Genomic DNA, 68985 nt, shown 5'->3' with positions numbered 1-68985 from the left:
GATCTTGATAGGGAAAATGGCAAATACTTGTCACCTGAAGCAGATAGAAGTGTTCGAAACCTCTACATGCTTCATAGGTTGGTTTGCGCTCCCTTTCCTTTTATCTACATATTTTTTGTATTGTTTTTCATCTTTTTCTTTACAGTGTGCCTCTGTAATGTTATCTGCATATCTTTTTCTCTGCTGAATGTTATCCGCATATCTTTTTCTCTGCTGATTATTTCCTGCTTACCTTTTTTATTTATATTTTTTTTTCAATTTCCTCTTTTTTCCTTCAGTGTTCTGGTTCATAGTGGCGGGGTACATGGTGGACATTATTATGCTTTCATCCGGCCTACACTGACTGATCAATGGTATGCGTGTTTACAACTGAAGAATCTCCCCTTCCCCCACCTTAAGCCGATTTCCACACTCTATTGGACAGTTAAGGTGGATTGAATTGCAGCTTCTGCAATCCATCCATCAGTTACTGCAGTCTTGATCGTATAATCATCTCAGTCCTGTTTTCCTTCCAAACATGTGCCTATTCTTTTATTTGTTGCACCGGAGTTCTGGTTGAGGTTTGATTTAGAGTCTTGAAAAGCTACATCAGATATTTTGATTCCCTGTTCAGGTATAAATTTGATGATGAGAGAGTCACTAAGGAAGATGTGAAAAAGGCATTAGAGGAGCAGTATGGTGGTGAGGAAGAGGTGATGCACTTACCTTTTGAATTTGATCTTGCCCTACCTCCTGGTATCTTACATATCTCTTTTTTCATTCTGCAGTTGCCGCAGACAAATCCTGGCTACAACAACACTCCATTCAAATTTACAAAATACTCAAATGCATACATGCTTGTTTATATTAGAGTGAGTGACAAGGATAAGATAATTTGTGATGTGGATGAGAAAGACATCGCGGAACATCTTCGGGTAATTTTTCAGCTGAAAACAGCATGCATCCTTATAACATCATTTTTTGGAGTAGGATAGTGATGATATATTTGCCCCACCCACTCCAGATAAGACTGAGAAAGGAGCAAGAAGAAAAGGAAGATAAGAGAAGATATAAAGCGCAGGCTCATCTTTACACTATTATCAAGGTGATTGTTCTCATTTGACAAAATTTATTTTACAACATATCTGTGTTTTTGCAAAAGGGATTGCTCAAGTAATATTTAGCATTTTTAGGTTGCACGAGACGAAGATTTGAAGGAACAGATTGGAAAGGATATATATTTTGATCTTGTTGATCATGACAAAGTCCGTAACTTTCGAATTCAGAAACAAATGCCTTTTAACCTTTTCAAGGTACTTTAATAATGTTCCATTTACGTTGGGTCTTATGCACTTCCAGAAAACAAATTGGGGTATGAAACTAATGTTTGGTTTTGTTTTCTGAAATTGCTGTAATATTATGAAATGCGAGAACTCTTGTAATGATTTGTGGGGTATTTTTAATTTGAAAGTATCGTTTATTGGGCTAGAATATTACAATTGAGTTGTTTGGGCAAATGTGAAAAATTGAATTGAAAACAATGATGGTACAGAAAATTGCGAAATCAGATTTTATTTTTAAAATCCTTTTATGCTTTTGAGTAAAGTGCTAACTAAAATCATATTTGTTCTTAAAGGAGGAGGTTGCCAAAGAATTTGGAATACCAGTTCAATTTCAGCGCTTCTGGATTTGGGCGAAAAGGCAGAACCACACTTATCGCCCAAACCGCCCATTAACTCCACATGAGGAAGCACAAACGGTAAATCTATTTGCTACTTTCCCTGTTCCAATTTTTTTTTTTATAGATAATGCGAGATTGATGTACTTTGTGAGGATGTTTTTATCGAACTACCCTGTGCCTTGACCTTTAGAGACTGATGGATGTACAATGTAGAGCTAGTATACATATTTTCCAATAATTAATTAGTGACAAAGGTCTGGGAAAGTAGGCTTTGAAAATAATCAGTGGCAATATAACATTTTTTTGTTTGAATAACTATTTATTTTGTTCCTAATGAGAAGATCTGACCAGAGGTCCAGACTGTAATAATTGAAATTTTTATTTGTTGGATGCAAATTAAGAGCTTTAGAATGGTTAGTTTCAGCAAGAACTATTGGGGAGTAAAAGAAAAAATTTGGCAAGGCTGGAATGGAAATGTGAAATGGGAAAAAAGGAGAGGAATACTTGACCTTTTTTTCCTGGGAATGACGTTGTTAGGAGTGTTAGTATGAGCATCTTTAGAACGTTAAATTCTTTAAACTGCACTCAGTTAAAACTGAAATGCATCATTTAACTTGACTCGCTATGATGTTTTCCATGTGAATAGAAGTGCCACTGAAATGTGAAAATGACCTACTGTTTGCTGTTTCTGAGTAAGTTCAGGGTTTTTTTTTTAAATTTTTTTGAACGAGTGGCTCAACTAGAGTTCATGTGTTGAACCGACTGTTATGAATGAGCTGCAATATTCATAGAAAGACAAAAACTTACCTGCACCTAGTGATTTGTGTATTGTGAGTCACGCAAAACCATCTGAATTTTCCAATAGCTTTTAGGCCAATACTAACTACCAACAAGCCAAAGAAATTTGGGAAACAATCAGTTTTTTTAACCTACAGGATCAAACAATCAACCTTCTTGTCTGTTTGGTTCCTCAGTATACATTTTACTATGCCATAACTACCATGTGCAGGTTGGAGCTCTGAGGGAAGTTTCCAATAAAGCCCACAATGCTGAACTGAAATTGTTCCTGGAAGTAGAACGTGGACAGGTCTTTTTAAATTTCTTTTTACCGTATTCAAGATGAACTTGTTTTCACTTTTGCTTGACTTCCTAACCTGTACATGGTTTACTTGTATCATTAATTCACAACCATTTGAATGTGGCTGTATGGCCGGGATTTTTGTGCTCCTGATTCTACTTTTTTAATGATTTGATGTTAGGATTTTCATCCTGTTCTTCCACCTGAAAAAATCAAGGATGACATACTTTTGTTCTTTAAGCTTTATGATCCTGAAAAAGAAGAGCTCCGGTATTTTTACACTTCAGTTACATTGTTTTCTTGTTTTGTGAAATCGTGCTTGTCATTTTATTTGTGATACATAATATATTACAGGTATGCTGGTAGATTTTTTGTAAAAAGTTCTAGCAAGCCTGTCGAGATTTTGACAAAACTAAATGAATTGGCTGGATTTTCTCCTGATGAAGAGATTGAACTCTATGAGGTTTGCCTCATCTTATGTCATGCAGTACATTCAAACTGTCCTTGGCTCTTTAGCATGTATGGATCACTATTTGTTTATGCCATTTTCTTTGACATTTTACAGGAAATAAAATTTGAGCCTAATGTAATGTGTGAACGACTTGATAAAAGAGCTTCATTCCGGTTTAGTCAGGTTTTTATTATTTTTGTACTTTTATCATTTTACTTAGAGTTTCTATGATTTGTACTTGGTCTATGTTCTCTCGCCTTTTCTCTTCCCATAATTATTCTCTCTCTCACAGATTGAAGATGGGGACATCATTTGCTTCCAGAAACAACCTCCTTCTGAGAGTGAAGAGCAACTCCGGTTTCCTGATGTCCCGTCATTTTTGGAATATGTGAAAAATCGACAGGTCAATTGTGCATATCTTTTCAAATTATCTGCAAGGGCCCTTTTTTGGGGTGTTAAAAAATAATTAATATACTGTGCCACAATCCATTGTCGTTCATATTCATTCGGGATACTCATAGTTAATTAAATGCTCGTGTTTTAAGCACTTCATGAATAATGTATAGTAGTGTTTGGGAGATCTTCTAAGAAGCACATCTCAGTTTTTCATTAACAAAATTTCAAAAAAATTTGTAAGGAAAAGCTGAGAAGTGCGTCCTAGAAGCTCTCCCAAACACTATCATATGCTTAGTGCCTAGTCCCAGAAAATCTGTTTACGGCTCTTCTTGGTCAGTCCTATTAACTTGCATTTCTCTCTCTCTCTCTCTCTCTGTGCTATCGAGATATAGGCCGGTAATCATTCCTTCTTTATAAGCGTTTTGTCATTATTTATGTTACTGGAAAGCTTTGCTGATTTCTATAATTTCCCATTTGAAGAAAATCTTCGTTATAAAGCCATAATCCTGCGCTTTACTACCCCTTCTTCAGACTGATTTTTCAACATGTATTGGTGTGTGCAGATTGTACATTTTAGAACGTTGGAGAGACCCAAGGAAGATGAGTTTTGCCTAGAATTGTGAGTAATTTTGACATGATGCACCAAACTGTTGGTATTGCTATTTCTTTCATTGTATTTATTTGTTGGAATTTTCGATCAAATTTTCATGACTATATGTTGCATGAATTGATAGAGCGAAGAATCACACCTACGATGATGTTGTGGAAAGAGTTGCTCAACGTCTTGGATTAGATGATGCATCTAAAATTCGGCTCACTACTCACAATTGTTATTCTCAGCAACCAAAACCTAACCCCGTCAAATACAGATCAGTTGACCATTTGTTAGACATGCTTGTCCACTACAATCAGGTAGCTTGTTTTTATTCATTATCATAACCACTTTGCTGTTTTCTTTTGGCGGTATGGTTTCTGGTGAGTGGGATGTGGGTATAGATCTGACAGATTAATCAATATAATTTTGTTCCTTATATGCAGATTTCTGATATACTGTATTATGAAGTGCTGGACATTCCCCTTCCAGAATTGCAATGCCTAAAAACGCTCAAAGTTGCATACCATCACGCCACAAAGGATGAGGTGCCGTCGTTGATATGCTATGCTGTATGCTTGTAATATTCTTTTTATTTGAGTTGGGATTATTTTATGACATATGTCACGTTGTCTTTTTGTAGGCTATAATTCTCAATATCAGATTGCCAAAACAAAGTACTGTTGGAGATGTGCTCAATGAGATCAAAACAAAGGTTGGCTTCGTGCTGGAGTCAGTTGTATTGTGAATTCCTAATGTTTATGAGATTCAGCTTCTTGTTTTGTCAATTGTCCTTAAATTTCAGCAACCAGCAGAAAATTTTCATGCCTGTTCTTGTGGACCTAATGGAGATTAAGATGCTAGAAACTGAAATTAACTTGTGGCAACTGATCCTTTTCTCCTACCTTAACTCGCATGCCTGATTATTGTTGTCTTTATCTAAGATTAAAATTGAACCAAGTAACCAACATTTTTGCAATTATTGACAGGTAGAGTTGTCTCATCCAAATGCTGAACTCAGGCTCCTTGAAGTTTTCTACCATAAGATTTACAAGGTAATCTTTCATTGGGCTGACCTTGGTTTTTGTGGCTTATACTTAAGTAATATTTTTCTATAATCATAATCCACCTTACTTTTTAGAAACTGCCTCAGAACTTTCTTGGATTCAGGATTATTTATCCCCAAATTAGATGCTACTAGTTCGGGTCAACCAATCTTATCCTTAACTGTGTGAAGAATTTACCTTGACTTGAAACATAAGTTATAAGTTATAACCCAAGCATTAAATTTTTATCTATGATAATTCAGATGATCCTTAAATAGATTTCATTGTCTTGCGAGGGTTTTGTAATTCACAATGTAACCCACATTCTGCTGATCTTGTTTTGCAGAGTTTTCCAATCAACGAGAAGATTGAGAACATAAATGATCAGTACTGGACACTACGTGCTGAAGAGGTATCAGCCCTCTTCTTGCAATTCGTTGTTGCCTTTTGATCTATTCTTGTCTATACCTAGCTGTTCCCTTGTTGAGTTTTATTACTTGTATGTTTTAAAGTTTAATCAATTGTAAACAGCATAAATTGTTGGGAAGGGACACCAACTTTTTCTGAAAATCTTTACCACTTTTGGTTGGAAAATCATATTTTGCAGTGCCAAATGAATTTTCACTTCTGCATTTCGAGGTTCCTAATATGATTTTTTTTTCCTTTCATTGGTAGGAACCCTGAATTTTTTGCCTCAGTTCACATTCCTGTGGCTTACTGTTCCACTTTTTTTGTTCTCTAATAGATTCCAGAAGAAGAGAAGAACATTGGACCCAATGATCGCTTGATTCATGTTTACCATTTCACAAAGGAGAATGCTCAGAATCAAGTGGTATCTACAGCATTCACAGATTTTTTATGTTAATTGTCATTTATTTTTGTTTGTTATTCTGCACAGGGTTAATGAATAAATTGAACTTGATTAATGCACACAACCAAATGAACCCCATGCATATGTACTGGCAAGCACATTGAACTATTCTTCATAATTTCTTTTAACAGCAAGTCCAGAACTTTGGTGAGCCCTTCTTTTTGGTCATACATGAGGGTGAAACATTGGCGGATATTAAACTACGCATTCAAAAGAAATTGCAGGTTCCCGATGACGAATTTTCGAAGGTATGTTCCATCTCAGGTTAATTCTACACATCCTTATTAAACCGCTACACTTCATTTGCCTGAAGTTTTCACCAGTTTCATCTCCAAACTTGTATGCCATTTGATTCTCTAATTAAAATCCAGTGGAAATTTGCCTTTTTGTCACTGGGACGTCCGGAGTATCTCGACGATGCTGACATTGTCTCCAGTCGTTTTCAGGTTTCTGTTTGAATCTTATTATTATTTGTAGATTTTCCTTTTCAGAAATGTTTATGGTGTCATCAGATAACATGTATTTCTCTTTCAGAGAAGAGATGTTTATGGTGCTTGGGAGCAGTACCTTGGGTTAGAACACTCTGATACTACTCCTAAAAGGGCTTATTCTGCGAATCAGGTAACGTCATCACAACATAAAGAAACTTGAATTGTTTATTTCCAAATAAATTGGGTATGTGTATACAGGCTTGGTTAACCGAGTTTATCCCTAAAAGACTATGAGTGTCTGCTTGAGCATGATCTTGAAGTTTATTTTGTTCTATGTCTTGCAGAACCGCCACATGTTCGAGAAGCCAGTGAAAATATACAATTAATTATAATTTTGTTTGATCTAAATCTGAAATCCACAATTCAAATGCGGAATTTTTCAACTGTGGATATGGCAAGGAAAGCGTATGGCTGACAGGATGCGTGATGCTTCTTTTTTCTACCGTTCCTTCTAAAAGGACGTTATGGTCACCCCTTTGGCTATTATTTTTGTCCTCTTGACTTGGCTGGGGGAATGGTATTTTGCTTGGTATCCCATTATTACCTGCTCTTGAAATAGCCGGGAAGATTTTGTCGTCCCGTGTAATTTTTTTTTAATCATGAACATGACAAGATTTTGGTGGATGGGGCTGTAAAGTGGGTATAGTTAGGAGTTCCGTACTACGTTCTCTTTAATATCATTTTTCGTTTGAGGTTCTTTTCACCCCATTTGGTTGTATTTCTTGTTTTTATAAAATGGGGATATTACTTTGTAAAAGAAACAATTATGTTGCTATTCTATAGAGCCATAATACTAATCGTTTCTAGTCTTTGGTGTCTTGTCGCTTGCTAAGAAAACAAAACAGGTATAGGGGTTGAACGATCGTCTCGTGTAAATGATTCAAAGTTTATCATGTTCTTGGCCAGGTGTTTTAGTCCTATAATAATTCGTTTATACTTAATAAGTAGCGTCTGTTTAAATTCATTTTTAAAAAGTGTAATTTACCAGTTGACATTGTTAGTATTAGTATTACTACTATTTGGCTTTGTTTGGTTGGGTTTTCTCTTCGATTCAATGGCGATGGACACTCAATGAATCATAGGACACTCCTTGCAGAGAAGCAAGTTTTGCGGATGAGATGGCAGTGCAAGGGACCTCTCAATTCTCACGTCCTCAAGGGCAAAGCAACAATGTCCCTCAGAAGGGAGTTTATCAAGATGTGGTTATCTTGGTTATACGAACGATTGATTAATAAATTGAAAAAAATGTCATGCCATAGAATGCACAATATTTATATAACATATTGGATCATATCGAATTTGTTGTAGCGTAAAAAAAAATAATTTGTTGTAGTGAACTATTATTTAAAGATGAGTTTTGGAGTGGTGAGATCTATTTTATGAGTAAAAAAACTCTAACATCTTATGTATTGTAATCTACGGATATTATAAGTTTTTATTTTGTCGAAAGATCCTCTTGATCCAGGGGTAAGAGTGAAAAAACTCCAGTTTCAATACTATAAAGATTTTTTTTTACCAAATTGAGTTAAAAGCATAGAAGTTATATATAGGTTAATGTTACAAAAAAGAAAAAAGAAAAAAGAAAAAAGAAGAAGAATTAATTAACAAAATAATGCGTATTCAGCATAAAATTGTGTGGGCGATGCATGGTCATGGGGAATTCGCAGTTTGCACCTTGGGGCTAAATTGCTCATAAATTTACAATCGATTGTTATTTTGGATGTTGCAGAATAAAATGAATCATTATTCTTCTTCTCCTCCTCCACCGAGTCACTATGTGGAGAAAGCAAACTTCAGCTGCTTTGCGGATAATCAATTCAAAGAAATTCCCTTTTCCACTTTCGGATTCTCTGCGTTTTAATTTATTCTATCGAAATTCCTCTCTTTTACATTTTTCATCTTCTCGTTTCACTGGAAGATTTGGTGGAAACCCCTTTCTTTCTGCCAGAACGTCGTTTTTCCCGAACCCAGCTCTTTTATTTGGTGCGAAATGGATCGATACCTTAACTTTTGATCCCAATAGCTCTTTTTTCTGCTCCCAGTCTGGTTCCAGTGAGAAACTCCAGCGCTGCTGGAATTGTGACGCCGAGGGTGCGAATACGACTCCGTTTCTGTTCTGTCATACTTGTCGCAGTGTGCAACCGGTCTATGGCTCCGTTGATTACTTCCAAATTTTCGGAATGTGGGTATTCTGTATTACGGAAAATTAGGATTAAAGTTATTGCGTTCAAATTTTGGACCAATTTTAGTATTGATGTTTGTAGATCGCTATTTCGATGCGCGCTTTGATAATTGTTTTTTCGGGATTTTTCTGCTGTCTCGGAATTATTCATACTATGCAGAGCTTTAGTGCTGGCATATTTATATGAAGTTGAATGTGATAATTGGACGCAATATGTTGAATTTCGAGATGATTTTTGAGGACCTCTTCATCTATTTATATTTTGATGCTGAACATGCACGACGTCAATGTGACCTATATCTTTTCGGTCTTGAAGAATGATGTCCGGAAATTTTGCTCCATTATAGGGGGAGGGATTACAATGTTGACGTAGGAGAATTGGAGAGGGAGTATAAGAACTGGCAAAGGAAACTGCATCCTGATCTAGTTCATTCAAAAACCCAGGTTCATATGCTGCCTCGAATCCCTCGATGTTGTTTTTCCAATTTGTTTTCTAGAAAAAGCAGTCTTCATTGACGATGAGATTTTTTTGTTTGCTTTTTTATAGAGAGAACGGGAATATGCGGCTGAACAGTCTGCGCGGTTGATAGATGCATATCGAACACTTGCTGACCCTTTGTCAAGAGCAATCTACATGGTATATGAGTACTCATTTGGATCATAACCGTGAGTATCACATATTAATATAGCATCCTTAGTGGTTATTGTAGTGAACAATAAAGCTTATTAATGAAAGGTGAAGTATGCCTAGAAATTTTTGTAGTTATTCAAATGACAAGTATAGATCTTTGATGTTTTATGTGAATTCCTGAAGTGAAGTCCATATCTTATGATTGGAGCCTATGTAAGTAACTTCACTTTAAACTCTCAATTGGGGGATTTTGATGAAGTCGACTCTGCTTAAACTTAATGCCTCAAATTCAAGTGCATTATCTCGTATACTTGTCCTTAAATAATGCCTCAAATTCAAGTACATTTTTGTCATTTGGTATTTTTTGTGCCCTTAGTTTCAGAAGCAACAAATAGAAATTATTGACTTTTTTTTTACAATAAGCAGCTGGAATCATTTTATCATATTGAATTTTCTATGTCAATGAAGTGTAGCATTTAAAATCTCACTGTGTTTATTTTTCAGAATAGTGGAAAGAATTCTCCCAATGCTTTCATTATTTTTTCCCCATTATTTCCCACTAATGTTGAGGTTGACCTATGTAGATGAAGTTAGAAGGGTCGATTGTGGATGAAGAAGAAAGGATTACAGACCTGGAACTCCTAGCTGAGGTAACGAAGTACTTCATGAATCATCAGTTGCAGAGGATTGTTTTTGTCTTTCTCTCTTTTAATCTTTTAGCTTCAAAAGATTTTGTCTTATGCACTTCTCTGCTATAACTCTCCATGCAATATGTCACAGCTCCTTTGTTGTCATTAGCCATGTTATTGGAGAGGGTACTTAAGTTTAATACTTTTCATTCTTCTTATTATATAATTAGCAAAATGTTTTTTTTAATGGTGTGGACCTGTTGAATCTTGTGTGATTAAAAAAGATTTGACTATTAGATTAACTTTAAGCCTTTGGCAGAAAAAACCTTAATTAGGGAATGGGATTGTTGTTGACATGAAAAGTGCTTTGTAATAATAATCGGTGGATTGGCATGCAGATCATGGAGTTAAGGGAAGCTGTAGAAGAAGCAGAAGGCACTGAGGCATTAATTCAGCTCCAGGCTCAGGTATTTATAGATGTGGGTTGACATAAGATCTTAGCAGTTCTTCTATCTTTTGAACTTTGAATTCTGAAACTATGAACGGAAAGAAACTGTTTCATCCATATTCGCAGTTTAGTTGGACTACTTCTAGCCGTCTCAAGGTTTTTAAAATTTTGCTTGGTGTTTCATGTCTTTCTAATCATGGACTGCATATGGCTTCAGAGAATGTGCTTCTTTTCGTCTGTACTTCTACGATCATTCAAGATAAATGGACAATCCCAAGTTGGCATGCTTAATCAGCTTCAACAATTTCGTGTCTTGATTTTTGTTGATCTTTTGTTGTCTGTTGTTTAGTCTGCATCCTTAAGTAACAACATTTTCCTCTTTGGGATATTTTGTTTTCCAATTTTCTGATGCTGATATCTTCCCCATCCATTTTCTTTTCTGCCTTTCAGTTGCAGGAAAAATTGCAATATTGGTCTAACTCATTTGAAGATGCGTTTAGGAGTACACAATATGAAGATGCACTTTCTTCAATTCGAAGAATGACATACTACAAACGTGCAAATGAGGAAATTATAAAGAAGCTTTAGTGCTGGTGTAATGCTTTCAACCGTATTAGTTTCAAAGGTAGTAGTTTACATTCTCTCTTTTGAAGGAACTCTATGGATGTCATTTGATTTTAGGTTTAACTCAATGACCAGAAGGGTTATCAATATTTTACTTGGCATCATGCCGTATCAGATTCACTCATTCACATGCAGGTGTGTATAACTTTGTGCTTTTCACTTCGGATACAAGAGAGTCTTTGCTTAGAGGCGTCCTTAAAATGCAACGAAATGGTACGAGTTTCGACAGGTTTTTTTTGGCACCGGTGCTCTTCGATATCAAGAGTGACAATCAAACTTCACTTTAGTGATTTTCTTGATAATGTAACTTCCAGACATTTATTCCTATTTGTTAAGTGGTAGATTTTCTGAATCTGGAAGTTAATTTTATGTTTTGCGCCTTCAACAATCAAATGGACATCTGTTTGTAAAATCCTCTTTTGAACAAACCTAGTGTGTGGCTCTAGTTATTCCCTCATCAACGACAAGTTTATGATGTGTTTTGGACTTTTGGTACACCGATATACATTTTGAAATAGCTTTTGTTAATGTGTTTATCTTGAAAATAGGAATGCATTTCTACGAAGTATGAATGAAAGATTTGTAAAGTGTCGTTATGATGTTGTAATACAATGGAAGAAATATTGGGTGAAAATAGGGTATGTTGGGAAAGATCCAAAATTAATTGACTTTTATGTAGCGGAAGCTTTTGATTCTTTTCTCCTTCAGTGATACTATCAGATTAAAGTGTTTTCATGATATCAATATCAATCAAGATAATAAGCACGAAGAAAACAACACAAGGATTTTTACGTGAAAAACCCAAATTAGGGAAAACCAAGGGACCTAAGTCCACCAAGAAAATCTTCACTATATCAATAATGGGTAAACCACATTCCTAGAATAATAGGAGATAAAAACAACGCTTCCTATAACAACTTAGGGGATACCAAGAACTTCAAGAATAATAATTCTTGAATGACACACTCAATCTCACTTTACAAGTGGAATTTACACAAATCTAATCACATAGAAAATTCTTTCTGATGTGGAAGATCGGACATCGCCGCAACCACAGAGCATACTAAAATTTATCTAAATGACTAGGCTACAAAAAACACTCTTTTATTGCTTGTGTTTTTGGGATTTCTTGGGATGTTTTGAAACAATGGTTTTGGGGTGTATTTATAGGCAAGATTTTGGATGTTAGGTAAAGTGTGAAACCATGACAATGTTAATGGTATCAAGTTTGGTAGCCATCAAATTTGAGTTGAATTGTTGAATCTAAAATGAGTTGAATTCCAACACATTATCACCTTACTTCAATTTTTTTATTTTGGAAAAAGAAAGGAAAGGAATAGGGGGTAGGGGATTGTTACTCTAAATGAGGTATTGATGATATTAGAACGAGTGTTCTTCACCTGCAATGCGTGTATGTCCATACATTTTTTTGCATTAATTTCAAGATTCTAAGATAAATTAAATATTAAAAAATTTATTATATATATTATGTTAATTAATTTTCATAATAAATTTCAGTATGATATGATAATTAAATATTCAAAAGATTTAGATAAATATATAAAAGTATTTAGTAATCTAAAAATGTTTAAAATATATTGATAATGATATAATTATAATCTTTATTTAGTTTTTTTTAGAACAAATCTTGTAAGGCCCAAAATATTAAGTTCTTAATTACGGGATTTAAGATTTAAATTTTGAATAAAAGTGAAAAGATGAATTTAAGAATTTATGAAAATTAGAGATTTCAATTTCGGGTCAGAAATATTTAATTTGAGAATTTTCGGATTTTAAGATTTTAATATCCGGAATTCTTAAATTAAAAGATTAAAAATATTTGAATTGATATTTATGGAATTTAAGACGTGAATTCCAAGATGATAAATATCAAGGATTTAATTTGAGTATGAAATCCGAGCAAGGGCCAATTTGCAAATATTGAGTAGTTCAAGGACTAAAATGCGAGAAGTTCCGAAATGATTTAATTTTAATTCAAGAATATTTAATTTGAGAATATTTAGAGTTTAGAATTGAATTCTAATATTCTTAAATTATTTAGAATTGAAATTGAATTAAATCGCTTGTCCGGGGACTAAATTGCAATTAGGCCAAAGTTCAGGGACTAAACTGCAAATAAGCTAATATATATCCAAGCAATTCACGTGGGAATCAGATTGTTTCAGCCACAACTCAGAAAGTGTCCGAGAGTTCTGAAAACAATATTCCAAAGTCATTTTTGTCCCTTTCAATCTCCAATAACTTTTGATCCGCCCGGTAGAATTTCTGATTAAGCATATAATTGCGATCACAGCTTCGAGTGCTACGTTTTGACGTAAGTTTTATGAAGTTCTACCATGTTTGAATTTTAAGTTGTTGTTAGAATTAAGATTTGATTGTATAAACATGTTCTAGCATATACGACGATAGCATATCTAAGACGACTCGAGAAAAGATCGTCGTTTGAACATGATTTGGATTTTGTGAAGATTTTTCGAAAATCTGAAATTTGGGACTTGTTATGTACGTTTATAAGCTGATGAAATGGTGATGATTATTGGTTTATATGATTGTATTATTGATGTTTAAGCTTTTGGAAAGATCGAAATCGTATCATTACCCCGTCGGTTCAAGATTTTGAATTGATATGAATTCTACATGTTTAGAGCTAATCTTTAAACTTATTGTGAATGAATTGAATATAAGATTTTGTTGAGAATAAAGATATGATGATATTTGAATCGAAAGATTTATCGGACTCGAATAGTTGCGACGTCGGTTTGAATTTCGATTGTATTAGCAAGATTTGAACTATATAAGCTTTAAAGAAACATCGATTCAGATTGAAAATTGATGTTTAGATATGTTATAATCTATTTCAGATTTGAATTGAAGATTATTAAAGTTGAATCGACGAGTTCAAGTTCGAATGACTTGAAGTGTTTGAAATTGAATCAAAAACACCTTCAAGTAGCACTCATTGAAATAAGCAGATTGTGATGACCGATTTGGCTAGCTTTGAGATGATCGGCATTGGCAACAGATTCAAGATATTTGAATCGCGATGAAAGGTATGAATCGACATTATTCCTGCCAGGTAGAACAACTCGAGAACGTGGTGGTTTTCGAGTTATCCTGAAATCACATACTTAGTTGTTTCAGTGCTCTTATGTGTTTTACTTGCTTTTGTTGGTATCTTTGATTACTTACATGCATATAAATATATTCTTGATGTGTTCAAGATGTTGCTTTAGCTTATGTATGATTTAATGCATCCAGATTGTGTTGCATTCATCTTGAACCCTACCTTGAATAGCACAGAGGGCAGAATGGCCTAGAGTGCATATGACGTTTGGAGAACTGTAGTGAGTGGCATGGAATGTAGATTTACTTCCAGAGTCAAATGACTCATGACACGGAATATAGATTTATATCCAGAGCTAGATGACTCACTATAGTTGCACCAAAGTTAGGGGAATTGAGATATTTAACACCACCTCGATTGGGAGAGTCGGTGGTTAGTTAAAGATTTTATTCCCCGGGATCCCAAGAACTAAACTTATTGGTATCAGATTTGATAGCCTATTCCTTGGCACATGCATTGCATTTATGTATTAACCTAGAATTTTCTATGGTTTAGATTATGCAGTTATAAATGCTAGCATGTTGTGATATGCCATTCTAGATATGAATGTTGTATTATGCTTTATATGCTCTTGCTTTAGATGAATCGTTATGTGTAAGAATTTAAGAATAGATGATGATTCTATGATCTACATGTTATTACATGTTTTATGATTTTAGAGTTTTATGACATATAGATTCCATATGCGTTAATGATGTATATGCATGTCTTTCATACTGAGATTTATTCTCACCGGAGTTATTCGGTTGTTGCTTTGTTTGTATGTGTGCATTGCATCAGGTTGGGGCATGATCAAGCTAGAGTTGGCTTGGATAGCTTGAGAAGAGAGATAGCACGTGGTGATTCGGGTTTTAAGCAGATGACATATAATTATGATTTGGTAAACATGTTAGAAAGCAAGAACATTTGTATATGTTGTTTTTGTAAGTATTGATTTATACTTGAGAGTTCATGTATTCTAGATCACTTGCTATTAGTTTGAATGCATGTAAAGTATTTAGCATGATGTTGAGAAGTTTATATGAAGTTGGTATGAGATTTGGAATCAAATTGTACAACAAAGTTGCATTTTTATTTTCTGGACAGAGTGCCCGCTCGATCGGGTAAACTCCACGGATCGAGCGCGGCCTGTGATTTTCCAAAGCAGAGAAGTGAGTTTTTGGGCTCGCTCGATCGGATGATTTCCACCTATTGAGCGAGGCCAAATATGTTCAGACCCGAGAGCAGGATATTCTTGCTCGCTCGATCGGGCAAGTTTACCCGATCGAGCGAGGTGCTCAGTTTTTTTTTTAAAAAAAATAAAATTTTAGCTCTTGGTTTGAATATTATTTTATTGTTTGATTAATTGTTTATTAATCGTTTATTGTCCTAAGATGAGATTAGCAACCCGGGTCCCCACAACAGGTGGTATCAGAGCGTAAAGTCTTAGACTAAGATAGAAGTTGAGCGGGGTAGATTATGAAACATCTACTACTAATATATGCACAAAATAAACAGATTTAAAAATAATATAAATAAAACGCAACATTTTTACTAAAATAACTGAGTCAAACTTAATTAAAATACTGTCAGACAATCTACCTAAAAGTTTGCATGCAATAAAATTACTTAATAAAAATAATACTAAAATTCACCACTGACAAAACATAAAAGAAACAGAGTTTTAAAATTCTTAAAATATCCATGAAAACTCAGCCGACGGTCACGGGGGATCACTGCGCGTCCGCTCATACGTTCTCACCACCGGTAGGAACTACATCTTCCTCTACGTACTCACCTGCACCATATAAATGTAGTGAGCCTAGAGGCTCAACATGTCTAATCCTTTATAACAAGATTAAAAATAATGCATCACAGAATTACATTAATACATATCATATACATGAATGAGCATGCTTAAAAATCATGAATCATGACTGAAAATCTTGCTTAAACTTGATCTTAAATATAATCATATAATACATACATAACATTGTTGAGCATAACATTTTCTAACATCGCATGGTCATATCCGTAGTGTAACCTTAAACTTAAAAGTTCGACTGATCAGTCTCTTAAAACCAACGTACGCGGCGGTGACGAATCACCTCTTAATGGTAGTAAACTACCCTTAAATTGACAGTAAACTGCCCTTAACATGTGGGGACTGATCCCCCTTAAATTGTCACACTACTTCAACTTCCAATATAAAAATTATTTTCTAGCTCAACCTTAAACATTAAATCATGCCATAAAATTATTTCATGAATGCATGCACTGAAAATATGTTCGTAATATATATTTAATTAATTTTTCATAGTATAATATACTTATACTTAAAATAGACTTTATGCATAAAAATAATTAAATATATATTCCGGACTTATTTATTTTTCATGGGTTGGTCCAGACTGCTGGTCACTCATTCTAAGCCCATTAAACTTAAATAAAAGCCCAATAATCATATCTTAGCCCAAATAACTTAATTAAACTTAATTGGGCCTAAATAAAAATATTTAAGCCCATTAACTTAATTAAACCCAATAAAATTCTAGACTGACCCAAAAATACACTGACTGGCCCAAAAATTCCTATGGGCCCACGAGCCCATAAAAATTATTGGCTAACTTAAAAATAATTTTAAAAAGCCCAAATAAAATTATTTGGAGGCCCAAATAATTTTTTAACTAATTAATAAATCCTAAAATACACTTAAACTATTAAATACTTAGAAATTAAAATACCCAAGCCCGGCCCATCTAACCCGGACCCGAACCACCTGACCCGACCCTAGACCTACCTGACCCAACCCGGACTCCAAGACCCGACCCTGAACCCACCCCCAGCCCAAAACCCGATCCCCCCTAGCCCCAACTCCCTTCGGCCGCGAGCAGCAGGCCTTCTTGGCCTGCTGCCGGCCAGCTCCGGCCGCCCCTGGCCGGAGCGCCACCGCCCACATCTGGGCGGTCCTAACCCACCATGGCTCAGCCCGAGCCATGGCTCCTAGCCCCAGACCTAAGTCCTCTTCCAGAAACCCTAGTCTGCGCACCTCATGATGCACCAGCTGTGATTGCTTCGTTCCTGGCCCTTCCTAGTTCGAACCACCTGAGCCAACCGACTCCTAGGACCCTCACTCACACCCTTACATGACCAGCAGCAGTCTGGTCCCTTCCATGGCTGAAAAACGTGGCTATATCCAAGCAAACAAGCAAAACATGAACAAGAACATGACTAAACATGCATGCTTCAACTTTCAAGATTTTTCTAACGTAAAAATCGTGGTAATTCTGATAAAAAGTGATTTAATAGCTTATATGGTGTTCAAGGAAAAGAATTACACATGCCTTGAATTTATTTGACGAAGGAAGACGCGAATACGAGGCTTCGGGACGACGAACGGACAAAATCTTTAAAAGAATTTGAGGTTGATCGGCTAGGGGTTGAATTTCTGGAAAAGAACGTGAAGAAAGGCTGATGAAGATTATAGGAGGCGGCTGATGGGGTTTAGAATAAGTTTAGGGAGTGATTTAGGTTTAAATTTTTGGTAGATAATGTGTTAATAATAGATATTACTCAATATAAATAATTTATACCTTAACTTAATCTTTAAAACTCTTAAAAAAATAATAATAACAATCTGATATCAAAGTATAAATCCCGAAATAATATAATAGGGAATTTTTAAAATTTAATAAAAGTCACTAAAATGACTTATTTTGGCTAAAAATCAACCCTTAAATAAATATATAATTAAATACTAAAATATTCTTGACAAAATACCTTAAAATATTATTTTAAGGCTCATAAACTCATAAAATATTTTTGGTTAAATATTTTAGTATCTCGTCCGTCCACGGTCCCGTCTACGCGATAAAATAATTAAATTTCCATAAATCGTGAAAATCACTAATTATGGATTAAATGCTTGAAAATAACTTAAAACATGCACAAATAATTTCACATAAATATTTAACCCATAATCTAAAATTTTTAATAAATAAATTTCCTAATTAAGCATGCGAATTTACGTATAAAAAAAATACTGGGTGTTACAGATTAAGTCGCATGCATTTATAGTATTGCATGATTATGCTTTACTTGCTTTACAGAATTGTATGCGACGATGATTGTTTGATTGAACACTGCTTGCTTTATCGATATGCGAATTACATGCTTATATGCTGATATGTATGTATGATTTCTTGAATTCATTAGAATAAATGAATTCGTTGCAAGCATGTATTATGTGAAAAGCATGAGAATTTGCAAGCATGTGTTCTATTCAGAAGCATGAGATTATATGTATGTTATACTTAAATTGTATGTTATAATCTCTGCCATATCGATTGCTTCTGTTATCGAATAAGACAGCTTATGCAGATAGCATGAGTGTGACGCCCGGGGCTGAAGAGGCGGGGAGTGATCGCCGGTGCCAAGAGGTTGCACGGACAATGAGCGGCTCCTGAAAGGCTTCTAGGCGGAGGGAGACATGAATGAGCCGATCCCGTGCCCGAATGAGAGGGGATTCTAAGACTGTGTAGGTATGGGACTACATAGTTGAGGAGGGTTTAAAAGATTTCATATGTACTGCTCATATCAAGAAGGTGCATCTTCTTTTCGGAAGCTCATCACATAAGAACTCCAAAGTTAAGCGTGCTTGACTTGGGGCAATTATAGGATGGGTGACCCCCTGGGAAGTTTTCCAGGGTGCGTGTGAGTGAGGACATAAGCACGCTGAAAAGACCTGTCTTGATACAGTGGGTCGTTACAGTTGGTATCAAAGCACGGTCCTTGGAGGGGTCATTACTGCTATGCGAGCTCAGAAATCCACGCTACCGGTCTGTAAGTTTTTAGTGTTTATAGCATGATTCACTTTTAAGAATTTAAGTTAGCATTAATGTTAAAATACTTAGTTATGCATGGCGATTTACGTAAAGAAATATGTGGTGGATTACATTACCCAGTTCGAGAGAGGGTGTCACTTCGTGCCTCTTTTGCTGAGTGCACCAGACAAGTTGAGACAGTTTGTGGATTGCGGGCTGACATCAAGCATGACGATCGCATGTTGGATGTCACTACTTACGAGGCGGCAGTTAGCAGAGCATTGCGTTCTAAGGAAGGGAGACGAGAGATGCAGAGGTAACAGCAAAGCAAGAGGCAGTTCCAGCCAGGAGCTTATCGACCATCTTCGCAGCCTTCTGCGAAGAAGCAGTTTACTGGGCCGTCTAAGGGCCCGAATCAGCAGGGACAACAGCAGAGGCCTTAGGGGCGCCAGCCGCAGCAGCAGCAGAGGGGCGGGGCCCCTAAGACAGGAGTAGTTCCCTTGTGCCCATAGTGTTAGAGGCCTCACTCAGGTCAGTGTTTGATCGGTTCCAACGTTTGCTACCACTGCAAGGAGCTAGGGAATGGGGCATACAACTGCTCAAGGAAGAAGAACACCACTGGGCGGGTGTTTGTCATGCAGGCTGAGGAGGCAGACCCAGATACCTCCTTAATCATCGGGAGAATTCTAGTAGGAGAAAACTTCACGTTTGCGTTGCTAGATTCAGGGGCTACGCATTCGTTTATCTCCCTGGAGTTTATCAGGCGGGTAGGCATCACACCTGAGAGTAGTGACAGTGGGTATGATGTTACTATGCCGTCAGGGCAGATTATTTCTACCTCGAAGGTTATTCGAGGACTGGAGTTAGAGCTGCAGGGACACTCCATTCGAGCAGATGTAGTAGTTTTGCCATTGAGTGGATTCGATTTGATTTTGGGCATGGACTGGTTGACAGTCAATGGAGCTTCGATTGATTTTCGTCGGAGATCAGTGTCAGTGAGACCTACAGTAGGCGACCCGTTCACTTTTCATGCATCTCAGAGCAGTGATATGCTTCAGGTGATATCTCATATTCAGGCGAGGAAGTTGTTGAGACGGGGTTGCCAGGGGTTTCTAGCGAGTATCGTCACGACTTCAGAGCCATCTAGCAGATCATTATCAGAGATAGAGGTGGTGCGTGACTTTCCGGATGTCTTTCCGGAGGATGTTGCAGGAATTCCACCAGTGAGAGATGTGGAGTTCAGCATCGACTTAGTGCCAGACACCGTGCCTATCTCCAAGGCACCATACAGACTTGCTCCTACCGAGATGAAAGAGTTGAAGGAGCAGATACAGGAATTATTAGAGAAAGGCTTTGTTCGTCCTAGCTTTTCTCCATGGGGAGCTCCAGTATTATTTGTGAAGAAGAAGGATGGCAGTATGAGAGTGTGCATCGATTATCGAGAGCTCAATAGGGTCACAGTGAAGAATAAGTACCCACTGCCGAGGATAGAAGATTTATTCGATCAGTTGCAGGGAGCTTCGGTATTCTCCAAGATCGATATGCGATCTGGTTACCATCAGCTGAGAGTCAGGGATTCAGACGTGTCTAAGACTGCCTTTAGGACACGATATGGGCATTACGAGTTCTTAGTGATGCCCTTTGGGTTGACCAATGCTCCAGCAGTTTTTATGGATCTCATGCATCGTGTTTTCCAGCCGTATCTAGATCAGTTTGTCATTGTATTCATTGATGACATATTGATCTACTCGAGGAGCATTGAGGAGCATACACAGCATTTGCATACAGCCTTGCAGACTTTGAGAGAGCATCGACTGTTTGCAAAGTTCAGTAAGTGTGAGTTTTGGTTGGAGCAAGTGGCGTTTCTAGGCCACATTATTTCTAGGGATGGGATTGCAGTGGATCAGTCCAAGGTGCAGGCAGTGAAGGATTGGGGGATTCCAAAGAATGCTTCGGAGATTCGTAGCTTCTTGGGTTTGGCAGGATACTATAGGAAGTTCATCAAGGGTTTTTCCTCTATTGCAGTACCCTTGACTTCCTTAACCAAGAAGAACGCGAAGTATAGTTGGAGTCCAGATTGTCAGAGGAGCTTTGATCAGCTGAAGGATGCACTTACTTCAGCACCTGTGTTAGCTATGACAGTGCCACATGAGGAGTTAGTGGTGTACACCGACGCGTCCAAGCTTGGTTTGGGCGCAGTACTTATGCAGAGTGGCAGAGTTATCGCATATGCGTCGAGGCAGTTGAAGATTCATGAGCAGAACTACCCGACACATGACTTGGAGTTAGCGGCAGTGGTTTTCGCTTTGAAAATCTGGAGGCACTATCTGTATGGCGAGAAGTGCAAGATTTTCATAGACCACAAGAGTCTCAAGTACTTCTTCACACAGAAGGAGTTGAACATGAGACAACGCAGATGGTTGGAGTTGGTGAAGGACTATGATTGTGACATTAGCTACCATCCGGGTAAAGCTAATGTAGTGGCCGATGCTTTGAGTCGAAAGTCGTCAGTGCTATCATGTTTGACCGTACAGTTACCACTACAGAGCGAGATTCAGAGTTTTGGCTTGGAGTGTTATCCGAGTGGCCATGCACCGAGCTTGTCAGTGTTGACGGTGCAGCCAGTTCTGCGAGATCGGATTAGGGAGGATGTGGGTACCGAACGTCGATCAGTTGAGAGCTGATATTTTAGCAGAGGCTCACACATCTCCGTACTCCATTCACCCCGGAAGTACGAAGATGTACAAAGATTTGCAGCTATTGTATTGGTGGCCCGGGATGAAGAGTGACATCGGGAGAGTGGTGTCAGAGTGCTTGATTTGTCAGCAAGTCAAGGCAGAGCATCAGCGTCCGGCAGGACTTCTTAGACCTCTTCCCATTCCGGAATGGAAATGGGAGAATATTACGATGGACTTTGTGGTTGGCTTACCGAGGAGTGTCAGAGGTTGCACAGCGATTTGGGTGATTGTGGATAGACTCACCAAGTCAGCTCATTTCTTGCCGGTGAGGATTACTTATACTTTGACACAGTATGCAGAGCTTTACATCAGAGAGATTGTTAGACTGCATGGCATACCAGTGTCTATTGTGTCAGACAGAGATCCGAGATTCACATCTGCATTTTGGAAGAGTCTGCACACAGCTTTGGGGACGAGGCTTTTGTTCAGTACAGCATTTCATCCCCAGACAGATGGTCAGTCTGAGAGGGTGATCCAGGTTCTCGAGGATCTTCTGAGAGCTTGTGTCATTGATTTTCGGGGCTCTTGGGAGACTAGACTGCCATTAGTGGAGTTTACCTATAACAACAGTTTTCAGTCGTCTATAGGTATGGCTCCTTATGCAGCATTGTATGGGAGGAGATGCAGATCTCCTGTGCATTGGGATGAGGTTGGTGAGCGCATTTTGCTGGGTCCTGAGATTGTGCAGCAGACAGCTGACATAGTGACTCAGATCCGAGACCGGATGAGGACTGCCCAGAGTCGGCAGAAGAGTTATGCAGATGCCAGACGACGAGATTTGGAGTTCGCTGTAGGTGATCACATATTCCTGAAGGTGTCACCGATGAAGGGAGTAGTGCGTTTTGGCCGGAGAGGCAAGCTTAATCCGAGGTATATAGGGCCATTCGAGATCTTGGAGAGAGTTGGCACGTTGGCCTACCGTTTAGCTCTACCACCGGGGCTAGCGGCAGTGCACAACGTTTTCCATGTATCCATGCTTCGGAGATATGTCTCCAACCCGTCGCATGTGTTGGATTTCGAGCCCTTACAGTTGCCACCGGATCTAGTGTATGAGGAGAGGCCAGTGCGGATCTTGGCTAGGGAGGAGCGGAGGCTTAGGACGCGGGTCATACCGATGGTCAGAGTCCAGTGGCTGAATCACTCAGAGGAGGAAGCTACTTGGGAGACCGAGGCCGACATGAGGACTCGCTACCCGGAGTTGTTCGGGTAAGTACTTTAATTTTGAGGACGAAATTCAATTTAAGGGGGGGAGAATTGTAACACCCGGTATTTTAAATACGTAAATCCGCCTGCATAATTAGGATAATTAATTATTTAAATTTTATGATTTATGGGTTAAATAATTATGTGAATTATTTATGCATGATTTAATTCATTTTTAAGCATTTAACCCATAATTAGTAATTTTTATGATTTTTAGTATTTTTATTATTTGATCGCGTAGACGGGACCGTGGACGGACGAGATGACGACTTTCCACCCAAATTATTTTATGAGCCTTTTTAGAGCCTTAAAATATTATTTTGAGTTTTATTATCTCAAAATTTTAAGTATTTAATTTTATTTAATTTTAGGGGTCATTTTTATCCAAAATTAGTCAAAATACTGACTTTTTAGTATTTTTAAAATTCCCCTAAATTAATATTTCGAGATTTATTTTATGTTATCTTATTTTTTTTAGTTTAATTAGGGGTTTAAGTTGTATATTAATTATTTAAAACCTTTTTATATTTAATTATTTAACCTATATTTTAATTAACACCAAAAATAAAACCTATTCTACCTAAAACCCTATTCTAGCCGATCACTCCAAGCTCCCAGCCGTCACCCCACTGTTCATCATCTTCTCCAATCGGTCTTCAGCCCTAAAACTCCATAGGAGGTCGGTTTTCGAAGGTTCCAAGCAAGCCAAGGCATCCCGTCGTCGTCCCGTCGTCCCGAAGCCCGTCGTACACGCTTTTAGCTCTATAAATCGGTATTAAGGCATGTTTCTATTCACTTTTTAATCCTATATCAGTGTATGTATGTGTGTGGGTGTGTAGTACCGAGACTCATCTTTTTGACAGCATGTTTCTTTCAAAATTTGTTCTCTCAAGCACTCGGTTTTGGTTTGTGATTGCATGCTCACGTTTTTCATGTCCATGGCTAGGTGGGCTGCTGGTCCATGGTTAGAAAGGTTCTTTGGGGTCCCTAGGGTCGAGTGGCAGGGTCAGACACGGGTTGGAACGGGCTAGGACCGGTCTGGTTCGAGATGAACCATGACTGCCCGTTTTCTGCTGCGCAGGCTAGGGTTCGTGGAAGAGGTTTCGGTGTAGGCTAAGGGGACAGCATGGGGTTCGGGCCAGGGTATGGTTCGAACCGGCAGGACCCTGGGGAGGTCCTGCCGGCGGGGCTCCGGCCACGGTGGCCGGAGCTGGGCTGCAGCAGGCCGTGAAGGCCTGCTGCTCGTGCGGCCGAGACAAGGAGGGAAAGGTAAGGTAGGGTTTCGGGTTCTAGGGTTTGACTTGGATCCGGGTCGGGTCAGGTGGTCCGGGTCGGGTCAGGTGGTCCGGGTCGGGTCTAAAATAAGATGGGTTAAGTTAAGTGGGTCCGGATCCGGGTTATTTTAATTGGGCTCGGGTATTTTTATTTTTAAGTCTTTAAGTTAATTAGGAATTAAATGGACTAATTAAATTCCCAAAAAATTTAATTAGTACCATTTAATTTATTTGGGTTCCATTAAATTTTTTTTGGGTTATTTTAGTTATTTTTGGGCTTTTAATAATTTTTATTTAAGTTTTTAAGTTGGCCAGAAATTTTTATGGGCTTGGGAGCCCATGAAAGTTATTGGGCCTATTATTGGGCTTTTGGGCCCATTGGGCCAGGGACAGTGTTATTGGGCCTAATTTAGTCTTAATGGGCTTTGGTTGATTTATGGGCCAAGTCTTAAGTTAATGGGCTTGCATGTCTAGGGCCAGCAGCTGTATCAAACCATGAGAAATTTGCGTGTGTCCCGAGTTTATATTTAATTATTTTTATGCATGAAAAGTTATTTGAATATTTATATGATATTAAAAAAAATAAATTAAATATAAATGAAGGACACACAATTTATTTAAGTACATGCATTCATGAAATCAATTTTTATGCTATGATTGAATTTCTATGGTTGAGCAAATAAAATATTTCAGGTGGAAATTGAAGTAGTGTGGCCATTTATGTATAGACAGTTTCTGCCATTTATGTATGGGCAGTTTTCTGCCATTTATGTATGGGTGGTTCGCCACCAGCCTCGTACGATGGTTTCTTAGACTGATCAGTCGCACTATGGGTCACACTTACGGATAGGACCATTCGATGTTAAGAAAATAAATGCTCAACAACTCTAGTATGTATGATATTATGTATGTTATGTATGTTTATTTATGTAAGTTATGTTATGTAATTTTTTAAGCATGCTCATTCATGTATATGTATGTATTAGTATTAAATTGATTTAAATTATTTTTAAACCCTTGTTAGTATGCATGTTGGGCCTCTAGGCTCACTACACTGTTATGGTGCAGGTGAGTACGTAGAGGAGCAGGTTACTCCTACCGGTGGTGAGGATGTATGAGCAGCGCTGCAGTAGCCCCGTGACCGTGACAGCTTCTGAGTCACCGTGCATGTTGTCATGATACATTTTAATATTTTTAGTGGTTGAGGTTTATTGGAATATTTTATTAAATATTTTTAGTGCATGCACACATTTTAATTATTTTATTTATGCAGTATATTTTTAATTATTGTTTTGACTCAGATGGTTATTTAAAAGAATGCATTTTTCTTAAGTATTTAATTATTTATTTATTTAGTCGTGTATTTATTTTAATTATTTTATTCTGTGCATATATGTATGGGCATATATGTACATATATTTGTTTAGTAGTATAAAAAAAAAAAAAAAAATTTCCGCATATTTATTTATTAGAGAGTTAGGGTCGTTTCAGTTGGTATCAAAGCCGACCTCTCTTAGTACGGTATGGTTCGGGGACGAACCAAGCGGAAGCTGGTGGGCATGTGACGCCCGGGGCTGAAGAGGCGGGGAGTGATCGCCGGTGCCAAGAGGTTGCACGGACAATGAGCGGCTCCTGAAAGGCTTCTAGGCGGAGGGAGACATGAATGAACCGATCCCGTGCCCGAATGAGAGGGGATTCTGAGACTGTGTAGGTATGAGACTACATAGTTGAGGAGGGTTTAAAAGATTTCATATGTACTGCTCATATCAAGAAGGTGCATCTTCTTTTCGGAAGCTCATCACATAAGAACTCCAAAGTTAAGCGTGCTTGACTTGGGGCAATTATAGGATGGGTGACCCCCTGGGAAGTTTTCCAGGGTGCGTGTGAGTGAGGACATAAGCAACATAAGCACGCTGAAAAGACCTGTCTTGATACAGTGGGTCGTTACAATGAGAATCTCAGACAGAACAGAACCTCAGATAGAACAGAACCGTGTTGAGGTAAGGTTTTGAACCGATTGTACTGAGGAGTATGTTAGTTGAACAACTCCAAAGCTATGAATCATCAACTTAGAAAGATACAGAATATGCTATGTCTAGAAAGGAGTTGACATAAGCAACATAAGCACGCTGAAAAGACCTGTCTTGATACAGTGGGTCGTTACAATGAGAATCTCAGACAGAACAGAACCTCAGATAGAACAGAACCGTGTTGAGGTAAGGTTTTGAACCGATTGTACTGAGGAGTATGTTAGTTGAACAACTCCAAAGCTATGAATCATCAACTTAGAAAGATACAGAATATGCTATGTCTAGAAAGGAGTTGATTTGAAGAGCTGGATCAGTTGTTCAAGAGAAGCATATTCAGATGAACATAGAACCAGCCTGATTTTATATCAACTTCAGGACTTAGCAAGAAGTTGGTGAAGTTGCCAGAAGAAGTACTGAAATTGTTTGGCAGGTAAGTTAACAGAATTGTTTCTTTCTGTATATGCTAAAGATGATAGAACAGTAGAGACGCATAAGTTGATTTCAAGCCAGTAAGAGAAGAACGAAATCATGAACCGGTAGTACGAGGCAGAGTTGAATTTTTATTCATGCCTCTGTAATTGTGGAAACACTATGATCATCACCTCCACTACAACTTCCATAGCAGTATAGCTATGAAGCAAGAGATAGTGGCAACAGCAGCAAAGATTGAAAGGCTCAAGTTGTATCAGATAAGAATATTACAGGTAAGTGAGTTAATTCTAGTTAACCGCTTATATATTGATTGCATAGTATACAGTCATAGATTAGTGATTTGTTATGCTATAATCCGTATCTGATGAGCCTTTATTCAATATATTTGCTGAGATTTTTTCCTTTGAGTAGAATAAATGCATTCGAATGATTAGACAGAGAAGATGAAATGCAGACTTGAGGAAATAAGATTGAATATGCATTATAGATATTAATGCAATAACTGAGTATCAGATAAGAATTGATTGATTATGTGCAGTGATTAAGTTAGACCAGCAATAGCAATGAGTAGAGATCTATTGATATGAGTTGCAGAAATAAATTTCTATTATGTCGGTACTGTTTATATCACGATGATCGTGGAAGAATGTCAGTAGAAGTCTAGTCGATATATTGAACTAGTACAAAATTAACCTAGAATTGACAACTATGTCAGTGGTTAGAATGTACAGAAATAGTTCAATGACATATTTCGACCTTTCTACGACATGAATGCAGTTCTATATAGAGTGGTGTCTAGTACGAAAGTATTATGGCAACTCGTATAGATGAGCATTATGTGAACTGAAGAACTTCAGAAACAGTTAGCAGATTTAGTATAAAAGAGTTATGTAGTACCGAAATGATGATTAATTCTATGACAATAAGTTAAGTCGAAAAGATGATGTTCGACTATTGTCAGCTAAGAATTAATAAATGAACTCATGTCAATAGAGAATAAGAAAGATCAGTTACAGTTGAGCGTTATCTTCAATTTTGCTGAAGCTATTACATCATAGAAATCGTGATTCTTGAATTTCTTAATATCGATTCTGAGGTTTTTGTATTTGACCTCGATCGAGTTTGATGGACTCTTATTTTTTTTACTAGAGTCTGATTTGATTCCTTCTTCTTGATTTTTATGATGCAAGTGATATGGTATCACTTAGCAGATTTTATCATTCAGAATATGTAATTTTGGATGATCTTGATTTGAGCAAGTTCCTTTGAGCTGAGATTTGAGAATTTTGATTATTTGATGTATTTATTCAGTGTATCTTGAAGTATTTGGCTCGTAACTGATAGAAATTCAGATTCAGAATACTAGCAAGATTTCTGGGTTTTAGCTAATTGCTGGATTTATTGGGTACAGATCTGTACTTGTTGAATGTTTATGCTTGACAGATACTTAAACAATCAGAATTGTTGTGATCCAAGCTAAACTCGAATTAGTTTGGACAGATAAAAGCAACAGATTGATTGAGAACGCTAGATTAAGATAAGAGATAAGACAGCAGAGCAGAACAGATGAATGTTTGTGGTGATTAATCGTTTGATTATGCCAGATATTCTAGATATGGAATATCAGATTCTAAAAGAGGCATATGACAATATATTTAATATTTATTCAGTTGTCTAAACATGTATGACTTACATGTAGTCATTACTTGGAAATCAGTATTGGTGAAAGAATTGAAAGCAGATACGACATAATTAACAGTACCAATACGAAAATTCCAGTAAAAGAAGCAGAAAAGAAGTACTCAAGTGGTTTCTGTAACAGATTAGTTACATAAGAGTTGAAATCAGATCAACTTTTTGAACGACTTTGGTTCGAATCTACTCGAATCGTCATGATTTTGCGATTTAGAGTGTAGTAGATTTCGACAGATTCATGAATATGTTGTGTTAGATATGATACAAACATAAAAAGATACTGGTTATGCATTTAGCAAGATGATCAGATTACAGGAATTCTTGAAATCTATTGTCGAGATAGAGACTTTAGATTTGTTTTCTAGATTGTGGCATTGATTGTCAGATGTTCTGAGTGTTTGGTTGTATGAGATTTCATTATATCATCCTTTGATTAGTGGATTATCAGATGTGATTATCCAGATTTCCGAGGATATGCTCAGAACTATAGTACTAGATTCGGTACTAGTTGATTGATTATTTGCCACTTGATTACTATGATTCCTGTGACAGCTATTTGATAGATATAAAGACAGTATTTTGATGATTGATTGATCAGAAACACAGAATTGTCTTTATATTGAAATAAAATTTCAGAAATATCAGCTATCAGACCAGCTATGAGTCACGAAATGATAGCGATTGTGAAGATTGATTTGAACATAATGAGAATAGAGCAGCATTGACAAAGCTAGCAAACGAGTAACAGATAGAGATTTGAAATCTGAACAGAATGATCAATCAAGAAGTTCTTTTCCGAGCATCATTAGGTTCAGAAAGAGATTTCAGAATTGATTCCTGTGAGTATTTGATCTAGCTTATAGATTAATACTCAAATTGTCAGATAGATGAATTGTTATTCATATGCAGTGGCTGAATCATATCAGCTAGAATATGTATGTGCATTCAATTCAGATAAAACAGAAGCAGATAAGAGTTTAAGAGAAACTGATTAGATTACGAGAAAGAGCAACTTAGATATAAGTTGACTCAGTGATTACATGTTAATAAGAATTGATATGATTGCAGAAGCAATCAGAAAGAAGTTTAAGATACGATAGAAGAGAAGATATCAGAATAGATATCGAAAGCTCAGAGAATTGGAGTTAGTATTACTTCAGTCAGCTATACAGTTTACGAGAATCAGCAGTAAGGTCGAATGCGATTTCGAGGACGAAATCATTCCTTAGAGGGGAGGAAATGTAAGGCCCAAAAATATTAAGTTCTTAATTACGGAATTTAAGATTTAAATTCCGAATAAAAGTGAAAAGATAAATTTAAAAATTTCTAAAAATTAGAGATTTCAATTTCGGGTCAGAAATATTTAATTTGAGGATTTTCGGATTTTAAGATTTTAATATCCGGAATTCTTAAATTAAAGATTAAAAATATTTGAATTCATATTTATGAAATTTAAGATGTGAATTCCAAGATGATAAATATCAAGGATTTAATTTGAGTATGAAATTCGAGCAAGGGCCAATTTGCAAATATTGAGTAGTTCAAGGACTAAAATGCGAGAAGTTCCGAAATGATTTAATTTTAATCCGAAAATATTTAATTTGAGAATATTTAGAGTTTAGAATTGAATTCTAATATTCTTAAATTATTTAGGATTGAAATTGAATTAAATCGCCTGTCCGGAGACTGAATTGCAATTAGGCCAAAGTTCAGGGACTAAACTGTAAATAAGCTAATATATATCCAAACAATTCACGTGGGAATCAGATTTTTTCAGCCACAACTCATAAAGTGTCCGAGAGTTCTGAAAACAATATTCCAAAGCCATTTTTGTCCCTTTCAATCTCCAATAACTTTTGATCCGCCCGGTAGAATTTTCGATTAAGCATATAATTGCGATCACAGCTCCGAGTGCTACGTTTTGACGTAAGTTTTATGAAGTTGTACCATGTTTGAATTTTAAGTTGTTGTTAAAATTAAGATTTGATTGTATAAATATGTTCTAGCATATACGACGATAGCATATCTAAGACGGCTCGAGAAAAGATCGTCGTTTGAACATGATTTGGATTTTGTGAAGATTTTTCGAAAATCTGAAATTTGGAACTTGTTATGTACGTTTATAAGCTGATGAAATGGTGATGATTATTGGTTTATATGATTGTATTATTGATGTTTAAGCTTTTGGGAAGATCGAAATCGTATAGTTACGCCGCCGGTTCAAGATTTTGAATTGATATGAATTCTACATGTTTAGAGCTAATCTTTAAGCTTATTGTGGATGAATTGAATATAAGATTTTGTTGAGAATAAAGATATGATGATATTTGAATCGAAAGATTTATCGGACTCGAATAGTTGCGACGTCGGTTTGAATTTCGATTGCATTAGCAAGATTTGAACTATATAAGCTTTAAAGAAACATCGATTCAGATTGGAAATTGATGTTTAGATATGTTATAATCTATTTCATATTTGAATTGAAGATTATTGAAGTTGAATCGGCGAGTTCGAGTTCGAATGACTTAAAGTGTTTGAAATTGAATCAAAAACATCTTCAAGTAGCACTGATTGAAATAAGCAGATTGTGATGACCGATTTGGCTAGCTTTGAGATGATCGGCATTGGCAACAGATTCAAGATATTTGAATCGCGATGAAAGGTATGAATCGACATTATTCCTGCCAGGTAGAACAACTCAAGAACGTGGTGGTTTTCGAGTTATCCTGAAATCACATACTTAGTTGTTTCAGTGCTCTTATGTGATTTACTTGCTTTTGTTGGTATCCTTGATTACTTACATGCATATAAATATATTCTTGATGTGTTCAAGATGTTGCTTTAGCTTATGTATGATTTAATGCATCCAGATTGTGTTGCATTCATCTTGAACCCTACCTTGAATAGCACAGAGGGCAGAATGGCCTAGAGTGCATATGACATTTGGAGAACTGTAGTGAGTGGCATGGAATGTAGATTTACTTCCAGAGTCAAATGACTCATGGCACGGAATATAGATTTATATCCAGAGCTAGATGACTCACTATAGTTGCACCAAAGTCAGGGGAATTGAGATATTTAACACCACATCGATTGGAAGAGTCGGTGGTTAGTTAAAGATTTTATTCCCCGGGATCCCAAGAACTAAGCTTATTGGTATCAGATTTGATAGCCTATTCCTTGGCACATGCATTGCATTTATGCATTAACCTAGAATTTTCTATGGTTTAGATTATGCAGTTATAAATGCTAGCATGTTGTGATATGCCATTCTAGATATGAATGTTGTATTATGCTTTATATGCTCTTGCTTTAGATGAATCGTTATGTGTAAGAATTTAAGAATAGATGATGATTCTATGATCTACATGTTATTATATGTTTTATGATTTTAGAGTTTTATGGCATATAGATTCCATATGCGTTAATGATGTATATGCATGTCTTTCATACTGAGATTTATTCTCACCGGAGTTATCCGGCTGTTGCTTTGTTTGTATGTGTGCATTGCATCAGGTTGGGGCATGATCAAGCTAGAGTTGGCTTGGATAGCTTGAGAAGAGAGATAGCATGTGGTGTGAAACCCCTATCCCACATGGAAAAAATCAAGGATTTAAAATGGATTTAAAATGGGCTACAATGGACTTCTATAGCAACTTGGGTTAATCATTTTCGTAAAGCGAGGACGAATACGAAGTAGTTGCTATAGGGGCCCATTGTGCATTCGCGCAGGCGCGGGCCTGGACCCGGGGCGTGACAGAATGGTATCAGAGCCAGGTCACCAGCCGGCAGACCCCGGGAAATAAGTGCTATGCGGGACAAAGTGCTACGTGCGTGGGAGCCACCTCTTGAACCTGCGGGGCAAAGTGCTACATGATGAGAGCCACCTCTTGAACCCGTAGGAGCCACCTCTATATTCCCGGTGCTGGTGGATCTCGGGAGTTCAGGTCGCGACGAGGACGTCGCTTTCTGAAGGAGGGTTGATTGTGAAACCCCTATCCCACATGGAAAAAATCAAGGATTTAAAATGGATTTAAAATGGGCTACAATGGACTTCTATAGCAACTTGGGTTAATCATTTTCGTAAAGCGAGGACGAATACGAAGTAGTTGCTATAGGGGCCCATTGTGCATTCGCGCAGGCGCGGGATTGGACCCGGGGCGTGACATGTGGTGATTCGGGTTTTAAGCAGATGACATGTAATTATGATTTGGTAAACATGTTAGAAAGCAAGAACATTTGTATATGTTGTTTTTGTCAAGTATTGATTTATACTTGAGAGTTCATGTATTCTAGATCACTTGCTATTAGTTTGAATGCATGTAAAGTATTTAGCATGATGTTGAGAAGTTTATATGAAGTTGGTATGAGATTTGGAATCAAATTGTACAGCAAAGTTGCATTTTTATTTTCTGGACAGAGTGCCCGCTCGATCGGATAAACTCCACGGATCGAGCGGGGCTTGTGATTTTTCAAAGCAGAGAATTGAGTTTTTGGGCTCGCTCGATCGGATGATTTCCACCGATCGAGCGAGGCCAAATATGTTCAGACCCGAGAGCAGGATATTCTTGCTCGCTCGATCGGGCAAGTTTATCCGATCGAGCGAGGTGCTCAGTTTTAAAAAAAAAAAAATTTAGCTCTTGGTTTGAATATTCTTTTATTGTTTGATTAATTGTTTATTAATCGTTTATTGCCCTAAGATGAGATTAGCAACCGGATCCCCACATATCTTTATTTAGTTTTTATTAACAAGAGTTGTAATTTAATAAATCGTATAGATATAGAATTTTTCCAATTTTTTGTTCGATATACTTTTTTTTTTGAAATGAATATAAATTTTTTATCTATAATAAACTCAAAAAAAAATGGTAATAAATAGTATTCAATTTTTTGGACGGTATGCATTCATCCTTGAGGCTCCAACCAATAGATTCGTTAAATTTGAAATTCGAAATACAAGCAACGGTCAGAATTCAAAGCCATCCCATATCTTCTTCAGTTACAATCTGCATATGCTAAATCCAATCTGCGGAAAAATCATTCTCCACGAAAAAAAAATGGCGTCTCTGACCCCGGGAATCCTTCTCAAACTCCTCCAATCCACGAATTCCGCCACCAAAGTCACCGGAGACCACCGCAGCGCTCTCCTCCAGGTCGTCGGAATTGTCCCCGCGTTGTCCACTTCGGATTCTCTTTGGCCCAACCATGGATTCTACGTTCAGCTGTCCGATTCCCGCAATTCCACCTACGTTTCCCTCTCCGACCGTGATACCGAACTCATCCTCAACAACCGTCTCCAGCTGGGTCAGTTTGTGCACCTCGATCGACTCGTCTTCGACTCGACTCCTGTTCCCACCCCACTTAATCTACGTCCCATAGCTGGTCGTCACCAATTTATTGGATCTCCTGAACCACTCATTGCTCGCATTAACAGCGGTGGAGTTGTAATCCAGCCCGTTTCGGAGTCTGACCCCTCATTGGACCCTATCGCAGCTTATTTGTCGAGGATGGGTAAAAAGGTGATAGATTCGAAGGAGAAATGCGCCGAGGGTGATGGGAGTGTGGGCGATGTTAAGGCGGCTTTCTCTAAGGTTAGTAGGGGAGTGGTTGCCCCAAAAGAGAATTTGAATGTTAATGTCAGTTCTGGAGATGCTCAGGCTAATAGTAATGGTAAAGCTGGTTCAGACAGGGTCAGTTCGCAAAGGTTTTCGTCACCTGGAGCATTAAAGCAGAGATCCGTGATCCCATCTGGGAAGAAAGCAGAGAGGGATCCATCCCCAGCTGGAAAGTCGGGAAAGCGCACGAGTTCCCCTGCACCATCAAAATGCGTGGTTCCTAGCCTTGAGGAGGCTGCCAAGGACGAAAATAGGAGGACGTCAAGGGAACCAGCAATAATAGTGCCATCACGATATCGGCAGCCATCACCAACTTCAGGGAGGAGGCAGGCAAGTCCGGTGGTAGCTAGAAGGATGTCTCTGTCCCCTGGCCGAAGATTGTCAGGCGGGCTTAAGGTATCCCCAGCACTGGATTCTTCCGGGAAGAAGAAGATGGCTAACATTGCTGCGGGGATATCAAAGGTTTCTGAGGCACTTGTAGGGTCCATAAAGCCAAGTAGGAAGAACTGGGATGATGGGGCGACTCCAGGTGGAGGCAGCTCCTCTGAGGACAAAGAAAAAACGAGGACTAAAAATAGACCCGATCTGCAAGCTATTTTGAGAACTCAGGTGACGCCTTTTGTCCTCTGAAATTTTTGAGTTGTTACAGTGTTTAAATATATACTTCCTCCATCTGTTTTGAAATTATTTTATGTATACATGTTGAGTGGGATAAAACTAAAACTAGATACATTGTTCATTAAGTGGAAATTATAAATAATAACAGCAGTTTGTGGTGATTTGGTTATTGGTATGTGATAGAGTGGTTCATTTTCAGGCTGCGATTTCTCGGCGATTAAGTGATGTACATGAGAACTCACCCGCAAATGATGAAAAATTTTGTGGGTCTGAAAGTCCATCTGAGTCTGAAAAACCAAATGTGGCTCCTGTAATCACCATTCACGAGAAGAAATGGACGGATGGTAGTATTCCATTGGACAGTGTCTCTTCAAGCCTTGCAAAACTTGGAAAGGTACATGAGAACTTATGTATCAATATGATTACTATCTATTTCTTCAATTGCACATTGTAATTCACGTTTGTAATATTGCATTGGGATAGGATGCTATGCGCAGGAGAAGAGTGGCTTCAACTGCTGCGTCTGAAGCTTTAGAGGAGGCCATGGCCACAGAATCAATCGTGAGAAGCTTAAGGTACTGCACTTGAGCGGGTCTTCACGCTCGTTGTTTATAATGTTCGTTGTATTTGTTGCTTTTTGAAAATTACTCGAGTCATTATTTTTGGTCACCTACAGCTATGTTAAATTCCACCCTAAATATATCTTTTATATGATATTTTGGCTTCTGTAGACTGTAATGCCTCAAATACATTTCTGTAAAATACAGAACTTGGTTAGCCACTTCAATTTCTAGCCTTTGAAGTCTTCACTACAACTTATAGTTGTTCTGTCCATTTTTTAGGATTTAAAGCTGTTCTTTCATGAGTAAAACATTTGAAGCACTATGCTATTCAGACATAGACCATGCGTAAAACATTTGAAGCACTATGTTATCATCTTGCTGCTCTTGTTACTTCGCTTGGTCTATGTTGAATGTCAAGAAATAGACAACTTACACTAGAAGCTGAAGTCATTTGAACACGATTACATTATGGATTGAAATGACTACAACAAGCATGACTACCATTTTGTTAATAGCCAGAGATTGGTATCCTTTGTTTTGTATCTTAAAATGATCATGGGATTCAGTGAATAATATCACATATACTGTCCTCCCTAGTGCTAATTTCACATGTATTATGTGTATATCGATATGAATCTTCATTTGTGAACCCTCTTACAGCAGTGTTAACTACTAACAAATCTACTCTGTGAAAAACTGCAGCATGTTTACAGATCTCCACTCAAGTTCAAAGCCTGAAAATCCTTTACCTACTATCGATCGATTCATGTCAATTTACGAAGATGTTCTAAAATCCATAGCAGCCGCAGAATCTATTGCCGGCAAACATAGTTCATCAGCTGCTAATGAGAACATCACCTCATCAGAACAATCAAAATCTAGTAGTACCCTTTGGGTAGAAGCCGCTTTGGCTACAAATCTTGAAGTTGTCTCCCTTTTAACAGACCAAAACTTTGCGGGCTCATCCAAAATGGAGCAACAAAGTTCTAAGAAACGACAGTCTGCCAATTCAACCGTTAAGAATAATAACACAAATACCTCTTCACCACTAGTTGGACCTTGGACTAGGGGCAAAGGGATGGGAGAGACTGTGGAACTTGGAAAGATTTTGCTGTATGAGATGCAAATATGGTTTGTAAGATTTGTAGAGTCATCCCTTGATGCTGGTTTTCGGGTTTTTGGGAAATGCACTCCTGCTGGCAATGGTGGACTCAACAACTGTGGCCCTATAGCAGCAATTTTGTCTCAACTTAAGCGAGTCAACAACTGGTTGGATCGCATAATGATTGAACAGAATGATGTTCTCGCGGGAAAGATTGAGAGTCTGAAGCGAAAGATTTACGGGTTTGTCATTCAACATGTTGGCACGACAGTTGAAAGTATGATCCCAGCAGCCTCGTCTTGATTTCCCAGGCCTCTCGTTTTGTTGATAAAACTGGTAACTCTTATACATGTTTGATTATTATTATTATTATTATTATTATTATTATTATTATTATTATTTATGAAACCGCTGAAAAATGAGTTGATGGATGAATGTTGCTTTGATTTTGCTGCAGAAATTTTTTTCAATTTAATTTCTTATTGAAATTCCTCAAATGAGTGACCAGCAGATTAGATCTTCTTTACAAAAGGAGATGAAATGGTGAAGATATTGAATTTTATGAATTCAACTTTGAGATGAAATGAAATGTACCTAGTTTACATATCTCATCGGTATAAAGTTTTAGCTTAAGCATGACAAACAAGATTAATTATATTTAAGATAATTTGGTGAAGTTAAATTTAAATATTAGATATTTTAATTTTGGTAATACAATTTAAGCGATCGGGTCAAAATTTTAAGTTGGGAGATTCTTACTTAACATTCATACGTGGGGAACATGTCTATTGATTTACAAATTCAAGCCGAGTGGCTTACCACTTCGTTATAAATAATTTAATATATTTGACTATTTGTATACTTGTATGCATGTTATTTCCTCCATTCTATTAAATGTTAATAATATCTGAAGAATTTTCAACTTTTAAAATTTTTTTTAACATCCAATACAAACATTTCCCTTTCAATTTACTGTGGATGCTGCAGAGACGGAGCCAAATGAGGGATAATGAGTGCGATCGTCCCCCTCAACTCCTCAGTAATGAAATTTTCTGGTTCTGTCATGTGATGTTTACAAACAAACGTCTAAGACAAAATATATTATTAATATGCATTTTTATATATGGTAAAAGGAATTTCATTTGAAAAATAGTTAGATTTAGTAATAACTTTCAATCAATCAAACTAAAAATTTTCCCATAAAAGGTAAAAATAAATGGAATGCGAATCCAAATACACATTTAGTCGATGCACATACAAGAAAATTTTGATTGAGTTTTGATATGGTCAAGTACATTTAATTACAAAAAAAATTGAAATTAATCCAAATATTTTTTATTATATATACATATATATATAGACATAATTATAATATAATAATAATATAATATGTAAACGCGGTAACATGCACTTGGGAAACATTGAGAGCTTCAACAGAAAAACCTGCCACCTTCCTATCTATCTCCCCTAGCCAAGCCTTTCGTCTCCCATTTGCGTCCGTTTCAATCGAAAAGGTGAGAAATTCAAAACCCTAATTCCACTCCCCAAATACACATACCAACACTGTGTGTGTGAATTGGCATATCAAATGTGAAAGTTTGATATAAATATATATATATATAATCACCACGATTCTTTCCTTTTATCCCAACGCCTACTTCCTTTTCTTCCATCGTTTACCATTTTCATTGCGTTTTTTTTCCATCGGTTCAGCATAATTTGGGCCGTCTTTTTTCAATATACATAATCGTATGCTTGTGGAATTAAATTCTCAGGGTTCTTCTCAATTTCTCTTAATCATGCGAATTTTATGAACGTCTTAATTGATTGTTCTTGATTCTCAAGGGTTGTTCGTGCATGTATCGTAGAATTTTTTTTATTTATTTCATCACCTATATAGTGGAGTTGGGATTACTGGTTAGTAGATTTTCGTTGCAATTTTAGGTTTGCGAGACAATGGAGGCGTTATTGGAGGTTAAAAAGTTAGTGGGGTTCTTTGAAGTTTGAGTCTCATTTATTGGGGAAGAAGATAAATCATCAGTCGATGGGAAACATTTGTGTCAATGGGAAGATGGCTAAGGATGGGTTTTTCTATACAATGTCTCATATGTTGTGGTCGTCTAAATCACCGGATATGATCTCTGGTACTGGTGATAACAAAGAAAAAGATGGTGAGACGCCCGAAATTAAGGCTATAGAAGGTCCTAATCCTGTTCAGGATACGCCTCCAGAAGTTGTGAAGATTAAAGAGGGGGAGATCAAATCATCACAGCCTGCAAAAAATGAGCCGGTGATTATAGTGAAGGAAGAGGAAAACTCACCTCAGGTAGCTGGAACGTGGGAACAGGCGATCAAGAATGATGGTAGGAAATCTGCTCGAATTCCTGAGCAGGAGCAAGTGGCCACGCCGGTGAACGAAATGCCAAAACAGACCGATGCCCCTAAAGCCAAGAAACCTCACAATGTTAAGAGAATGATGAGTGTAGGACTTCAGGTTGAATCTGTGTTAAAAACCAAAACAGGTCACCTGAAGGAGTACTATAATTTGGGCCATAAACTTGGGCAAGGGCAGTTCGGAACAACTTTTCTCTGCGTGGAGAAAAGTACCGGAAAAGAATATGCTTGTAAATCTATTGCGAAGAGAAAATTGCTTTCTGAAGAAGATGTGGAGGACGTGAGAAGAGAAATTGAGATTATGCATCACTTGTCTGGGTCACCTAATGTCATTTCAATCAAGGGGGCTTATGAGGATGCTGTTGCAGTTCATGTTGTCATGGACTTGTGTCAAGGGGGTGAACTTTTTGATAGAATAGTAAAAAGGGGGCATTATTCGGAGAAACAGGCTGCTGAGCTTACTAGGACTATAGTTAGTGTAATTGAGGCCTGCCATTCTTTAGGGGTCATGCACAGGGACCTCAAGCCTGAGAATTTCCTCTTTGTCAACAAAGAGGAAGATTCACCTTTAAAGACGATAGATTTTGGATTGTCTGTGTTCTTTAAGCCAGGTATATACATCCAACTATCATTGTCTTGATACAGCATATGCTAAATGCCTCTAATGTATATTTCTTTCCTTCTATCTTTATTTTTTGTGTGATATATATTGTTTACTCCTTCTAATGTATAGAACCATTGGATACGTGATAATTTAGTCGACTGTGCCATTTGGTTACTGAGACCGTTACAAAGTCCGCTTCCTGTTTCTGGAAAAAAAATCTTGCTACTTCGATAAGAATTTTTTACTTTTTAGGGAAATCAAGTTCAGAACAGATCAATTTCCGATGCTATTAGGTGACCTTTTCATCATCCAAATCTATTTTCATCGCATATAATGTTTTTGGTTGCTTATACAATATAGGGGAAGTTTTCGCCGACGTGGTTGGGAGTCCTTATTATGTTGCTCCAGAAGTGCTTTGTAAGCGTTATGGACCAGAAACAGATGTTTGGAGTGCTGGCGTTATAGTTTATATTCTTCTCTGTGGTGTACCTCCATTTTGGGGTGGTAAGATATAAAACTTCTTACAGTTATTCACTTTAGTTCAAATGCCCTTTTTCATGAACTTGACATTTATTATTCGTCACACTTTCGTTCTGGACAGAAAGTGAACAAGAGATATTTGAAGAGGTTTTACATGGTGATATTGACTTCACATCAGATCCTTGGCCTATGATATCTGATAGTGCGAAAGACCTAGTGAAGAAAATGCTTGTAAGGGATCCAAGAAGCCGGATAACTGCCCATCAAGTACTTTGTAAGTTAACTTCAGCAATTTAATCTTGTCACGAGTAAATATAGAAATATAGAAAATTCTTGTGAGTACTAAATTTATTTGTACAATTATATTATATATTATCCATTATGTTAAGATTAGTTTTATTTTCCTGCAGGTCATCCTTGGGTGCAGATTGATGGAGTAGCCCCTGATAAGCCTCTTGATTCTGCAGTGTTAACTCGGTTGACGCAGTTCTCAGCAATGGACAAGTTTAAGAAAATGGCTTTAAGGGTATGGTATTTATTTGTTTAAGCAGCACGCAAGGGACTGAATTACATGCGATTTTGGTTGAAACAGCAGAGACAGTAAACTCAGTTTCATTAGTATAAATGTATCTCATGGTCGCTCTATCCTTTCATTACTTGGTATTATTATACTTGATCGTGCGTATATTGTACATGCCGGTTTTGTAATCAAAATTTTTGCCTAAAGGTCATTGCAGAGAGTCTCTGTGAAGAAGAAATTGCAGGCCTCAAAGAAATGTTCAAAATGATAGACACAGATAACAGTGGTCATATCACATTTGAAGAACTCAAGAATGGTTTAAAAAGATTCGGTGCAAATCTGAACGAGTCTGAAATATACGAACTGATGAATGCTGTGAGTCTTCTTTTTTATTCTAGGACCACTATTCTCTGAGTAAAAATTCAACATATGCCATTTGGGCATAAAGTGGCAAACAACTTGTTTCTTACGTGGTAATATTTCAGGCTGATGTTGATAAAAGTGGTAGTATCGACTATGGAGAGTTCATAGCAGCAACTTTGCATCTGAACAAGATCGAGAAAGAAGATCATCTCTTCACTGCATTTTCCTACTTTGACAAAGACGGGAGCGGTTATATTACCCAAGACGAGCTTCAAAAAGCTTGTGAAGAGTTTGGTATAGCCGATATTCACCTGGAAGAAATTATTGGAGAAGCCGATCAAAACAATGTAAGTACAACCATTGCCATTTCTTTAATTATGACACCTTGTGGTCCCATTATATTTAGTCATCAAAACATAAAAAATTCAGTCATTTTTAGCTTCCAAGGAATGCACTGTGGTAGCCATGATAAATATGATTTGGGAGCTGAAATCCAAAACCAAGTTGAGGCCATTTCTTGTCTTCGAGTATTGCCATTTTGAACCTTGTTCGGCAATTAGGAAGAAAAATTGCAAATAGCCAAAATTGATGGGATATTCTTGGAAGGGTACATTGTTTTGTGAAATATCGCCTATCTAGGATTCAAGATTTGGTAAAATAACCTGCTGTAACAATTTTATTGCAGGACGGACTTATAGATTATAATGAGTTTGTAGCAATGATGCAGAAGGGAAATGCAGATTTCGGTAAGAAGAGGTTTCAGAGTAATTTCAACGCCGGTTTTCGGGAAGTAACACCAGTTTGTTGACATAATTGTGAAGAGATATTGCCAGGTTTAAGCATCAGTTGCTATGCTTCTGTAGGCAATTTTCAGCTCAAAATTGCTGATATTTTGCTTGTTCGATTTTGTGTCTCGTTTGTAAACTGTTTTGCCATGTACAATATACTCCAAACTTTGGGCAAGAAATTAGTTATGGCTTCATTTTGTAAAATGTTTCATATCCTTTTATGATACTTGGAGAATTATGGTGGTGGATGTACCTTAACAGTTCATTCAATCGTCGGAAGGAATTTATAAATTCAATACATCGAGATAGAACAATTTTTTGTGGAAAAGGCATATGCATCTAGCTTATCTATTAATTAGCTACCAAATCTTGATATTTTTTTAATTCACATATATTACAATATTGCTTCAAACTGCCCGAGTTGATTATAAAGTATGGCCACTCTGTTTTATATGTTTATTAAATGAAGATTCGACTTTAGTTTATAAAATTGGTGTAAAAAACAGTTAGCCGGCAATCTTATTAATATAATTATTAATTCATTCCGTTACAGAAAAATTAAAAGTGGTACGTGCATGCTTCTTCCTTCATACCGAACAAAAACTCAATTTGGAACCTGTTTTAAAATAATTCATATGTTTAAGTGGTATCTAAGAACTATTTGCAGTGTTACTAAAAATTATATTTTGGTATAAATTTGACAGGTAATATTATAATGTAAAATGTGAAGTATGAATTCAAAATATCAAGCATCTGATTATTAAAATTTTTGACAATTGGGTTGAGAATTCCAGCGAATGAGGTTAATTGAATCTAATGAATTTTTCAAAGTTTTAATAATTTACATCTAACTTGAGAATTAATTCTACAGTAACATACAAGTAGCTTTGAGTGAAAGAAAACCATCAAAAGCTCGTCACAAGCTTTACATTGAATTCACAGAACTTTTGAGTCAATTTTTAATTTTGTGGGGAAAAAAGAAAAAGAAAACTCTAATTTTTCATAAAAGATTATACAAATATATATTTTTTTCATTTCTCTCTACTCACCTACCAAATTTTTCAATCGGTAATTAATAATGATAACAACATTTATAAAAACTTGTCGTTTAAAGGATTTGTTTATTTGTAGGTACAACCACTGTCGGTGGAACAAACATAAAATACAAATTTAAAAAATAGGATAGGTAATTACACTATCATTATGATATCATAATACGAAAATTAAAAGAATAATTTTTTTTTTTGGTGGGATTATTATTTCAACGCAAAGGACCTCATTTATATTCCCCACTTTATGTTTTTGTCATCATGCACAATATCACCCTAAAAACCTTCCCACAGTTTTGACAAAATTTATAGACAGCTTGAAAGATGAGAATCCCCTCCAAATGCCCCAAGCATTGTACATGCAATTTCCATCAACTTCCCTGCAAAGATACCAAAGTAGAATCAAAATGTCATTCAAATTCAATATTCAACCATGATTCTTAAGAAACACTTATAACATGGTGAAATCAAAATAGTTTTTGAGTAAATGTATCACAATCATCAAGTCTCACGACATAGATCCATCTTTCCTAACACAATGCTGCCCTTGTCACATTCCGATGAGATTCATTATCGTCCCGATGGCAAGCGATCAGTCCCAATTGAACATGCCGGTACTCCCAAGAATTCATAATGTAAACCTTATAAACAGATCAAATGTTTCTTTCACAACTACTAGATTGCAAATGCAATGTGAAATCATCACAGTGAAAATGAAATTCGATAACAACAGCCTGTCTTGCTATGTGACTTCCACTCTACCTAAACTCTTCCCATGAATATAATATCTCAACTCACGAAACATACAGCAATCCTGGCCAGGCATGTGATCGTTAGGGAACGTAGAGTAATAACTTGTAACGTCGACACAGCGTGTAGACACTAATACACACATTCTTTGTCAAAATTTCTTAGCCACGGACGATGATTGATTATAGAAGTTGAACCAAAAAATAACAAAATGTTATCAGTCAACCAAGTAGTTAAGTATGGGCTAGTGCACTTGTGCCTGTTTGTTAGCTATAGGAATAGGAACAAAACTTTCTGGTACCTAACTCAAGTGCAGGAGCAGAAGACAAAGATGGCAAGTGACAATGCTAACCTTTACCTAAACTAGTGAGACCATTGTAGAATTTCAGCATTAAAATGTGGCAGATTTGGAATTTCCGGCGAATTGTAGCCGTGGCACCGGAAAACTCATTTGTATATATAGGCAGCAATCAAAATGATGCAAAAGAGTTAAATTTTAAAACATTCCAAGTAAAATTTTCAATCTTTTTCTCCGTCTGCACCTGCCCGACCCGAATACTGTAGGTATCACAATTCCGGCAAAGATTTAAAATTTGCGAATTTCGGCATATACAGAGCAAGCCCATTAATGGAAAGATCAATTTTAATTACTGAAGAAGATTAATAAGGGAAGAAGAAAGTACCTCTCCTAGGCTTAGTAACAAGCTTAGAAACAGAACCAGTTCTAGGGACAAGCTTCGTTGTTTCCTCCGGCGGGAACAAAACCCCATCGATACCCTGAACCGAAATCCTCCCATCTGTGTATATATCCGGGTCGAACAGATATGCGGATCCTTCTCCTTGCCCGAATTTCACCGACCCATCAGCCTCCTCCGCCGCCACCTTATGCGGCAGCCGCAAAGTATCATATTTCACCTTCCCAAATCTCCTCACCGCATTGTACATGCTTTCCTCGGTTTGATACTCAGGAATCAGATGATAGTACATGATTTGCTCCGGGGCTCCGGGTTCGCTCAGCTGATCCGTGGTCAGCTTGGCCATGGCTTCATCGTTCGGTGCCAAAACTGTCAGCACGTAGCCTTCCGACACCAATCTTCCCATTTCGGAAGCTAACGAGGTGAGATTCACCAGAATATCAGCCATTTCGTTGTATCCACCGTAATGCAGGAGAGTCTGGATAAAATCCTTCACCTGAGATTCTCCGTCGAAGTGGTGGTGTGGCCCGCCGGGTCCCGGAGCGGGAGCCGGCGCAAGTGACGGCCCGGGGGCCAAGGCGTCGAAAATGGGCAGAAGCGGCGGCGCACCGACGGAAACCGGCGGTGCTGGTTTCTTTAGTCTGTGTGTTCTTGGGTCAACTTCGGGCGCACCCTCAGGCAGCACGGCGGAGGTGGCCCGCAAACTCCGTCGGTTATTGTAGTCTTGTTGGACGGATTTAGGAACCAAGAGTTTCTCAATGCCGTGAATTATTCCATCGGGCCGAATTATATCGTCTTCTTTGATAACCTTCGCCATGCCCACGAGCTTCATCCCACTTTTCTCCATCACCTGGATTTTCTCATCCCCTGCATCGCGGCAAAGACTGGTATGAACAGTGGGTTTTGTTTTAGCCTCCCCCGGCCAATGTCTGGACTCAACCCGGCGCGGAATCATATGGAAAAGAATCAAATTCTGAAGGGATTTCAGATTCCCAGGCTCCAGCAAGAAGCGCTTGAAATCCGGGTCCAAATCCCTCTCCAGAGCCTCGTTTCTTGGAGCAAATATGGTGATATTATGCTTGGACACAGCTTCTTCAAGAGTCTGAAGCAACATGGCCTTTTCCACCAGCTCTGAGAGCTCAGTGTAGCGAGAATCCAAAAGGGCTACAAGAACTGAGTTGGAGTTGATCTGGGCGGCAGAGTTTGAGCCGGCGGAGGTTTTTGCCGACAAATTTCCCGGCAATGCAGAAGCTATGGCGGTGAGGAAAGTGAAAATGGCTAGGAAAAGCAGATTACGGACCCCATAGATCTGAGAATCCATGGCTGGAGATGGAAGAAATTGGGATCCTCAATCCGCAGAAGAAATGAAAGGAATTGAAGTTTACTCTGTATTTTTTGTTTTCTTTTTTTTCCCTTTCCACTTGATGAATGTGAAGGACTTAACTTTGGGTGGTGGTGAGGTGGGATGTGTTTGGTACAACATTTAAAGTCAATAATAAATATATAAATAAATAAATAAATTTGGGTGTGAGTGACATGCTATGTCTTAATATTATGTCTTTTCATGGAAAGCGCTTTAATATTATGGTTTGTCTTGTGCTTCTGAGTTTACTTATTTTAATACACATAATATTTCTTTATATGTTGTGTGAACGTAATTTATCATCATGTTATTTTTGTTAAAATTAGTGCTTAATATATTATTATATCCCATAAATTACAGCACATGAAGACACATATTGAATATAGCATATTTTATAGATTTGCCTTTGTATATAAGAATTTTGATATGACAAGTATCTATTGTGGATATTTAGGTGAGTCTCAATTAAAATGATGTTCTATTATTTTAGATGGACGTAACTTCAATCGATATTCACATACGTAGGTAGGATGTAATTTAGAACCTATTTTGTAATCGATAAAAATATGAATTTGTTTATTTTTCACAAATATCAAACATGTTTATTATCTATAGTTTTGTTTATTTTAAACCTGTTATATTAATTTAATTTAATTTTTGGACTATGTTATATTAATATTTATGAAACCAGTATTGGTAATAAGGATTGAGTCGACGCCACCCGCAAAATAGTGCTCTGCGAATGACGTGGCAGCTCATAATTAGATAAAATCAATGTGTCCCATGTAAAACTATTATTTTTTACCAATGTACTGAACCGGTAATAAGATGGTAAAAGAGAATGTGGCCGTGGAAGAGCAGCTGTCATTTTCGGACAATGATAAGTGGCATGGATTCTACGCCAACCACTAAAGTCCACGTCCCTTCAACAGCGCGTGGAGAGCGTGTGGGTGTTGTTTGGTTAATCACCATAATTCCACAAGCTAATTTTGAAGAATCAAAACTCATAATTCAGCTAGGGACACTTCTCCTACCGGAAGATCTGTTTTGTCTCTCCTCGTGTATTTAATTCGAGTCATGTATGCAACACTTATTTTATAAGTTTTTAATTAACGAGTCAAACAAGCAATAGTTAAATATATATGTACGATCTTATGGTACGATAACTATAGTCTTTTTATATGAAAAAAATATACATATACAAGAATAGAAAGTGTAAATCTTGCGGTAAATCTAATCTCTCTCTTTGGCACTATAAGCAAGAAATGAGTAACTTTTAAATTTGACATTACCGTTCGGATTCCAATTTTTCGGAGTCGAAAAGGGTTTTACGTGAAGAAAAGTTATTTGTCATTTCTTGGATATTTTTTGACAAAACATTGTTATCACGCATCAATATTTTTGTCCTTTTTCTCTTTCTATAATATGTAGTCCCGTGAGTGTCGGTAGAAAATTTGGGGTTCAAGGGCAGCTGCATACATTAATATAGCTATTGATTGATATAGAGGCAATATGGGAGTTTTAATGGCTTTTCATACCATTGCTTAAACTTCTCTACTATGGATTTGGAACTTTGATTAAAGGAAAATATCGTGGCGGTGCAGATGTAACTCATGTAAGTGTAACTTGATATATCAAATTAATAAAAGCATCCATAAAAATGATATCTGACCAAATTCTTTCTGAAAATATAAGTGCTGAAGTTACAGCCATGATGCCGATGATTTCACAAAGGAGAGTGATACCAACTTCTTCCATTAAAAGTTATTCTCCTCCCTCCATAGTTGGGAATCAAAGAACAGCCACACCCCGGTCTAGCCTTCCTTGACTTGAAATAGCAACAATCATGACATATTTGGTGCAGATGAGGGCAGTCTAAACATGAAATCAGTTCAATGCGGATTTAAAAAAAAAATCAAAACTGGAGAAATGATAAATGATAATGGAAACAGTCAAACAGCTCTTAATTTTACCATCAAGTATGGAATGCTGAGAAAGGATGCATCTTCCCGAACAATCTAACATAGTCAAATGGACGTTGAACCAGTGGCAATTGCAGCAGAAGTTTCGGCATTTGGTGGTGTTGGTGTTATGTTGGGTGCGTTTCGGTTATCAGGGCTGCTTCGTGGGAAGACTGAAGGATTCCTGGGGTCGTTTGATAGCAAGGCACAACTAGCTCTATTGTTATTTCTTGTCTCAAGGTGTTCCATCAAGCGCGTTACAGTAGCAATTCCAGGGTTCGGCTCTCCCCTAACTTCAGAGACAATATCTGCCATTCGAGAACCTTTTGAAAACAGTTTCTCCTTCCATCCTCTTGTATTTTTTGAAATGGACTCCTTATATCTTTGACAAAATTAGCATAAGCGAACAGTTACGAACTCAAAGGGCCATCAATAACCAAAAATGAAGTTGATTTGTTTCAAGGATAACTATATTTAAGCACAACTCATACTTCATTGAAATTGCATTAAGTCTAGATTTCCAGGACTCAGAGAAAGACTGGAATTCTGAGGGCCCTGCTCTGTCTTGAGTTGGCAAAGAAGACCGAGTCATAAAGCTTCTACAAACAAGCAATATAGAACGTCACAAGAAATCATAATATGTAAAAGATCATTTAGAATCAGCAATCCAATATTGCTCATCATTAAAAATCTATTTTTGGAAGTTCGGAGGCATATCACCTTCGATCGCTAGATATTCCAGTGTGGACAACTGGGGTAACAGGACCTGATGATGAAGCTGAAATCACATTGCTTTGTACAGAAGAAGACACATATACGTGGCCTTCATCTCCTACAGCTGTAAGAGGAACTGAAGAATTGGTTAGCATTGATGCAGCTGGCTCTGTTTCTGATCCACCAGGAACTCGGGAAGCTGAAACATTGCCAGTGGATGATGCATTGGGATGAGTAGAGAAGACCATGAACTGTGGATGAGCATGAACAGATGAAAGATTTCTGTAGTCCTCACTTCGACCAATGCGCTGAGTCCTCCCCATTGCAGCAGCAGCTGCCAAATGTTGAATAATGTGTTCTTCAAGATCAGGATCATTCACTCCCATTGGCAACTGCATCAGTAAGAGAAGAAATGAAACCAAAACAGAAAGCAAAATAATAAAAATTGATCAAAGTACTGGAAGAGACTAAAGATAGTCAACCGACATGCTGCAACTCAAAATCCCCAAGCGTAGGATGACGAAATATTGTTATATTCCTTGATGGCATTAGCCTTATATTTCTCTCTTGCTCCACCGCATCCAGCAATTCTTGACTGCCACAATATTATAAAAATAAACCACATTACCAAAAAACAAGAAGCAAAAAGGTCATTATGTTGAGACATCTCCAGATTTGCCAAATTTATTGGGATAACCAGAACTCAAATTTTTTTATATTCGTTACGGATTATACATCTGCTCAAACCCCACTAAATGTAACTCACAGGAACTATTTCACTTAGCGCATACAGTTTCACAAACTCATTGGCTACAAATCCTGTTGCCTTTGTCGACGACCCTCATCCCTGTCCATCTCCAACCTTTACCAAAGCAAAGGCACAATTCTGAATCTTGAATATTGTCTTTTGTTTTGCCAAGATCAGCCTATTCTTAATGCCATTATCGTATCTCTAACGCGTGCTATATTCCTTTCATTTCTTAATGATGTCTCTTAAAATAATTATGGAACATCCAAAGAAGGATGAGAAAACTATTAGAAAGTATGTGCAAACCATTAAACATGTCATGATGACCTCGTGAATGCCACCTATGATATTGATGAGCTTACTCTCAAAATTCTTCGTGGACTTGGTGACAAATACCTTCACTTGCTTCTGCTGTCAAAGTTCGAGAAAACTTTGTTTATGAGCTTCATGAGAATCTCTTTGCACTAACGCTAGCCTCTGCTTATCTAACAATCAAGAATCCCACCTCTTCAACAAAACCTACTTAGAGCCAATTCTCACCTCCTTCAATGCCAATAACACTTGCCACTACCTCTATCAAACCAATCACTACACCCATCTCTGCATCTCCCATATTCTCAAGGACCCTCGTCGGCATCAAGGTATCACTGGAAGATGTGATGCCCTGCTTCATAAAGGTACATGAATCTTGTACCTCACTCAGCTGATAAGAAACTTGTGGGTTGTAAGTTGGTCTTACCGAAGTTACATGATGGTAGCGTTTTAATAGTAGACACCGAATATAGATAAATTGTTAGTGGCTTATAACAATGGTCTCTTACTGTGGTATTTTCTGCATTAACAAAATAAACCTATTTATGCATTGCCTGGCCTCAACTCCTTCGGCGGCGAAACATCTCATTCAATATCTAGTAGGAACATTACATCATGGTATTTTCCTTCAAAAGATTCTCCATTCTGCCTTCATGTTTTTCGGATGCCGATTGCGCAAGTAATCTGGATCACAACTCACAAGTTCTCATGTGATTTTTCTTTGCAGTATTGCCATCTCTTGGTCCTCCAAGAAATGAAACTATAGCTCGAGCCTTGATACTCAATGAACCAGAATATCATGTTGTCGCTGCCACAGCTGCTGTAGTAATTTAGATTAAATCTCTCCTTCTTGAACTTGGCATAACAATGCATCCGCCCTGCTAGTGACTGCAACAATGCGGGGAAAGGAACAAGATACCTTTTTGCCAACCTAGTTTTTCATTTGTGCATAAAACGCATTGCTATCGACTACCACTTTGTTCACACCAAAGTTCAAGTTGGTGAACTACTTGTACCCCATGTTTATTTGTATCACCATGCAAATAGGTAACTAACATGTTTACTCCAATTTGTTATTTTGAAGTATCTCTATATTAGTGAATTCAATAAGCATGCAGCTAAGCCTTTCGATCAATATCTTACACAACAACAAGGACAAAGAGTACATAAAAAGATGAACAGAGATGAACCTGACAGGATCCTTCAAACTGATGGATTGCCAGCACATTGGACAGTTGGAGCTTCTTTGACACCTGTTTCATCCATTGAAAGGCATAAGTTTCTTTTCCGCCACCTTTTTTCCTCAAACACCCCCACTATAATGGCCTTAACTCTCACAACAATTATTTTAAGAATGAGAGATAGATGGTGGCATGGCACAAAATTTCAAACAGTACAACAAGATATTAACTGATAGATACTCATTCATACCCACACAGATAACTTGGTAACAGCGCTGAGCTTAATTAGTATTTCAACTGTATCGAAGCAAATTAAAACCCCACGGGGACATAGCACAAGAACATAAAGCATAAAATTATGCCAGGTCATTTCAAGAGTATGGAAAAGTAATCTAGAAACAAAGGGTAAATTATGTTGAGGTCACATAAAGGTCATTGAAAAGGAAATAGCAATTGCATACCATTCAAGAATGCACTGAAGGTGGAAATCATGCTTGCAGCTCGTTACCTACATGGAGCAATTCAGACATATTTCATGGATAGAATCCACTCATACAAAAATAGGGATAAAGATTCAAATGTGCAAAAGAAACAGCAAATTGGGAATTCACCGTAGAAGGATCACTATCACAAAAGGCCTCAAGGCATATGCTACAAGCATCATCACAAGCATCCTGAATCCCCCCTTCCACAAAAGCTGCAGCTGATGTTATGCGACTCTCTGCCTCTTTGAACTCATCCATTTCCAGAACCTCTGTACACACACACACAGCAACAAAGAAGTGAAGAGCAATGCACCGTAAATCCTATCTTGCAAAATGACCAAATCATTTGATATATCGCATGGTAAAATACTAATTAAAAAACAACAACAACATCAAATCTGATACATAAATCACGAGAGAAAAATCAGAAACTACAAATCACAAAATAAACAGCGACATATTTCACCAAAATAATCATAATGCCAACCAAATTGTCATCATTTCATACATCAGCCGTCGCTGACAATTATTTGAATCAATAAACACGCAGTTCATGAAAACACAATCAATAAACCATTGGAAAACGAAGAAACCAAAAAATTAATATAAAAAAAAAAAACCGATTACTCGTGAATGAAAAAATAATTACCTCCGTGGAAGAAGAGGAATGTTCCAGAAACTAGGAAAACACCATCAAATGGAGCGGTGAATTCCCATGTAATGTAATGACAAGAATTATCGCGGGCAAGGCCCCATTGAAGAGAGTCTGCGGGAGAGGGACGGGATTAATTCATGGAAAGCCAGAATGGTTGTGGTTGTCACGTCACGCTCATTCTGTGGTCATTTATTTATTTTTATTTTTTATTATTATTTCTGTTTTTCTTTTATTATTATTATTATTATTATTATTATTATAAATTCTTTCAGTAACTAAAATGAATTATCTATTAAATAACGGTTTTTTATTTCTTATTAAAAAACTCATTAAAATATTTTTGGATATGAGAGGTACATTTAGAAAAAATAAAAATATAGAACTATTTTAATAAATCAAAGGTGAGAGGTGTTTTTTCTTTGTCCTCCATTTGTTTTTGTTTTTCATATGACCTGAAATCCCGCATCCGTCACATTTCGATGCGTACTGAATAAAAATCTCGAACTAACGCAATAGCCTGTAAATTAAACTAGTTTGCAGGCTAGCTAAGTAAACCATACTAACGGGATTGTTTCTCACCTGTTTTGGTTTGGAGTATTTTTCTATATTATTTTTGAACCACTTCACAATTGTATTACCTCGAGTCATTATTAATTTTGAAAGAATAATAATATACCCAAAAAAAATTAAACTTGAGTTATATTAATTTTCGTAAACATATAGTATCAAATTGTTCTATTATATTTCATTGATAATATATCAATAAAAATGAAAATTGAACTTTAAATCTCGGTATATACTTTTGGAAAAGAGAATGTCTCTACTTGTAAAAAAACAAAAACAAAACACAAATTTAGCAAATAAAAGTTGTGTAAGAATATAAAAATGAATTCAAAACTTTATCTAAAAACCTTAGTATTAATGCTAAAAACTGCAAGGATTTTTCATTTTGCGCGCCTGACAAACTTTGTTGTATAAAAAAGAACATAACATTAAAAAATTAATGTAAATTCGTCAAAATATTTATTGATATTTTACACATAAATACTAGAATGCACAATCAATTTTATGTTAGACCACAAATGTTTAACTAATGAAAATATCATTTTCTTATACAGGGCAATCGAGTAAGTACACAACAAACAAAATACATTAAAAACAAAAAGGAAAGGAAAGAAAAGAAAACAAAGGGCATACAAGACACGATATCTCATTTTAACCTCGAGGATTCCTATGTTTCAAAATTCCTTTATACAAAACTTGCCAATTTAGGGGCATACTCCCAAAATTTTGGTCATGCTTCCGCCGGGAAGCCACGGCCTGCCTTTTCTCAGCCACGACCTCCGCCGGCTCACCGGCAAACTTTACCTTCTTCTTCCCAACTTCTTTCATGGCTCCTAAATTATTTTGTGTAAAGTTAAGTAGCTACAAAATTAAACATACGAACAATCCCTTAAAATTTAAGGGTGTGTTCAAATATGCAGAATTTAATGAGTAGATTTCAAATTCTCAAGAACATTTTAATAGCTAAATTTTGCCAAAATAAGTTAAGAGGATAAAGGATGCTACCTTTGGAATTCTTGATTTCATATTCCATTTTCTTCATGAAACTTGAAAGAACACGCTTATGGATTTGTATGGCCACAAAAACCACGCTTCCTGAAACTGCAAACACTGCCATTACGCCTGTTCCCCTTGAAGTTTCCATTTGTTTTCTCTTGATTATTATACAGACCTCTCTCTCTATATATATGTGTGTGTGTGCGCGTTTTTTTTTTGTAATCGAATAAAATATGAACGATCAAAGCATTAAATTAATCTTGGGTAAAAGGGTAGTAAAAAAACATGTTATTTCGGAAGATAGAGAGAAAATGAATGTAAATTTGATGGAATTTTAGGATGACTTTTTGGGGAAAGATGCAGGAAACTCAATTAATGGGCTGCTGCATGTTGAATGAAGCTTCGTTGGAGTTTGACCATTCATTTTGCTTTTTGTTTTCCTCGTTTGTTTATTTTAATCGCCAATTATGTCCTTCAAAATTCAAATATGAAAAGATCGATTGCTAACCCATTATATTAAATAAAATCTATATTATACCATTAATATAACACGAGAAATTCTCTCTCTGTATGCATCTTCTGAACTATAACACAAGAAATTATCACCTCTTAAAAAATAATCTTGCAGATATGTAAAGATATTGATTGAAAAATCTTTCATATACCTGTTATGTACAGAGGGGAAACTAGCTAGACCCACTCGACTATATTGCAACAAAGAGAAATGAGCAACAAATTTCCATCGACTAACTGAAACAACTGTTCCCTACACCAACCAGAGGAAGTAAAAGAATACTGCACAATACAATCCAACTCAATACCAGTGCAACTGTATATATCCAGAAAAACAACAATAGGTGCGTTCAAAATAGCGACGGGATTGACGCAGAGTATTGGCCATCCATTTCACATGTGTGAAATGGATATACGTCTCCATTGTCCCACGCGAGGTCTTCTGTCTAACAGCATTAACAAGCCCACATTGTTGGCGGATAATCCGAACATGTATCTAAGAGCAATAACGAAAAAATCAATCATCTAAGCCGGGCAGACTCTCCAAAATATTAAACGCTACATAAGATCCAGATCTGATTATCAACGAGTGATGTGAATCATTAAGGAGACTTAAATATCCCCTGAGCACCCAGTCCCCTACATTAAAAACCCTCCCTTTTACTGACGGCAGGCTTCATATTGCATATATGAAGAGTTCCTTTCCAAGAATCAAGTATCATGTTATCACTACAATAGCAAGGGCATGCAACCAAATCATATAATATGCAGTCAGTAGCAGTTAAATTAAGTAACAGCACAGTTCAGTGAACATAATTATATAATCAGGTTGGCAAAAATCAACAATTGCAGCAATTGACAAAAATAACAAACAAATGAGCAAAAATATATTTCGGGAAGTATGACAGATTTGTACTTACCTGCATCTGTGTGATTTTCTCCTCCAAAAGACAAAAGTAGTTGTGATCCACTGAACAAGAAACCCGAGATAAAATTTTCAGCATTTCAGAGAAAAATAATTTAAGATGATATTATTAGTGTATTTATCACCATGATTACCTTAAATACTGACATGAACGAAAAACTCTCAACTGCTGATGGTTTCCTCGTGGGAATGCTCTTTGCTGGTGACATATCTTGGCACCAGGTCTGAGCTATCTCCTTCAACAACACTAGTCGTGCTTTATCCGTGCCCATAGACATAATTGTCTGCCTCATTGATTCTCTATCAGTCTCGAGAGCATGAAGCCTTGCATACAACTTCTGGATCTCTATATCTTTAACAGGAAGATGATTTAGCGACTCCATTTCTGTCGTCATCTCCTCGTCATGAAATGCAACAGTAGCCTTTAAATCCATGACACCATTCGGTAAAGCCCCCTGATTAACAGAATCAATTGTGTAAACCCTGTCGCTGAAATCATCACCAACTTCTGATGCATTATCCACCTTCCTCAAATTGGAAATCTCCTTTAAATGGGAAAGTTCCGACTTCTTAAAACTGCAACCAAACTTCGGAGAATCTGTGGCAAAATCCGGACCTTTTTCTTCACACGTCGCCGCAAGTGAATTTGAGCTGTCAGTTGAGAACTTCTTGAGATGCCTAGGAGACTGACCAACTACTACCTTCTCAAGCAAACTTTTTGAGCCACTATATTCCCCATTGGGCTCATCGGTCTGAGGACTTTTCTCCAATTGACATATTCGGCGCTCCAAATCCTTAAAATCCTGATTTCTTGGAGTTTCCCCAAAGGCATATTTCTCAATGTCCGTGGCTTCATCATCACCATTCACACAATCCTGTGAATTGCATTTTAGAGGAGGATAAATCCCATAAGGAGGAAACTCAAACTGCCCTTCAAGATTCTCAGTCAAGCTATTATTTCGGCTCATACCTTTCTCTCCAGCGGCCTCATGCTCTGTGAGACCGTAACTCATCATCCTATGTTTATAGGCCTGCACCTCACATGTGAGTGACTGAATGGTCTGCTCCCTCTTATACAACAAATCCTCCAGTGCTAATGTCTCCTGCTGATCATGGGCCATTTTCTCTTCTGCGTACCGCTTAAACTGCTTAGCCTCCATCTGAATCTCTGCCTTCTCCCTCTGCAACCTCAGAATCATAGACATGGCCTCATTGGCAGCTGAAGACGAGGCATTTCTCTCCTCCTCCAACTCAGAGATGAGGTTCTGGATGGTTACCTGCTGGCTGCTGACCATTTCACGCAGAGCCACACATTCATTTCCTATCTCCACACGAGCATTTCGTGGTACGATGAGCCCTGGGATCTCGAACTCACTATCTTCCTCGAATTCATCATATTTACGTTTCACAGTCCGGAGATACGTCCCTGAAAGAGACCTGTTCATCACCGAACAGCTACATCCAGAGTCACAGCATTTGACGAGGCTGGTAGACGGCGTGGAAGGCGAACTCTTGGTCGACATTAACCAATGGACATCCAATAAACCCCAAGGTCCACAATCCAATTTTACATGAAGAACCAAAGAAATCTTCAACCACCACACAAAAATCCAAAGCTGTAACACTTCACCCAATGCATATATCAATCCAATTCGCTAAAGGCAACGCATAATCAACCTTTCTTTCCTCAATCTCAACACGAATTCCAGATGAAAACATTATTGGCATAATTCCCTACGAAAGAGGATCACAAGAAACGTCGATTTCGAACCCCTCAAAAGTTTTTCCATTTTTCACATATCAAACAAACCGTCTCAATACCAAAATACACGGAATATGCACGTAAGAATGCTAACTTTCCTTACCTTTCAGCTGTGCGAGGGAATAGCGACATCTCAGCGCCCTGGATCTCAAGGGGAACTCTACGAGAAAACTTCCCCGCAACTGAAGATTGAAGGAAACTCAAGGGGAACTTACAGTATACGTAGACGTTGAAACTGTAGATTTCCCGGTTCTTCAATCCGTTTGGGGACTCTTGCTTCCAGAACGCTTCGTTTCTCGTGAGATGTGATTGCTGAATTTGGTGCTTTTAGAGAGAGAAAGCTGTGAGGTGGTGTTCGTTGATTTTGGAGAAAGACAGATCAGAGACGGAGCCAAGACGAGAAAATTGGTGCAATTGGGAATTACAAACAAATTATGCATTGGCCATCCTAATCAATCTTTATTTCAGTTTTCCCCCAAAATTATATCAATCCCTCGTCATAGATTCGAGCTCAAGTATCGTACCATTCGAGCTAAGATCGATTTAAATTTTGTAAGCTCGATGTCGATTTATAAAAATTTTGAGTTACTCGAAAATGTTTCTAGCATAAGTTTAGGGTTTAAATTTCTTATTTATATGCACAAAATTTTAAATTATATATATTCTAAAAAGTTAATAAATAGTTACCAGTAAAAAAAAAAAAGTTAATAAATAGTTGCTCGATTAGAAATAATAAAAACCCAATTCGAGTGAGGGTCGAACTAATCACGATTAGTTTGACTTGTTTGCAATGATATGGCCTTAATTACGAAACCTCGACTAATTTGTAACTTGTAACTCTAAAATATATGCAAATGGTGTATAATGCGTTAATGCTTTTAAAATTAAGTTTAATTTTAAATATGAATTCAACTTTATTGTAGTTAAATGAAATTTTACACATAAAATTTATATGTACGCATGCACACCACACATTATTATTATCATCGTTAATTATTATTATTATTTTAGAATACACCACACAATATTTGAAGAAGAGGAGATAGTGTAGTCTGTGGACGATGCAATCATTGGCCATCGTGTTAAATGTCCACATCAAATGGCGCCAATGTAACCGATATCGAGTGACCCACAACTATTGGTCGTTTATTCAGTAAAATAAAATATATATGTGGGAGAGATTTGTTTGTTTATAACTTTATATTATATATAGTTTTTTTTATTCATATTTTATGAAATATAACAACTAAAATTAATCCACAATAAAAACTTGTAAAATAACACGTGAACGAGATTCATTGTAAATGTTTTATTTATTACGTTTTATTAGTTATGATATTTAAAAATCTGAATATGACAAAAGATTCAGTAAGATGATATTTTTATGATTATAAACTATAAAAATTTAATCAAACTTTATTAAATATATAATAATTAAATAAATTTAAAACAAAATCATTTTCTTAAGAACCAAAATCAAGGACAACATTGTATCAGTATGAGCTAAACGTAAGTTTGGAATTTCAAAAAAAGCAATGATTTAATTTTGTTAGGTATACTATATGGGGAATGATATTTACAATCTAAAAATTTATAATTACACTCCACTTTTGATAATTATGTGATTTCTTACAAAATCTTCTTAAATTTTTTCATATTTTTATAAGACTAGTATGCCCTCATCAATCCTACAATTTATTCACGTTTCCTATTATATTTCATTAGCTTTATTTAGAAAATTTCACGTTTTTTTTAAATCTTCTTTTGCTTCCTTAACAATGGAGAAGACAATGTTAAAATTTATTTTTAAATATTATGTATTGACATCTATCTTGTTATTTTAATCGCAGAAAATTCAAATGTGAACCGAATCCAGTTGAATTACTAAAGTTTTAGTTCAAGTAAATCAGTGTCTTTAACTTTCATTTTGAGTAGTTGTTTGGTTTATGCTGTTCGATTGGTGCCTTTTGTTATTTCAAAATATTTTTAATTTGGTTATGTGCTTTTATAGTTATTTTTTATGATGCTTGTATAGTTCTAAGGTAGTAGTGAAAAATTATATCACTGGTAATATATTGTCTGAGATCAAAAAATAATTTTTAGATTGTTAGAGTATAACAATGAAAATAAAATAAGTAATAATAGGATTCGTGGCTGTGAAAAAACTACGTACCATCTTTACAATTTATACTCCAATTAAATTGTTTTGCATTTCAAATTTATACAAAATTTTAATCAAAATTTAAAATATTTTTTTCCAAATGACGTGTTACATTTTTTTCCCCTCTAGTTATGCAAATATTATATTTTATTGATGTTCTTATCACTCATATTTTTTTTGAAGAAATATTTTTGAAAAGGAAAGGTAAGATTCTCTATGTAACCGTATAAATATGGTGAGATCGATTGGAAAGATATAGATATATAAATAAGGGTATATTAGTCTTAAAAACTATGGAATGATTAATTGAGAGTAATTTTGTAAGAAAGTACATTGAATATCAAAAGTGGAGTGTAATTATAAATGTTTGGAGTGAAAATATCATTCCCCATACGGTATACCATACAACTTCTCTCCTTTAATTAATGTTAGCCGTCAGCCGTCAGGTGTACACATTATGTAACATAAAACATATGTATGGTAATAAGTCGCCAGTCGGGTTCCCCAATTAAACCCGTCCCTGCGAGATAATTTTAGACCGGATCAAGCGGTACGGACGGGTCTCGAGTTTAACCAAACACGTCACGAACTTGTCTGTCAAAATATACCAATATATATATATATATATATATATATATATATTAAAAGTATAAAATATAAATGCATGTATATATATTACTAATGATATAATTATATCTTTTCTATTAAATAAGTAATATTGTATCCATAATTTTTAGTTTATAATATTGATATTTTTGAATTAAAACGATTTTATTTTATTATAACATTTATAATATGAAACTATATTATATAATTTTATTTTTGTTATTAATTATTCACTGAATACAACTTAATGGATTTTAATCGAAATTTTATTTGTTTTATAGATTGATAAGAATGACACATAATTTTGATTCGGCATGAACGTCTAGACAACGACTGGATTCAAGAAATTCAATTAAAGGTAGTCAAAATGATATTTTTTTTTATCGAGATAGTGTGAGGAAATCATTTATAGAAATAACTATTATTACAAATTTGTGAAGAATAATAGAATAGATATTAGTGATCGGTGGCCACACGATGCATATGCAACATAATAAATAAAAATTATGTAAATAAAAAATTGATGAAGATAAGGAATAGATAAATATATGGAGTAGAAATAATTTGATAAGAGGTTAAATAAAATTTTAAATTGAATATGATAATGGATTATGTAATTTATGTTAGACAACATAGAGCGTGTAATTTTGATTTCGACATATTTGTCATTTATTATCAATAGTAACAAATTATTATTAATATAGGTTTTTTTAGCTTAATATTAACTAGTAATTGAGACACATCCGATGTGTGTGCGACGTGATACATAAATATTTATGTATAGGCATGGGAGCAACCCTCTCCACATAATTTGGAAGGAAATGAAGTGAATTGAAAAAGAAGATAAAATTTAAAAAAAAAGTGTAAATTGAAAATGATAGAAAGAACATGAGTGAGTGGAGGGGTATTTTTGGATTAAGAAAACCAGACCAAGACATCATTCAGTTTTTATGTGGTGCTTAAACTTAATAAATAGCAATAGACATAGTTTAGATATGTAAGACACACTCTTTTTTTTTTTTTTTCAGATGTTCTCGCGAACATCATGCCAAAAAAACCCACAAAAATTATTGATAAGATTTAATGTTTTTTCAGTGAAATATTTTTACGAAAATTTATAAAGAGTTTTTTCCCCTAATTTAACATGGAATATCCCAAACACCATCTTTCCGTCTTCTTTTTCCTAAGGAAACTTATATCTTCCCAATTCCGTCATTGCATTCTTTTATCGGACTCATCTCTTTGCTCGATAGCCGATCTAAACACACCAAATATAAACTAAGCCTTATAGACCTCAGAGTGAGCCTCATGTATATTGGTTCTTTAGGCTCAGCTTGCGTCTGGGCTTGTCTGGCTTGACCGAGTCCCAAAATTAGAATATAATGAATTAGTTAGTTTATTCATGTACTTAGAGCCTCGTTAATTATTAATTTAATTATAAGAAGCTTAGGGGAAAATTTTAATTGTAGGAAAGAAGCACACAAGCGATAGAGGAAGAAATTCTCCAGCGTTGCGGGTTCGATAATCATGTGAAGCATATTCTCTGCTGAAATATTGTTGGGGGTATGCTCTGGGGATTGGGCCATGTGCTCCCTCCTTCAGGTTCCTGCCGCTCGTGCACATCCCTCGATTTACCCTGCGCATGAGCCAATGGGCCTCTGACTCATGTGGAATGGGCTCCCTTCGAGGTCAACCCTTAGAAAAAAAGAAAAGGGCAAATGCCGTTGACTATTTCAAAGGCCGTTGACTATTTATTAAATTAATTTTTTTTATCCTTTTTTCTGTTTTTAAATAAGAATACTTTTCCCAACCCCAACTGTACATATACTTTTCATTGTGTATTTTATACTGGTAATATATATGTTACACATCATAATCATAAGATATATAAACATATATGATATATTTATGGACTTTATCCAATACTTACACAAGAATATATTTTATATTTCTTAATTTCTAGTTTAGTGCCATTGGATTATAGGAAAATAGGACTTAACTGGCACGATAAATTAAATAATTAATAGTGAGTGGGAATAATTAATAAATGGCAATTTCATGTTGAGACAGTTGACATTCGATGCCCCCTAATATCAACTCCCCAATGGCAGCTGGCCACCTTAAATTAATTCAAAATTTTGTCCCCTTCCGCCATGAATGACACGGACACGGCCGCCGCGGCCGCCGCCGGTTTCCAGAACTCCTACAACATCGGTGGCTTCGGTTACGGCATCGCTATTTCCATCGGAATCCTCCTCGTCATCACGACCATGACCGTGGCCTCGTATTGCTGCAACAGAATCACATCGACCACCGACTCATCACGGCCGCGGAATCGTCAGCCGGCAGCGCCGCCGTTCGAAGACCGTGTGGTGGAAGTGGTGATCGACGAAGCAACATTATCAAGCTACCCGAAGATGCTCTTTTCTGAAGCAAAGATTAAGCACAAGGATTCCACGGCGGCGTGCTGCTCCATATGTTTAGCGGATTACAAGAACAGCGACGTTCTCAGGGTTCTGCCGGACTGCCGCCACCTCTTCCATCTCAAGTGCGTCGATCCCTGGCTGCGCAGCCACCCCACCTGCCCAGTCTGTCGTACTTCGCCGATTCCGTCGCCGTTGGCGGAGGTGGTTCCCCTCGCAGCCAGACCCATCGGATGATCATGATTTAACTTGTGAAATATATATTATCGGCGATGAATTAATCTGTAATTTCTATTGTATACGTGAATTTAGATATTCGAAATCTGAATTAATTGTACTTATTTAAAAGTATATAAAAAGATATTTGTCCAGGGTAAGTTTGGACTGCAATGCATGCAAGGGATCGGGCTATTGAACATTTGAATTAACAATGCATCCGTACTTTTAATTAAGAAAAACAATAGTTTCTTTCCGGGTGGGTCGATCCTACAGATGTGGTAGTGCCCTGACCCATTCAAAATCTGACATCTGTCCCTTTACTAATTTTCTTTTTTTATTTATTTTTCTGAGCTTTTACTTTACCATGGTTTGTTTACCAAATTGGAGGGAAATTCGCGTCAATTTTTTCAATCACATCCACCGAATTTTTTACTAACATCACACGTTTTCTTCATCAAAATTTTCATCAACCACCGTCAAATTCCTTTTAAAAAACCTTTCTTCCTCCTCCATTGCCTTTGCCGCCGGAGCATCACCCATCATTGCCGTGCTGCTGTAAAAAAATTTTGCATTTAGCCTATCATCTTCCTCATGCCAAGTACTTTTTTTTCCTTAGCTATTTAATTCTGTATTTTATTGGTTTATATATATATACATATGGTTATATACAGTTTATAAATTATCATTATTATTATGTAATGGAATGAAATGAAATTAGTGGCGCCTTATCACTTTCAATAAATGTTGAAAAAAGGGGTTTATTATTATTATTATTATTATTATTATTATTTTAGTGGTAAAAAAAGGGTTTTATTAATTATAGACAACACATTTTGTATATTTTTGTGATTTATGAGCTGCCTTCGTAAAGTTTCACACACCAATCTACTGGTAACTCCAACAATCAGCTTTATAGTTTTTTAATTAATTTAATTAGTGGTAATTAATCAGGATCATTTTTTTATAAGATAAAACAATAGTAAATTAGTAATCCATACGTTGCATAATAATTTATAATAAAAAAACATCTTTTTATTTTATGTTTGAGGTGTTTATGATAAATTTAAGTTTTAATAATAAAAAAATGAACACTTTGAAAATTACCAATCATATCAGAATTTTTAATCTTGCAAATGTGAATTTTATAAGCTCTTTTAGGCACTTGTTTTTCACGTAAAAGTTGAAAGTTCTTTATGCAGTTGAAAAAATAGTTTCTTTAGTGATAAATAATAAATGAAAATCTTTAATTGAATTTTTGTTTGATTTTTATGTAGGTCATTGTTCATTCATAATCTCTTATGCGAAATCGATAATATGATAAGCGATACACCAGGTTTGTAGTTCTTTTATCATTGTAAGGAAAATTGTCATCTTTAGCCTTTTAAGTTTCAAATTATGAAAGTTAATTTGTTGTTTCAGACTTAGTGGGAGGAATCAGTATTGGAGTTGAAGTTGAGAATAGAAATGAAGAGCAATGTGTAGTTTTTGAATCTTCAAACACTGGACATATTCAGGTATCTACAGAATCTCTTGAAAATCAATTAGAGAATAGATTGTGTGTTGGCCAAATTGTTAGGTGTTGAAGATGCCTATTTGCTATATTGTAATTATGCACATGCCAAAGATTTTAGCGTTAAGAAAGGTGATCAATGTTATTTCACTGGCACTAAAGAACTCCAGGCTAAAGATTTCGAATGTTCTTGTCAAGGTGGTAAAGATGAAAAATGTTCTAGCGAAAGAATTCCTATCTACTTAAAGCCAACATCTAGAACTAGATGTAAAGCCAAACTGAGAATAACGAGACAAAATGGTGGAGAATGGAAAGTAGCTAAGTTTGTGATAGAACATAACCATGAAATGGTTATGGCTGATCAAAGACATTTGTTGAGATCATCATGCAACATTTCGTATGCTCAAAAGTCCACCTTAGAAGCAATGGTAAGTGCTGGGATTTCTGTAGCTAGTGCAGTTTCATATATGGAAAACGAAGCACAAGGACCACAGAATTTGGGATTTGTTCGAAAAGATGCATATGATCACCTCAATCGTATAAAGAAACATACGAAAGTTGAGGATGGGGATGCTGCTGCATTGCTTCACTATTTTATAAACAAGTCCAACACTGAGTCTAATTTTTATTGGAATGTTCAATTAGATGATGACAATCGAGTGATGAATTTTTTCTTTAGAGATCACAGATGCTTGATTGATTACGAATATTTTGGAGATGTTCTATCGGTCGATACTACTTATCAGACTAATAGATACAACTTGATATGTGCCCCTTTTATTGGAATAAATCATCACAAGCAAAATGTCATGTTTGGTTTGGCATTCTTGTCAGATGAGACTGAGAATACATTTGAATGGTTGTTTGGAACATTTCTTTGCTTCTATGAGTGGGAAACAGCCTGAAACAATATTCACGGATCAGTGTCGAGCAATGATGAATGCAATAGAAACAATATTTCCATGTGCACATCATCGGTTGTGTCAATGGCATATCAATCAAAATGCCCCATCACACTTGGGTCACTTGAACGGTGATTCAAATTTTAAACAATTGTGGCATAAGTGCATGAGTCAATGTGAATCTGAAGAAGACTTTGAGGGAACATGGAGATATATGATCGACGAATATAATCTCAGTAGTCATAAATGGTTGAATGTCATGTATAAATTGAGACATAAATGGGCTATTACTTTCAGCAATCTCAAGTTCAGTGCGGGTCTTTTGGCTACTTCTAGAAGCGAGAGTACGAATGCTGTTTTTAAGAAAATGGTTGACAAAGCCTTTTCATTGTATGATTTTGTGCTCAGTTATGAAAAAATTCAAAGCAATTGGCGAGAAAGTGAAAAGGTCGAGGATACTTGTTGTCGTCATGGGAAGGCTTCGATGATTTTGAAACATAATCCTTTGTTGAATTGTGCTGCTGATATCTATACACTCACCATATTCAAGCTGTTTGAATTAGAATTTATCAATTCATTGAACACAACATTCATTCAACAACCTTCGAACTTTAGTGACTCTTTACATGAGTTCAAGGTAATATCTCATGGTAAAAATACAAGGGCTAAGCAAGTGGTGTTCAATAAGGAGACTCACGAATTAAAATGCAGTTGTCACAAATTTGAGTCGATGGGAATTATGAGGGCCCGTTTCTGATTAGTATTTAATGATCATGCAATCAGGAGTAATTAATGTAAACAGCGAAAACGAGTTAAAATTTTTCTTTTGGGCCTACCGAAAATTCGGCATGACCTCCCCGTAAATCGGACATACCAGGGAAAATCAAAAACTCAAACAGCAATACAATACTCGAAAATAGTGTCCAATTCGACAACACACAAACCTACAGCCGCACTGTCCATGACTAAACACATGCAAGCCGGCAAGGCTAAACACATCAACAAGCAAATTCCAACGTCGCAAAAATATCAATACAGATACACGAGGCATCTCCCCGGCAAATAAAAGACTCCAATAATAATATATAATAACTGGGAATTCACAACGACTCAATACCCTCCCTGGGCTCCACTGGCAGATGTACCACCAGAGGCAACAGAACCACCTGTATTACCTGCCATGGCAATAACAACAAAACCACAGCAGTCCCGAGGGACAGGGGTCAAACCCCAGTACGAAGATCAAATAAATTACAGCAAAATAAATGATATGTAAAACAACTAATGCAATGCAAGTGAATGGTACCAAGGAACATCGAATATCAAAATCTGTGTTAGAACCTAATGGGGGGGGGGGGGGGGATTTAGGTTCTATTGGCAACTTTAGCAATTTAAAGCGATTATGCAAGTACGCAAGCGGAAGACTTAAGCAATCAAATAATAAGTGCGATAAATAAATGCGTAATGTAAATAAAGCAGTAAAAGGGATAAGAGATATTTATGGAAGTTCGACGATAAATCGTCTACGTCTCCCCTTCTTGGTTAAGTCGATTAACCAAGGATCCACTAGCACTTCGAACGTCTTGGCCTTGATGGCTCCAAGATAGCCTTTCAACTTGACACGATCACCGCGCCGATACAACTCAACACTCTTGGCCTTAAAGGCTCCAAGGATAGCCTCAACACTCGTAAAATACACTTGGCTTCACACACAAGTGTTTACAAAACCGAGCAACCAACTCACAAACTAACAACCCTCGATATTACAACCCCGAATACAACTCGATATGTGAATATATTTTGAACACTCAAAAGGGGCTACAAATTGCTCAACAAATGGCTTGAATGATGCTTGAGAGGATTGAGAGACTTGAAGATGTTGGGATGGATTGAATGACCTCAGAATGCCTCCTTTTATAGCTGAAATTTTGGCATCGATCGGAACTTCCGATCCCTGCATCGGAGCTTCCGAAATTTGAATTCTGAGACACGCGGGTGTACAGGATCGGAACGTCCGATCAACTTCGGAGCTTCCGATCGGCGCAATAAATATGGTGTCGGGCAAAAGTCTTCCGGTCAAGATTATCAGGCGGCCGTTCAGGATCGGAACGTCCGATCACGTTCGGTGCTTCCGATCTGCTTCACTTTGTTGCCTCCGATCTGCTTCCGAACAATATAAAAATCCCTTAGAAAATGATCGGACCTTCCGAACCATGATCGGAGCTTCTGATCCAGTTCTTCGTAGCTTCCGTTCGTCATTCCGACCATTATAAAAATCCCTGAAATAGATCGGAGCTTCCGAACCAAGATCGGAGCTTCCGATCTACCCTTAGCTTCCGAAGATGCTTCTGATCATGATCGGAGGTTCCGATCTCCAATCGGAGCTTCCGATCCCGTAGCAGTAAACTTTTTCGAATTTTGTTTCTGATCTTGAGTATGAATTTAGTCTTAATTCATCTTGAAAATTTTAACTCTGTAATAAGCTCAATGTAAATATTAGTAACATTTTAACCTAGTTTTGTTAATCATCAAAACATAGAGAAATAAGACTTGTTAATGCATTAAAAACATTAATCTCATAATTCGAGATTTATATGCGTTTAAGGCGTAACAATCTCCCCCTTTTTGATGATCACAAAACTTGGTTAAAAACAGGAGATAAAATATACGATAATCATAAACAATTTTTATTAAGCAACAGATTTTAACGGATAAACAAATTTTATCAGATAAACAAATTTTATCTTAATTAATATTTTAACCATTAATTCTCCCCCTTTGTGATAAACAAAAAGTAATGAAACATAGAATTAAAAAAGTACTCAACAATTTCATTTACAATAATAAATTTTTAATACAACGCAAGAAAAGAAAAAAAATACAAATAAAAATAAAATAAAAATCTAAGAGTCATCATCATGTTGCGGAGGAGGGTAGCGAGCGGCGAAGTCATCAAATCGAGTCTCCAGAGAGGCAACTCTAGCAGTCAACTCGGTAAAATGAGTGTGCATACTCGTCTCAATGCGATGAAGAGCCTCGAAGAGTCGGTCGCTAGGAAATTGGTTTATTGGTGTAGGAGGAACCTCAGGAGCCTGAAAAGGAAGATCACCAATGGTAGACGCAAAGGCCTCAAAACTGGAAGAGGATGGAATATCAGTGTTGGGCGGACCAGTCGGAAAGCCTTTGGTTTGGATAGAGTGAGGAAGAGAAGAAAAGTCTCGATGAAAATCAGAAATAGGAGAAAATCTAGAAAAAGCTCGACTAGAATCATCAACCCATCGAGAATACACAGGATTCCAAGATAAATCCATCCTGATAATAGACTGATGGTTGATGATATGACTCGACTGGATTTCAAGAGAAGGGATCCCCTCAAAATCAATATCAAAACGACTCAAAATCCGGTTAATAAACCGGGCAAAAGGAAAGGAAACCTTTTTAGCCGTCGTTGCCGTGTGATGCATGGTCTGCATAACAAGGCGCGGAAGGTTAAAAGGTCGAGAGGAGATGATATGAAAAAGAATATATAAATCCAGATATTTGCAAGTGGAGAGGTCTCCACTGCGGGGAACTATGGATGTGGTGATGAGTTTTTGAATGATTTGAAAATCAGGACAAAGACTCTTGAGATGGATTCGATCGTCAGCAGCAGTGGCTTGACGACCGAGAATAGTAGAAAGAAAGAGATCACGATCAAAGTTTGGATCATTTTGTGGCCAAGTTTGAGAAAAGTATTCACCGGGTCCATTCCTGGGAAGATCAAACCAGGAGGACAGATCAGCAGAAGAAAATATGATATGCCTACCTTGAACGATGGTGGCAATGGTGATATCACCATGCCCTAATTCGAGTTCAAGGTTTGCATAGAACTCGTGAATCAGTAGAGGAAAGATTCGGTCGGGGACAGATGGCTGGAAAAAGGATTCCCAATGTTGAGAATTGATTAAGTTCAACAGTAGGAGATGAGATTGGGCCAAGTAGGTAGTATCTAAGATACGACCCGGATGAATCTGACGATGTAAATAATCATCAGGAATGGGCCTAGAAACGGCTGGTTGGGTAGGATCACGGACAATAATAGGGCGACTAGAACTCGCCTGATCGCGACGGCATTTGACAGACATTTTTATAGATTGGAATCGGATAAAATAAAGATAAGAAAAGAATTTTAGGTGCAAGAAATCGGACTGAGCGATCTGATATTTATAGGGGTTGGAACGATCGGAAGCTCCGATCTGGATCGGTCGTTCCGATCGTGCGGTCCACTGAGGTAAGGCCACGTGTCGATCGGAAGCTCCGAACAGGCTTCGGACGTTCCGATCCTGAGGCGGTAATTAAAGATAAGGCGGTGAAAAGTAATTTGAAAAGTCGGATTAGATGGGGATCGGACGTTCCGATTGTGATCGGTGGTTCCGATCCGCATCTTGGAGGGAAAAATTACCGCGCAAGATGAAAAGTGGCGGGATACAGATCGAAGGTTCCGATCTGGATCGGTGGTTCCGATCTGGAGCGGTGGTTCCGATCTGCCTTAGGAAGAATGCATGATTTCGACTCTTTAAAATTTATTTTATTTAACATTTAAGCAAATAATTCACATAAAAATGTGAGCTTCTTAATTTTGAATAAATACAATTGATTTGTATTATCCAAAATTAATTTGCTCGAATTTAATATTAAGCTCCCCCTTAATATGACATTAAATTTAATTTATGCCTACAAGTGATTACAACTCAATCATGCCAAGTTCACCACGCAAACGAATAAAAGTATTTTCATCTAGTGGTTTTGTAAAAATATCAGCAATTTGATTAGTTGTGTCAACATATTGAAGTTCAACTTCATTTCGTTCGATGTGGTCACGAATAAAATGATGACGAATGTCAATATGTTTGGTGCGCGAATGTTGAATCGGATTCTTTGTAAGACATATGGCGCTAGTGTTGTCACAGAAAATAGGGATTTTTGAAAAAGAGACGCCATAGTCGAGCAATTGATGCTTCATCCAAAGAATTTGCGCACAACAACT

At 36.9% G+C, this 68985-nt stretch overlaps 9 protein-coding genes across 15 annotated transcripts in view; 6 read left to right on the top strand and 3 right to left on the bottom strand.

Moving 5' to 3' along the window:
- The window catches only part of LOC140875437 (ubiquitin C-terminal hydrolase 12-like), an 11868-nt gene extending 4399 nt beyond the window's left edge, over window positions 1-7469 (top strand). The window contains exons 10-32 of one of the 3 annotated variants that reach the window (XM_073279120.1): window positions 1-77; window positions 279-353; window positions 614-692; window positions 768-914; window positions 1004-1084; window positions 1173-1292; window positions 1616-1738; window positions 2670-2747; window positions 2920-3008; window positions 3093-3201; window positions 3304-3372; window positions 3482-3592; window positions 4149-4204; window positions 4320-4497; window positions 4624-4725; window positions 4821-4892; window positions 5167-5232; window positions 5570-5635; window positions 5969-6055; window positions 6226-6342; window positions 6466-6540; window positions 6629-6715; window positions 6870-7467. The exon at window positions 1-77 is cut by the window's left edge and continues 33 nt beyond it. In XM_073279120.1, the coding sequence (XP_073135221.1) occupies window positions 1-77; window positions 279-353; window positions 614-692; window positions 768-914; window positions 1004-1084; window positions 1173-1292; window positions 1616-1738; window positions 2670-2747; window positions 2920-3008; window positions 3093-3201; window positions 3304-3372; window positions 3482-3592; window positions 4149-4204; window positions 4320-4497; window positions 4624-4725; window positions 4821-4892; window positions 5167-5232; window positions 5570-5635; window positions 5969-6055; window positions 6226-6342; window positions 6466-6540; window positions 6629-6715; window positions 6870-6911 (2106 nt within the window). In that variant the 3' untranslated portion in view covers window positions 6912-7467. Of the gene's footprint in view, window positions 78-278; window positions 354-613; window positions 915-1003; window positions 1085-1172; window positions 1293-1615; window positions 1739-2669; window positions 2748-2919; window positions 3009-3092; window positions 3373-3481; window positions 3593-4148; window positions 4205-4319; window positions 4498-4623; window positions 4726-4820; window positions 4893-5166; window positions 5233-5569; window positions 5636-5968; window positions 6056-6225; window positions 6343-6465; window positions 6541-6628; window positions 6716-6869 lie in introns of all 3 variants that reach the window. The other 2 variants (XM_073279118.1, XM_073279119.1) reach the window with 2 other exon arrangements.
- An 852-nt stretch (window positions 7470-8321) lies between these two features.
- LOC140874819 (iron-sulfur cluster co-chaperone protein HscB homolog) lies at window positions 8322-11661 on the top strand. Of its 2 annotated transcripts, XM_073278239.1 has the most exons (7): window positions 8322-8767; window positions 9115-9211; window positions 9315-9404; window positions 9983-10048; window positions 10426-10494; window positions 10926-11100; window positions 11235-11661. In XM_073278239.1, the coding sequence occupies exons 1-6, from the start codon at window positions 8361-8363 to the stop codon at window positions 11061-11063; spliced, it is 867 nt and encodes a 288-aa protein (XP_073134340.1). In that variant the 5' UTR covers window positions 8322-8360; the 3' UTR covers window positions 11064-11100; window positions 11235-11661. The 2 variants fall into 2 exon arrangements, with proteins under 2 accessions (XP_073134340.1, XP_073134341.1); XM_073278240.1 differs by lacking the exon at window positions 11235-11661 and having other exon boundaries at window positions 10926-11188.
- A 21813-nt stretch (window positions 11662-33474) lies between these two features.
- On the top strand, window positions 33475-36619 carry LOC140876258 (uncharacterized). The gene is made up of 5 exons (XM_073280175.1): window positions 33475-34024; window positions 34076-34642; window positions 34851-35045; window positions 35135-35226; window positions 35917-36619. Exons 1-5 carry the CDS (start codon window positions 33476-33478, stop codon window positions 36617-36619), a joined length of 2106 nt encoding a protein of 701 aa, XP_073136276.1. The 5' UTR covers window position 33475.
- A 1139-nt stretch (window positions 36620-37758) lies between these two features.
- On the top strand, window positions 37759-41764 carry LOC140874741 (calcium-dependent protein kinase 26-like). Its single transcript, XM_073278113.1, has 7 exons — window positions 37759-39321; window positions 39675-39818; window positions 39916-40068; window positions 40205-40320; window positions 40522-40689; window positions 40800-41024; window positions 41363-41764. Exons 1-7 carry the CDS (start codon window positions 38361-38363, stop codon window positions 41483-41485), a joined length of 1890 nt encoding a protein of 629 aa, XP_073134214.1. The 5' UTR covers window positions 37759-38360; the 3' UTR covers window positions 41486-41764.
- A 794-nt stretch (window positions 41765-42558) lies between these two features.
- On the bottom strand, window positions 42559-45413 carry LOC140889416 (fasciclin-like arabinogalactan protein 17). The gene is made up of 2 exons (XM_073297131.1): window positions 43948-45413; window positions 42559-42894 (listed from the first exon to the last, which is right to left on the bottom strand). The coding sequence occupies exons 1-2, from the start codon at window positions 45278-45280 to the stop codon at window positions 42821-42823; spliced, it is 1407 nt and encodes a 468-aa protein (XP_073153232.1). The 5' UTR covers window positions 45281-45413; the 3' UTR covers window positions 42559-42820.
- Window positions 45414-46929: 1516 nt separating this feature from the next.
- LOC140889420 (E3 ubiquitin-protein ligase RHF2A-like) lies at window positions 46930-51553 on the bottom strand. 4 transcript variants are annotated; one of them, XM_073297146.1, is made up of 10 exons: window positions 51373-51553; window positions 50850-50992; window positions 50700-50746; window positions 50248-50310; window positions 48484-48592; window positions 48209-48389; window positions 48004-48121; window positions 47775-47882; window positions 47296-47665; window positions 46930-47197 (listed from the first exon to the last, which is right to left on the bottom strand). In XM_073297146.1, the coding sequence occupies exons 2-9, from the start codon at window positions 50979-50981 to the stop codon at window positions 47350-47352; spliced, it is 1074 nt and encodes a 357-aa protein (XP_073153247.1). In that variant the 5' UTR covers window positions 50982-50992; window positions 51373-51553; the 3' UTR covers window positions 46930-47197; window positions 47296-47349. The 4 variants fall into 4 exon arrangements, with proteins under 4 accessions (XP_073153247.1, XP_073153251.1, XP_073153241.1 ...); XM_073297150.1 differs by having other exon boundaries at window positions 48004-48196; window positions 48293-48389; XM_073297140.1 differs by having other exon boundaries at window positions 47775-47879; window positions 48004-48389.
- A 794-nt stretch (window positions 51554-52347) lies between these two features.
- Window positions 52348-56642, bottom strand: LOC140889410 (myosin-binding protein 7-like). Its single transcript, XM_073297126.1, has 6 exons — window positions 56242-56642; window positions 54511-56110; window positions 54372-54421; window positions 53604-53947; window positions 52948-53043; window positions 52348-52775 (listed from the first exon to the last, which is right to left on the bottom strand). Exons 2-4 carry the CDS (start codon window positions 55897-55899, stop codon window positions 53845-53847), a joined length of 1542 nt encoding a protein of 513 aa, XP_073153227.1. The 5' UTR covers window positions 55900-56110; window positions 56242-56642; the 3' UTR covers window positions 52348-52775; window positions 52948-53043; window positions 53604-53844.
- Window positions 56643-61058: 4416 nt separating this feature from the next.
- On the top strand, window positions 61059-61565 carry LOC140876408 (putative RING-H2 finger protein ATL71). Its single transcript, XM_073280358.1, has one exon. The coding sequence runs from the start codon at window positions 61059-61061 to the stop codon at window positions 61563-61565; it is 507 nt and encodes a 168-aa protein (XP_073136459.1).
- A 1839-nt stretch (window positions 61566-63404) lies between these two features.
- LOC140866994 (protein FAR1-RELATED SEQUENCE 5-like) lies at window positions 63405-63962 on the top strand. The gene has a single exon (XM_073272062.1). The coding sequence runs from the start codon at window positions 63405-63407 to the stop codon at window positions 63960-63962; it is 558 nt and encodes a 185-aa protein (XP_073128163.1).
- The last annotated feature ends 5023 nt before the right edge of the window (window positions 63963-68985 follow it).

The sequence above is a fragment of the Henckelia pumila genome, chromosome 1 (assembly GCF_033568475.1).
Source record: "Henckelia pumila isolate YLH828 chromosome 1, ASM3356847v2, whole genome shotgun sequence".
Lineage (NCBI taxonomy): Eukaryota > Viridiplantae > Streptophyta > Magnoliopsida > Lamiales > Gesneriaceae > Henckelia > Henckelia pumila.
Note: the sequence above shows the minus strand (reverse complement) of the source record. Positions and strands in the feature narration are given on the sequence as shown.

Bases quoted from the DNA above. Each gene is read 5' to 3' on its own strand.
- LOC140874819 (XM_073278239.1), top strand. From the start codon at position 8,361: ATGTGGAGAAAGCAAACTTCAGCTGCTTTGCGGATAATCAATTCAAAG. The intron at 9,212-9,314 runs GTTCATATGCTG...GCTTTTTTATAG, and splicing joins TAGTTCATTCAAAAACCCAG to AGAGAACGGGAATATGCGGC. The intron at 9,405-9,982 runs GTATATGAGTAC...TGACCTATGTAG, and splicing joins TGTCAAGAGCAATCTACATG to ATGAAGTTAGAAGGGTCGAT.
- LOC140876258 (XM_073280175.1), top strand. From the start codon at position 33,476: ATGGCGTCTCTGACCCCGGGAATCCTTCTCAAACTCCTCCAATCCACG. The intron at 34,025-34,075 runs GTTGCCCCAAAA...GGAGATGCTCAG, and splicing joins CTAAGGTTAGTAGGGGAGTG to GCTAATAGTAATGGTAAAGC. The intron at 34,643-34,850 runs GTGACGCCTTTT...GTTCATTTTCAG, and splicing joins AAGCTATTTTGAGAACTCAG to GCTGCGATTTCTCGGCGATT.
- LOC140874741 (XM_073278113.1), top strand. From the start codon at position 38,361: ATGGGAAACATTTGTGTCAATGGGAAGATGGCTAAGGATGGGTTTTTC. The intron at 39,819-39,915 runs GTAAGATATAAA...CGTTCTGGACAG, and splicing joins TGTACCTCCATTTTGGGGTG to AAAGTGAACAAGAGATATTT. The intron at 40,069-40,204 runs GTAAGTTAACTT...ATTTTCCTGCAG, and splicing joins AACTGCCCATCAAGTACTTT to GTCATCCTTGGGTGCAGATT.
- LOC140889416 (XM_073297131.1), bottom strand. From the start codon at position 45,280: ATGGATTCTCAGATCTATGGGGTCCGTAATCTGCTTTTCCTAGCCATT. The intron at 42,895-43,947 runs GTACTTTCTTCT...GTATCTTTGCAG, and splicing joins TGTTACTAAGCCTAGGAGAG to GGAAGTTGATGGAAATTGCA.
- LOC140889420 (XM_073297136.1), bottom strand. From the start codon at position 50,981: ATGGATGAGTTCAAAGAGGCAGAGAGTCGCATAACATCAGCTGCAGCT. The intron at 50,747-50,849 runs GTGAATTCCCAA...TGCTCCATGTAG, and splicing joins GTGATAGTGATCCTTCTACG to GTAACGAGCTGCAAGCATGA. The intron at 48,593-50,247 runs GTTCATCTCTGT...ATATTGTGGCAG, and splicing joins AGTTTGAAGGATCCTGTCAG to TCAAGAATTGCTGGATGCGG.
- LOC140889410 (XM_073297126.1), bottom strand. From the start codon at position 55,899: ATGTCGACCAAGAGTTCGCCTTCCACGCCGTCTACCAGCCTCGTCAAA. The intron at 54,422-54,510 runs GTAATCATGGTG...TTTCTTGTTCAG, and splicing joins CGTTCATGTCAGTATTTAAG to TGGATCACAACTACTTTTGT. The intron at 53,948-54,371 runs GTAAGTACAAAT...TATTGCTCTTAG, and splicing joins AGAAAATCACACAGATGCAG to ATACATGTTCGGATTATCCG.
- LOC140876408 (XM_073280358.1), top strand. From the start codon at position 61,059: ATGAATGACACGGACACGGCCGCCGCGGCCGCCGCCGGTTTCCAGAAC.
- LOC140866994 (XM_073272062.1), top strand. From the start codon at position 63,405: ATGGTTATGGCTGATCAAAGACATTTGTTGAGATCATCATGCAACATT.